The following is a 70,869-nucleotide window of genomic DNA, read 5'->3' on the forward strand; positions in this document are numbered from 1 at the left end:
ACACTTCTGAAATGCTGAGGAAAGGTCGACATTCACGAGGCTCCTCCGGCTGCTTCCTCTGAATCGCCTACGTGGGAGTCCTTCCTCTCACTCATCCTCCTGCCTGTCCTCCCCCCCCAACACTCTCACTCCATTGCTGCACCCTAGAAAACCGACAGATACCCGCATCGGTTCAGTTGCTCGCTGCTTCCTGCCACTGTGGGTATGCTCACCTTCTCCTGGACCGTCTACACCCCCTGCAACAGTAAGGAGGTGCCAAAATCCTTCCTAATCACCTTCGAAGAAGCCGCATTAATCTGCCACCTCTGCCTCCTAGGTTGGTTTCAGGATGCCAGTTTCTGTACCTAATTTTCTGTCAACAATAAAACCTCTGGAGCCTCCTGCTCCAACGTCTCATTAAACACAACTTCACAGGCCCAGGATTGTTAAAGAATTGGAAATTTTATTGAATGATGAATTTTTCATGTCTCATAGCTCAAACAGGAAGTACACTGCAAGACAACAAGGCAGGTTTATTATGTAAGAAAATGGTTAGTTTTACATTAGTATTAAATATGTCTTCTGTCCATATTGAACATCTGCTTGCTAATTAAGTGTACAAGCATTTAAAGAGTTTCAGTCAGGTTTCAGAGCTCAGCATAGCACTGGCTTGGTCGCAGATAATGGATTCCAGTTTGTTCATATGAATGATATATCTTCTTTGCCCTCCAGGTTTACTTGTGGAGTACCGCAGGGTTTTGTGCTTGGACCAATTATTTTATTGTATACATGTCTCTGATTGGTAAAAGCATCAAACATCTAGGAAACATTTTCACTTACTCAACAAACCCTCTTCTCCAGAACCCCTGAATACGTCCTAGTCTTACCACGGAGGCTTAGCAGTGTAATCCCCCTGTAGTTGTAACACACTTTGCGGTCCTCCTTTTTGAATAGCGGGATCAGCACCCAGCCTCCCAATCCAGAGGAACTGTTCCTGATATAATATTGTAGAACTGCATCATCCATACAACTCCACAACATCCAGAGTCTTAAACTCTGGGGGAGTCTCATCCACTTGGTATTTTCCCACAGAGAATCTTTGTACGCATCAGTGACCTCAGCACCAGAGATCGGAGAGCCTGAACTAAAGTCCCTCATTCTCTGCTTCCTCAGCAGGAAAACATCACTAGGTACCACATCAGGTATTTGCAACATCTTTCTCTGTTAACTTGTATTCACTTTCTTTCCTTCATATTATTTTACCTGCTCTTTGGTTTAGGGAATGAGAATGCAGAAAACTATAATGAACTCCAGGCCTGAACACAGCTAAAGAGCAGAAAGTTGTAAAAAAAAAAGTTGTCCCTTTATTGGACTGGTTTACCATGTTGTATGCGGAGTCTGGAATAAAGCAGGTTTAGGGAACAGATGGCCTTTTTGCAATACCTACAACCTACTAAACCTTTACTTACCGCAAACCAAAAGCGTGATGTTAACATGGGTTTCCTAAATTGATTGCATTAGTCCACTTACACAGACCCTACGAGACCAATCTGTGCATCACAATGTTTTATCAAATTAAACACACCAGTGATACAATTAGGGTGTGTTAAAGCGATCATTTTGGATTCATTGTAGCCGCCAGGTGTCACAGCAGCTGCTTCAGCTCATTACCGATGAAACCATGGCAACCGTGACATCATCACTAAAGAGAGATCGTTTGGAATTTGCCAGATTGAAGATGAAGAGAAAAAGTGAAAGAGGAAGTATAGACCTGTGCTGACTCTTGAAGATGCTGATTGGCATTTAAATTAATTACTGCTGAGACAATTAGTTGCTCTCTTTGTGTGACCAATTTTTATTTATGAGATCACCAATTGCAGTGACCTCATAAAGTCAATGATGACTTGGTTACTACTAGAACAATATCATTGGAAAGAAACTACCGAAATGTTTGTTTTTTTAACTTCTGGTTACATTTTTTCCTGATTCAATTCTCCAGAAATTGACATCAAGTGACCTGATGTCTGACGAATATGCTGACAGACTTTAAATTATAGAATAACTTCTTCATAGACATTCAAACCATCACTGTAGAGGTGACGATGACAAAGTTTTAACGAGGTATTTCGGTCTTTAGTTCATTTTATAACGTCCTCAGAGGGCAGAGCAGGAAACAAAAATGAGATGTAAAATCTTACAGTTTCTCAAACTTCCACTTTAAGTTGGTATTTAATGACAATTCCCATAAACACACTTCAATTTAACATAAAAGTAAAGACCTCTGCAGTTTGGTGTTTGCTCCTTATTCAGATGTGTGTTTATAAAAGGTTTAAAAGAAGTGACATTAAGACGTCCTTTGTAATGGAGTTTAGTAGAATGGAACAAGGTCAAAGCGACCTTGCCCACTAAAGTTAATAGACCAGAAAAGGAGGTTACAAAATCTGATTTAAAGCTTGCATGACTTTCAACCTCCATTAATTTATCGGATTTCAGAAAATACAATCAGTGTAGAAAACATAAAGATGACAGCAAAAAGGAAATAAATGGAGCAGGAAATTTCTCCAAAGCAGATGAAGTGAGATCTACTTTTTCTTTCTCTGTTTTTTACAATGTATATTAGCCTTTATGTCTGGATAGTTGGACTTGTGCTCATGACATGCCTTACTAAAATAAGGACTGTTTGAAAGGAAATGTCATAAAGTCTTCAGCTGTAAGTGGGCAAATAAAATCTATGATAGAAGAAAGTCACTGACAAGGCAAACTGAACCTGCAGGGCTGGAGACGGAAAATAAGATGATTCAAAAAGGATTCCAGATTCGGGGGGGGGAAGCTGAAAGTAGAGATATGATCAAATACATATTTAAAATTTTAACTTCTAAACCATGTAACACAGTTGCTGTGAGGGACACTAAAACTGAAAAAAAAATTAAAAAAAATACTAGGAGAGAATGTCAACAACGGTTAGGGGTCTGTGGTGCTGATAAACGTGGCCTTTGTACGAACAAAACTATGACACTATTGTTGTGCATATATCTCAGCTGTGAAGACAAAACTAAATAACTTAGGTTACAAAAGACACTTTTTTTTAAAGTGTATTTTGGTGACACTAAAAGTACATTAAGGAACTGTTTGTAAAATTTGAGAAATCTTCACCTGGATTAAAACTTTCTCTGACACCTTGCACTTAAGTTAAACAAAGCAGTGATAAAAGCCTTGACAGAACATATTGGAGTGGTTGTTGGAAGTATAACATAACCAAAGCATGCGGTTGTGGATCAATCATTAATGTAATAAGAAATAAATAAATGTTTCACCAGCGACCTTCAGAAACCAGCCCTGGACTTTTCTAAATGACTCTAAGTGTGTTACTGTCATTTATTTTGGTCATTTACAACAATGTCTAGAGGTTCATGTTGGATGATGGTACAATGAGAAGGAACAATGATATCCCAGAATCCCTGCACTGCAGTCAAGTGAATTTAAACTTTTGGAATTGGGGAATGTAGGTTGGAGCTCCACACTGCATTTTGTGACACACACACACACACTTTTCAAAATATCTTTAAAAAATCAGTAGGCTCCTCATAATAAGTCTTGGGAAAAATTAGTTTGTAAAATGTTCGATAAAATATAAATGTGTGTTCATGCACTGAATTATTATTTATGTATATATTTAATTTTGTACCATTACAGAGACCAATATAAATTAGCAGCGTTTTGCATATTTCAGTTTTGACTGGTTTTATACCTTCCTGGTGGTCACCGTCTTCTGTTTTTCTTTTTTGTTTAACCATGCAATGTTTGCAATATGGATGTATTTGTCAGGTTCACTGATATAAGTTGTTTGGCTTTAATAAATCAGACAGTGATTTTACAGCACTGTACCTCTTTTTTATTCCAAAAATGTTTTGCCCGTGTCAGGGGGTACTTGACTAAAAATATATTTTTAAGGGGGTACATCACTGAAAAAAGTTTGAGAACCACTGAATTAATCAAGCAATTAATGCCGAGTGTTAGCAAACCCTGGGTTTGGATAGTGACCTAGGTTAGTGCCACCTGGGTGTGGGTCGGCGTAAAGGCTGAGCCGGGCATAGATTGGCCTTCACACCAATGCCAACATGAAGCCCCTTCATGCAACCAGTGGAGGTTGGTCGCATGGACATATGTCTTTCCTCGGACCTCCATGTTTGTGTGGGGGTTTGGCTTTGCGTGGACTCCTCTGATTGCAACCTGGGTGTGGGTCGGTGCAAAGGCCGAGCCACGCTATGCATGGAGACCCCTGGTTGATTGGAGGTCTGTATTTCGTTAGACCTCCCTGATTGATTGGAGGTCTGTCTTTCCTTGGACTCCTCTGGTCGTAGGGAGCCTTCTATTTGCAGGGGGACCTCTGGTTGGGTGGAGACTCTAGGACGGTTGTTTTCCAGAGCAAGTTTTAACTTCACCTTCAGGTCTGCAACCTGACCCTGCAGAGATTTCATCGTTTCCTCCTGTGCTTTGAATTTGGAAGCTTGCTCAGTGTGACTTTTGAGCTGCTCCTCATATTTAAGTCTCACTCTGTATTCTTCAACCATGACTTCTATCAGACCTTTGTTGCGGAAGGCGTATTTTTCAGCCTCCCTCTTGAAGTACTCCAGCTGTCAGTGACGTGCGGTGAGGTTCATAGCTGGTGAGGCACTGACTTAATCATATTCAGATGTACAAATATAGACCCCCTGCATGTTATTGTTTACGTAAGGAAATTTCGCGCATGTGGACAACGCTGGAGGGCAAAAAGACTATTTCCGTTCACTCAATCAAACTTGGACATGTAGATATTATTCCTTTCGTGCTGTGCTCCACGGCGAAGGGAAAAACCGTTAAAGTACAACTCAAAACCACGTCTTTTGTCGCTCTTGGTATCAGCGCAGCTACGCGCAGACTCGTTGCCATAGCAACTGACAACAACGCCACAATAAAAAACACTCAAATATTTCCCACGCAAAAAGCAGAACATTCAATCTGTTGCAGTAGTATTGTTTTAGTATTATTTTGCGACTATTAATTAATTGCTGTGGTAAGAGGAGAAAACTATAAATATATCGCTGCACTTGACCTTGTTGTATGGCTAGCTCCATGGCTAGCTCCATGGCTAGCTCCATGGCTAGCTCCATGGCTAGCTCCATGGCTAGCTCCATGGCTAGCTCCATGGCTAGCTCCATGGCTAGCTCGCTTACAGTATCTTACTCTGCAGTTGTGGAGTCACAATGTCTGGGATCATGAGCGCCCCCTGCCATGAGGCAAGAGAACTGCCTGCCTCACCTCGTTTCTTATCGCTCTTCAGCACATGAAACACGTTACGCACACAATTGGTGACAAAAACAAAACACTGTACACTATATACATAAGCTAAATTATGGAAAATCAGCTCATACATTAAATGTTTTTTAGCCATTTTATTGGTGATGTACAGACAGGAGGAACATGCTCTCAGAATGGCAGCCAGTGCAGTTAGCGAGAAGTTGCGCAATCCCAGGTGAGGCTCAGCTCGCTGCTGCCTCACCAGCTTCGCTTCCGAGCATTTGAATGGGAAAATGCAGAAATTCAGCGATTTTGAAGAAAAAATAATCTGAACTTTTTTAAATTAAATGAAAAATAGGTATAGTACAAACCACAGGGTGAAAATAGCAATATAAATGATTTTATCATTATTATTTTTCCATGAAAAATAATACGTGCGGCCTCCCCTGACCGCACGTCACTGCCAGCTGTTGAAGAATGCTCTTGTCGGCTGTAACTTTGGAAGAGCAAGAAACATTTGACACATCTTTAATCTCTGGCACGTTTCTTTCATGTTCACGTTTGACTCGCAGGTGATGTTCTTTTACTAACATTTTTTGCAGTTTTTGAATCTCCTCCTGCTGTGATTTGACTTCAGCCTGATATGCAATCCTTCGGTCTCTTTCCTCATGGAGATCAAAAATCTTATTCTGCAATTCTTTTTTAAGATCGTCTACCTGCTTTGTGAGATCGATGACGTGTTGGCTTGTTTCTTCCACAACTTCCACTGTGGGGGTAATCTCGAAGCCAGCAGAGGGAGTTGTTTCCTGCTTGACTTCCAATGATGTTGGAATCTCAAAGTTGTCAGAAGGACCTGATCCCACCTGGATCTCTGCTGATTCATCTTCCGGTTTAACGGGGCTGTCGCTGTCATCTTCAAAAGAAATGACTGCGTCGTAGTCGACTTGGATGTTGAGGTCCATCATGTCGACCCATGAAAGCTCAGCTGGAAAAGCTTCATCTTCACAAACAATCTGTTGTTGCTTCATGTCTATATTGTGGTAAATTCTTGCTTCTCTGAAAGGCGTGTAATATCTGGAATCGATATCCCGCTTGTTTCAATTAATTTCGAACGTGCTCTGAAGAGTGATCTGTCACGATAGAACTGTGGAACAGGTCTGAGAAAACGCTGTCTGCGAGCTACATTCAAGAGAGAGACTCCTTTGTGGTATGATAAAATATCATACCACAAAGTCATAACCGCTGATGTCATTGATACCATTGGAACTGAACATTCTATCAACCTTATTCCTGGGAGGCTTCCTGGGGAAACGATTAAGGGTCTTACTTCCGTCGCCCACCAGAAGTAGAAGTATTTGATTGTAATTTGGAGGGTTTTTGGCTAATCTATATTCATGATAGAAGTTACATCTCTGTTTTCAGTTATTGTACAATATTTAGTAAACTTGTTTATGGACACCGTCTGCTATCAGAGAGCTATTCAGCACAGAGGGTTGTAATTATGAGCTTAATCACGGGGAGCAACAGTGACACCGCATTACGTTTTGTAAAAGAATTTCAAAAGAAAAGCCTAAATATTCCTCTCAGGGTAGTGCTAACTAATATTAGTCTTTACTATCTTTTTTCTCTCAGGTTATTGCACTGCCCTGCTGTGCAAGACAGTAAATTAACCTTAGCACAAACCTTTGCATTTCACTGCCCCCATTAGCATTAGAAACCCTAAACCCTAAAAGAAGCTTTTAGCTATTTTTCTTATTTATTAGCCATGCTTAGTACACTGAATGGAGTGATGCTCCACATGCTACTGACAGCATTTTGGCTAATGTTAGCAGTTTGGCTCATTTTAACTTGTACACTAATTTCAACATACTGAATGGCATAAGTCCATGTTACTCAACATGTTTGTCAATCTCCACATGCTATTGAGTACATTGTAGCTTACTTTAGCATTGATGCTAATTTGTAGCATCAGAACGCCCACGAAGTGTGCCAACCGACAGGCACACTTTGGCAGGCCCCGTTAAAATTTCTTCAGAAATTTTCTAGTTAATGATTTGAATTGTGTTTAAAGTTTTCTTTTCTGGTGATTGTCTTGTGTTGACTAAAAACTGACCTAAATACTAGTCGTACAGTGTATGCAGGTCTAACCCAAAATAACCAATGTACTGAGAGTGAACTTGTGCCAATAAGTGTTGAAAAAGTGTTTGTTTTTTCAATCTTCTTAGAACAATGATGCTACAGTTTGAGTCACTTCACTTCATCCTAAATGTCTTCAACAGGTCAACCGTTAATTAATGATTAACTGTTAAGACTGGAACTGACATCATCCATCAGCAACATGGAACAACTTTATTAAGTGAAAAACAGTTACAAAGCATGAAGCAGTTCGGGATTCTGGTTCCAAGCATTTGTGGTGTTATTCTTGGCACAAGCTCCTCTTTACAACTGCAATTTTGTTGTGCACAAAATATTTAACTGCTTTCCAGTCTCTCCCATTGTCCCTTAGGATCGGATTCTCTTTTAGGCATCTTTCACAGTCCACTTTTCCAGGGATCTTCAGTTCCTTTAGATGGTCCTTGAAATGCTGGATGATGACTTCTCTTTCTGTATCTCACCAGGGCCTTTTGGATTTCCCTGTAAGCAAATGAGGGAAGAGAAGGAATAAATTGATTAATAAAAAGCACCAACACCAAATTTAGGAAATGAAAGTCAAGGTTTTTCATTTGCAGTATTTTATAGAGATAACTGAAAAACATACCCTTTTGACTTGATGCCAATGATGACCTTTTATTGCCCTCAGCTGCCTTGGATGATGAAGTTCTCTCCTTGCAGTGTTTATCCTTCGACGTTTCTGAAATATATGTGTCAATGAGAAGTTTACATCAGATTGAAACAATATGATTTTAAAACTATTCATTAAGTTCAGATTTTTTTTTTTTCCTTACCATTACTATACAGGAGCAAAAAAAATTACCTTTTTGACTTCTGTTAACAGTCCCCTCAGATTGGACATCTGCTTCTGAGTCACTAGACTCCTCCTCAGCTGCAACAAAATGTTTTCAGTAAATATTTAAACACAACATTTATTTTTTTGCCGACAGTGTCCAAATTGCATATTTCATACAAAATAGACGTATTTGAAATCCTTTACTTACAGTTGATGTTTGGTGTGATGTCTTCCAGGGATTTTCCTTTGAATTTACCCATTCCACCTTGCAGAGCAAAAAGAAGTCTACTGACTTTTGCCATTTGGATTGTTTCCTCTGGCAGTCTGTAAAATTCCCTGTGGACCTCAATATCATGTCCCATGAAAGTTGCCAGCTGGTCTAGTTCGTGGGTTTGTAGGTTTAAGAGTTGTGAAACTGTGGCTACATGTTTCCGTAGTTTGGTTGATGTGAGATTCTGTGGGAGTTTAGCTCCACAGCTTTCTGCAAACCGTCTTAAACAGTCACATCCACGAAAGCTCTCTTGGGATCCATAATATGGACGAGCAAAAATGTAGGGATTGGTGGGGGAAATCCCAGCCTCTTCTCTAGTTTTAATCAGAAGTTCCACAGACTCTTTTACATTTGTTGGGAACAGGACAGGCACTTTGCGGCCCCTTTTCCCCCGTATCTCTACTCTGGTGAGATTCTCACAAAGTTTTTTTTCAAACTTTGAAAGGCTCTCTAAAACTTCATCATGCATGTCGTGTTGGCTCCTTTGTAAATATGTGCTGAGTTCCATTCTTGAAACTTCTCCTTCACGACGACGATTGAACAGTATTAGCTGTGTCAGAGTGACTTGAGCGAGTTCGCTCCATGATTTTGCTGTTGGTTTATCAGTGAGATTTCTTTTGTAGACCACCTGGAGGCTTTTCAGATGGTCCTGGAGCTTTTTGATGTCTTCTGACAAAGGCAGTATTTGGGGGATATTCCATCTTTTCTGGTAAAGCGTTTTCAGGGCATTGGATGATACATGTGTTGTCCATTCTAGTTCAATTAACTTGGTGAATTCCTCTGCTTTTGATTTTAAATCAGCATTCTGTTGACGCAGTGCCTCTCCTTGCAAAATATGTGACACTTTCACAAGAGAATGCCGCAGTTTTAGTGCTGTTGAAGGCGCTTTGAATCTGTTGGTTAACTCATTAAACCCAGTCATCTGTTTTACAGCCTCAAGGACTGTGTTGAATTTTCCTGGACAGATCAAGTCTTTCAAAAAAACAACATCCTTGTCAATGTTTCTTGCCATCAGAACAAGTCCGGCAAGTTCCCTCATCTTATTTCTGATGTCTGCTTGATGTCGTCCAACTTCTCAGTTTCTGAGGTACATTCTCTCACCCAGTGAAATAATAAGGGAGTCTGCCTTTACTAACTGAGATACATTGTCATATGACATGTCCTGGAGAACCCTCTGAAGTCCAATGGAAATTGCAATATCCATGGGCAACATCATGGAAGAACTTGCCTGAACTTTTCTTGTGACCATGTCTCCTTTCGACCGGAGTTTGCAACGCTTATAATGCCTCCAGAGATCTGTCTTGACATACATAGCAAAACAAAACTTGCAAGGTAGGTAGTTGGTTCCAGCTGATTGATGGGTTGCTTGCCTTTTTGGGATGATTTGTCCTTCCCCAGAGGACAGGACAGAACAGTTGTGTTCATAGTTTCCCATGTTTGCTACTTTGGCCAATAGCAAGGATTGCATTTTTGATCCTTTCCTGTGTGCGAGTGCCTTGGCCACATCAGGTTGGTGTGAATGCTTCTGCTTCAGATGTCTTGTAATTTTTGCATAAGGCTTCTCACAGAAAAGACAATAATTCTTCTTGTCATAGATACGTTGATGGGCAGTGTTTGAAGACATTTTTACTGTGATCTTACATTGTTGAGAGTTACTGCCATTTGAGTGCTGCTCAGTTTTAGAAGATGGTTTTCTGTGGATTACTTCAATTTTTGTAGTTTCTTCTTCCTCCGATTGTGGGTCATCATTCACTTCTTGATCTGACATTTCCAGAGCAGGGGAAACTTGTTCTTCAGTATTCTGAAAGAAAATGTAGTTTATTTATTAATTACTTTGCAAACAAGATAATAATATCATACATGCATATTTATTTTATACATTTATAACTATCTTTACCACTACTTAAGTAATTAAACATTTTATTACCATTTCACACTCAGAAAATTCCTCTTCTGTCGGCAGAGATGAAGGCAGCGGGTTACTGGCAGTGATGCCAGGCAGATCTGTGACCAAACTCTCTGGAATGTTCATGTCATTAAAGGTTTCAGGGCAGGAATTTGTTGAAGGGGGTCCATCCTGTAATAATAACAACAACAAATAGTGAATACATGTCTATATCAGGTGACAATAAATATATTTAGGCAGTGGAATACAAAGTAAGACAAAATCTCTACTGTGGAAAAATCTTTAGTCTCTTACAGATAACTAACGTTATATTAGCCTACCCTACTTGAAAGAATTACTTACTTTATTTTGATTCTCACATCCACTGTTGTTCATGGTTGCAGTATAATCAGGTTGATGTGCCAAACCTGTAAATACAGTTAATCAGTTGTCATGAGTTACATAAGATAGTGCTTTTAGCCCATAAGATTAGATAATATATTTAAAGCAATAGTACTCACACATGAATGCCTGAAGAGCTTCTTCAATGGTGGGACGTTCTTCGAGTGATCTACTCAGCATCCGGGAAATCATATCTCTTTGGCTGCTCCATCTTTCCTCACAGTGAAGAGTGAAATTGCCATTTTTGACATTTTCAAATATCCCAAAGGCATTCTTGAAGTATGGTGTTGTTTGTTGAAAGGGATGTTGTCCATCTGTCAGGATGTAATGCATCAAGCATCCTGCTACCTAAAATGTAACGGATTACATTAAAACCATGTCCTCAAAGTCAAACTATGCAGAGTGAATAATAATAAGTCTGATTATTATTATTATTAATGATTGAACAAAATCATAGAGCAACAAACAATCCTAGTATGTAGTATACAATTAAATGAGCATTTTAAGCTCAACACACCTGGATATCTGACTCCTTCTTGTATTTGCTTTTTCTAACTCCAACATCTTCATAACTGGCCCAGGACAAAGTTCCACCTAATTGCAGTGAAAATGATGCAGTGTCTCCATGATCCTCATTTCTGCTTGCTCCAAAGTCTCCAATACACATTTTATTGTTGATATCTGTAGACAAATAACATATCTTTAGTCATATAAATATCAAAACATAATTTTATCAAAATTAACATTTTGATTATCAACATTTGTGAATAAAAGGACTGTACAGTTTGCCCATTAAGTTTCCTTTACCAAACAGGATGTTTTCAGGCTTCAGATTTCCATGCAACATTTCATGTGAGTGGAATTCCTGAAGTCCCAGCAATAACTCCTGACAGATTTCCAGTCTCCACTGCTCAGTCAGGTTTTGTCTCTCGGGAAAATCTTTATTTTCAATCAGGTCTTTGAGATTATATTCACAAAGAGGCAAGACTAAATAGGCCAAGTAAGTGTCTTCAATCACAGTAAGGGGCTGCAACAGATGTTTTGTTTTTAATCTGTCTGAACATAGAAATTTAGCTATTTCCAATTGGCTTTTGTTGATATGTTTAGGAAATCGCTTGACTGCCACAGGGCCGTTACAGAAGAGTCCTGGAAAGACTTCTGGTCCATTGCATCCATTTGCAATCTTTATGTTTAGATTGAATACAAGGCCGTCAATTTCCATCACGCCAGACTCAGACTTGAGACTTTCTAGTGAGCTCTTCCATCGGGATTCCTTTAAAATTAAGCAAAAAAACAACAACAATGAGACAATAGAGTACCAATCAACTTATTTATTATGTTTCTGCTACAGCATAAACATAATAGGAACATTTTATGAATTTATTCAATAAATATAGATGAAGAAAAAACTTCCACACATCTTTACCTTCTTTTCCATGTGTTCAGTAGAAGAGAATGAAGTTGTCTTCTAAAAAACAACAATTACAGCATTACATTATTATACAGAATTTGGTTTGATTTAAATTTTGACTGTATTTTTGTATTTTGAGTTTTAACATGTTTACAAACATTTACGCCACTTAAAGCTCATTAACAATATAATAAAAATGAGAGATGAAAAAGTAATATCTGAGATTCATGACATTTGCTAAAACATGTTTTGAATAAAATATAAATATATGTAAATAATAGTTACATACCTGTCGCCATTGACAGTTGGGGTTTTCATAGTTGTAGACGATTTCTTCTCCTGCATGAATTTCTGTGATTGCAAATATACACAGATGTGGTCTTTGTTGCTTATCCAATATCTGTTGGTCACATAGGTACAGACACAAATTATTTCATTCAGTTTGTTAAATGAAATAGTTACTAAATTAACAGAGACTTTTGACTGTGTTACTTGCAATTTTAATTTTGCTGTTTGGCTTGATGTGATCATCATTTATGAATCTTCCAAGTCTTGCTGTATCTTTACTGCCATCAATGCTGAAAAAAAGAGATTAATTATACTTATTCCTGGGCTTAGATTCAAAGTTTGGACGTTCATGCAGTTGTACTCACCAGAAGTTTTGTCCTTGGAAGTTGTAGAAATATAAAAATGCTGCATTTTCAGCTGAGTACTCTTTAACCAGGTCCTCTCCTTCAGAGCCAGAGATATGTCTTCCAACATACTCCAGCAAGAATTCTCCTGGCTCAATGTTTTTGGTGGCAATAACTCCATAACCTGAAAAGCATGACCAGGGTTTCATTGAGCTTTGCATTTACAGTCCCACAATGTTCAAACTGGCTGAACCTTCCTTGAGAACACATAATAGTTTTATAGATAATAAACACAGACTGCAGCAACATGCAGCTCAGTGTCATACTCCACACTAACCCAAATGAGGTTCTTTAAAAGTAGAACCTGCTTCAGGGTATTAAACAGAAAACGTTATCTTCTCAAACAAAAGCATACCTTTGTCTTCACTGATGAATTTCTTCTGAAATATGACTCTGTCCTTCTCAGAAGCAATGAAGTGCAAGGCTTCCTCTTCAGGACAAACTCCTTTAGGATTCATTCTTTCTGTGAGATTGTAAATAAATATTAGACATGGTACCATGTCTTAAAACTTTAGCTTGATTGAAAATGACTGTTTATACAAAAGGCAGTAAAAACTTGTTAGCATGAGTGACTTAATGAAAAGATACAAATCTGTTAGTATTTTTGCTTTACAGACTAAATTAAACACAAGCGAGGAATTTGGTAAAGTGTGGAACTTACCTGTTGTTATGAGCTCAAAACAAAGAACAGACAAATCTCCAAGCTGGTTTTTGTCCTCCAAAATGTTGCAAAGTGGTCAACACTCCACGAGACAAAACAACAACAAAAAACTGTTGAAAGAAATCTAAGTTTGAGTTTTGTCCTCTCAAATGTGGCTGTGCTAAATTAACAGACACGTCTGACTGTGTTACTTACAATTTTAATTTTGCTGTTTGGCTTGATGTGATCATCATTTATGAATCTTCCAAGTCTTGCTGTAGCTTTACTGCCATCAATGCTGAAAAACAGATCCTCAAAAATCTGTAGTGAAAACAGTAGAAAATGTGAGATCTGTTCTGTCCTTCTGGAAAGAAGAATGCCTCTTTCTGCAAGGAGCCCAGATTATATGCAGTCCTCTCTGAATCCAGGACATTCAAAAGAACAAAGGAGTGAACGGTTGCATTTGTTTTTAAATGGTGGTACTCAACTTCTGCACTAAGCAAACGACTGGGGGCCTTATCTACCTCACAAGTGTGAAACTGAAGGCCCACAGGCCAAATGTGGCCATGAGAGGTTACTAGAATGGCTGGGTTTTCGATTTCTCCCCAGAATGGCTGAACAGGGCCAAAAGGCCCTGAGTCCAAACTGACGACTCTGATGGCTCAAATTAGCATTCTTCTTCAATTGTAAATGTGGCCGTTGACCGTCAGGCCAGAAGGTAGGAATGTGAATAGTCCATGTTGGGGGTGGGTATCTATGATACCTACAGGAGATCAGATCTCCTGTAGGTAATGCTCTTCAGTTTAGTTTTGAAGCATACATGAAGTGTTTTTGGAGAGATGTGACCTTTTGCAGCTGATCCATGATGTTGTGTTGCATTATCCAGGTCATTTTGCCAAATGTACATAGAGTTTGCAAAACATACAATCTGTTTCAAGAAATATGCAAAGGTTTTTCTAAAAGAAATTAGTAATGTTTTTCTTTTAAATAAAGCTAAGTGGGTTTAAAATGACAGTTTAGAAATAAACTAACCAAATTAATTGTGTTGATCCACCTCAAAAAAATCATGCAAAAAGTGTAAGCAAAAGAAATCTGGGAGACTTAGCACATGCAAATTTGCATGCAGCCTTTTGTGCTGTGGAGGATAAATAGGTGACTGCTTCACCTATTTAGTTCACAAGAACTAATGGCATTTATTTCAGTCATAATCTTGCGGGGGGTGACCAAGGTTCCATCACTATGTGACAGCTGGTCAGCAAACCTGGCAAACATGATTGACATGGCAGCACTGAATGCACATGTTCTTTATCAGGCATGCATTGGGGTGCAGGAGAGACGGGTGGACTTCCTGGTTGAGCTTGCAAAAGAGTTGGGTAACTCTCATGTGAGTGAGAAGAAGGCACACAAGGAGAAACTGCTTCGGCAACAACCTTCCACACCCAGCTCAGGCAAAAGGGCGAAGTGTCAGGTCAACCATCGATGCAGGATGCGTGTCCTGAGGCCGAAACATCATCAGTGACCCCTCACACCCCCACCATGGACTGTTCTCCCTGCTGCCCTCTGGAAAGAGGTTCTGCAGCATCCGGTGCAGGTCCACCTGGTTCCGAAACAGCTTTTTCCCACTTGCCATCAGACTGCTGAACTCTTAACTGGACTGCACTCAAAAACTGGTCTCCACTTTATACCTTGCACATGTACAGAGCTAAATAACTTCTATTTTACTGTCAGTCCTGCACTTTATATTTTATATTTAGATTTATATTCATATTTTATACTGTATTTTATTTTACTCACAACATTGGAAGCTCAAAACACTGTCCTGAGCCGTATGCAACGAAATTTCGTTCTGTATTCACCCTGTGCATTGAAAATGACAACAAAGTCAGTCTAAGTCGAAGTCGAAGTCTAAGGAACAATTGTGCAACTGTGAGATGCGTTGAGGCCATTACCAGGGTACTTCTAAGGTAATGGCCCTATTTACTGAACAAAAGGGCTTCAGTGCAACGGGCTTCAGGCCAGTTGGACTATCTCTATCCTGAATAGGTGTATGTCACAATGGACTAACTCCAGCCATTCTAGTTAATGAAGTATTTTTAAATGATCATACCACTTCAATCTGATGTAAACATTTAATTGCTAACTATGTTTTTCAGAAACTTCAAAGGATGTAAACTGTAAAGAAAGCCCTGCATCACGCAAGGCAACTGGGGGCATTCAAAAGTTGCCATTGCCATCAAGCAAAACAGGTATGTTATTCAATTCACTATATGGGTTACTGTTTGCAGTATTAAAAATAGTAAAGAAGCTGATCTTCAATCAGATTGCTCCAGCCCCAGTTTGAGTGCCTCCCTTCCTATTACCTCTGGATCCTAACACCAGAGTGCTAATCCCAAATCAGCTCATCTCTGCAGAGGGAGAAATCACATACAATGTGTCTGCAAGACTTCTCTTTTATTTACAGGAATTACAGCATGCATAATGGCACAAAGTTCCTCTCCCAAATGGGGGATGGGTTTCCGACCTATTGATAAAATCTCAAACAGTTTTGTCGGAAAATTCCACAGCATCACATGGGAGTCACATTCTGCTGACTTTCTAACATCGAAGAGATTGGGCTGACCACCTGTGGACAGGAAAACAATGGGCATCTGCAGCATTACCATTTGGCTGGGGGTTGTGAAACCAGGAAAACCTGTTTGCAGCCAACAAAACAATGTTCCCTGATACTCCAGTGTCTATATAAAACTATTGACTTTTATTTATCAGATTTGGTGTTAGCAATTTTTAGTAATCAATTTATTCATTTCCCTCCTTCTTTTACATACAGGGAAATCCAGAATACCCTGGTCAGACACCGAGAGAAAAATCATCAACCAGCATTTCAAGGACTTCTTGAAGAACCTGAAGATCCCTGGGAAATTGGACTGTCAAAAATGCTTAAATAATAATCAGATCCTAACGGATAATGGAAGAGACTGGAAAGCAATACAATATTTTGTGCACAACAAAATTAGAGCTATAAAGAAGAGCTAACAACAGTCAGGCCAGCAATGGTTGGGACCAAATCCTGGTACTTCACATGATGGACTATCAATGTTAACCATCTGGACACTGGGTGCTGGCATTACAGTAGTCCATGTAAATGGATCATCAGCATTTTGAATTTAAAATGTGAGCGGTGGAGGCAGAGGGCTGATCATCGTGAGCCCGGTTCTGATGGAGGCTTCTTCCTGTTAAAAAGGAGTTTTTCCTTGCTGTGCCCTGAGAGAACATTTGTTGGGATTTGGCTAAACTGAATTCAATTGTTGTGGATAGTTAAGCTAATTCCTTCTCTGTCAGGTCCTAATTATTTTTTTGCTTATTTTTTTTTTTGTTCTTGTCAAAAAATTAAAACCACTGTTTTTGAAATCGTATTATTATGATTGTTTTTTTTTATCAATTATTGTTTAAAAGTTTTATCACTGAGGGTGCAAAGACTGTACTACTGTACAGCTTATGAGAATCTTCATTTGACAGTGTGTCTTGATAGTTTATTATGTGAAAAGCCATTTGTGCAGTAAAAGCATGTGAGAAACTCCCAGCTTATGATTGCATGTAGTTCAAAGTACTTCAAATAAAGTTTGACTTCAAATACAAACACATCTGCATTTGGGCACTTCTTTCTTGAGTTTTGCTGATTTCAAAAGCTGTATAAATGTCTAAAAACAACAACAAAAGCATAAGGGGTTAATTGTAGTATTATGATATTTTTTTAATTCAGCAACTTTGGACTTTGCAAGTCATTTTGTGCTACTTGTGTCATTTTACAACAGCCATCAGTGGATCCCTGTCATTCCATATAAACCAAGTGTGGTCCTTTTCATCAAATCAACAAAAAAATGCTTTCAGATAAATATAGATTAAGACAACAAGTATATTATAGTTGAATGTAAAATATCACGCATGTTTAAAAAGTAGACATCTGTTGATATGCGTCTCTCCCAGGTAGTGTTGTAGTACTCCAGACCACTTTTTGACGGTCTCGGTCTCGGATTCAACCTCATTTGGTCTCGGTCTTGTCTCGGTCTCGGGCGCTAAGAACTCGGAAATTTATTTCAAGACTGGTCAAGACCACAACTGTGGAAATATCAGTAAACTGAAAAACATACCAATTAAAATACAAGCAATAATGTGATTTAATAATTAAGTGTTTCTGTTACCCAGTGGCGTATCGAGGAGTGCTAAAGCACCTGATGGCAATGGCACCTAAAACTGTATCTCAGCTCCCCTGAATCAGATTGCAACCCATCCTGTAAAATACCGAATCGTCCCATATTTGGCTGTTAAATGTTCGTTCCATATTGAACCGATACATAACTGTCCGATAGAAACGCCTATCATACACACATCAACACTAAGTTTAACAATAATGACCAAAATAAAACACAATAAATATTAAGGTCAGCTAAATTCGCGTGGCGGGAGCTAAAGGACCCCAGAACGCTACGGACCGACGCTGAACGTCACCGTTGCCTAGAGACGGACACTACGCAGCCGCGGTGAGCTGCTATCAACCTGAGTCTTTTTAAAACGTCCCCGACTCGATTCCATGTCCTTAGGAGCAAAAACGCTTTTAAAAACACAGACGTGAGTGAAAACAATGTGAACAATGTCAGAGAGGATGGATACTGCGTACACCGAAAGACAAAAAAAAAAAAAAAGAGTCCTTGGTGGCGCAGTGTGCTGCTGTATGATAGACTGAATGGATCAGGAGAGGAACTGCAGACCCATCAGAACTTAAAGAACCAGAAATCAGTGTCTCTTCATCCTCAATCATCTCCTCAGGCTGACATGGTACAGAACATTTAGTTATGATTGATTAAGTTTCTCATTGTGATTTTAGCTGACTATTGTGGTTTGATTCTTTGCTTAGGATGTTGACTTTGGATGATATTTAATAAATTATAGCATTAGCCAAAATAAGTGGCAGCATAAAAGAACAAATCATACGAATAGATTAACAGTAAATACATAAATATTTCCTACATTACATTACTTTCTGTGTGTTTTTTCAGAAATGTTGATATATTTTATGAATAATTGACCAGTGGTCATTTAATATATTATTTCACTAATATTTCATTAATGTGATTTACCAGTTTGGATAATCTGACTTCCTATCAATGTAGAAAAAACATGCTAAGCAAAAATATACCAGACCTGCAGGCCAGGGCCGGTTCTAGACGGGGGCTAAAGAAATTATACTAAATAAATGTCTTTTTTAAATATTCAGTGATAGATATTTTTTTCTTCACAATTTTCTTTTTAAGGTATTATTAAAAATACATAAAAATTATTTTTAATAAAAATTAATTTAATGAATTAAAATTTATGGTACTGCTCTTTTAACTGCTGTATGGGGATATTCCCCTGTTCCCCTGTGGGGAACTTTGATATGTGCTGAATACTCCGCTGACTTCTCCCACCACATGCCTGCACTATGCTAACAACAATTCTAAAATCATTCATGATAATGTATGTCAACTTCAGCAAGAAACATAAAAATTAAAAAATCAGCTGAAGAGGAGACAAAGGGCCTGTCACGCAGAGGCTCAGTGTTTAGACAACAAAAATGCAGTTGAGGTGGATTTATTCAGGAACTGCAGGTCACATTTACACCAACATCATTTTACAGAGAGCCAAAGAAGCTGGCTTTTATACCTTGAGCAATTTCACCATCCATACCAAGGAAATGGATAGTCAAAGTTAAAAAAAGAAGTAAACATTATTTACACAAACCTAACACAAAAGCAAGAAATGGTACCAATAAATAATATATAATAAATAATAAATGTGACATTTAGTTGAATGAATGATCAACTAAATGTCACAATGCAACTGAAATAAAGAAAGGAGAAACATTTGAAACAACATAATATCAATATCACGTATAAGACATTCTGCACGTGTTCAGCTGTAAAAGAAAGGCTGTATTTCCTGGTTTGCATGTGCTGAACCAATGGGACTTGCTGGATATTTTCAGTATGTTTGTTGTTCTACACGTCTACTATTAGACCTGCATTCTGTGATTGGTTGTTTATGGAGGTAATAAATTTGAATGTCTCTGTCATATCTACTTATTAATTCCAAAAATGTACTATTTTGTCAGTTTCTCTGTGAACATCCTCAGGAGCAAAAGTCTAAAATTGGTTGAGTTTTTCTCTTCCTGTAATGTCTTTAGTTCATTTTTTTCTAACTCAACATTTCAGGATAGAGGGCGCTGTTTGATGCTGTGTTCCTCTCGCAGTCAGTTATTTTTGATAGTGAGCTGTGTAAATAGAACTGATTTGATTCAACAATCCAAAACATGTTCCTGCTCCGACCCTGGAGGGTTCATGAAGAAGCAATCTCAGTGCAGCCAAGAGAGCACTGTGACTTTAATTCAATTTGAATCAGTAAAAAGATCAGAACTTCCTGGAATAAGGCAGCTTTGGCATGAGGCTAATGATGCTGTTCAGGTCTCTTAGCAGCAGCCAATAGGATCCCTTCATAACACTGGGCAGCCATAAGCAGTTACTCTGTGGCTTTTTCAGTTGTAGTTTTTAGAGTTTAAAGCAAAAGAAGACTTAAGCACTGTACCTGAAGCAGGACAAAAGGAAAATTGTAAAACTCACCTCATGATCAAAGCATATCAAATCTATGACTGTGTATTAGAGCCGAAAGAAAAGAACAACTCGGAAATTTTTAGATGAATTTCAGGTTGTTGTTTTTTTCTAGAAAAGTTTGAAAATTTCTGAGTTTCAGAAGTAAAAAAAAGTAAACTTTTTTTTTTTTTAATTTCTGAGATTCACAAAATTTCTCCCAGTTCTTTTCTCTCATCTGTTCCCAGAGTTCTTTTAAGGAAATTAAAAATATATATTTTTCTATCTACAGTGGTTCTAAAATGCTGTTGTACAAATCGAATATGATTGGCAAGGTATATGAAGAATATGTTTACCTTCTAAAAGTCATACGTTTTGTTAAAAAAATGTTTGTGGACATATACTGGATATAAAGTGTTTGCCCTTTCTTCATCTCCAGTTCTGTATATTTATACAGATATGCTGTCAACATGTATCATTTATGGCTATGCATACACATAAACCTGTGCATTTAATTCTGACACCTATAAAAGCCATTTTTCTCACTCAGGTCCCATTAAGAGCCAGCAGGAGCCAGTAGGAGCCAGCAGGAGCCAGCAGGAGCCAGTAGGAGCCAGCAGGAGCCAGCAGGAGCCAGTGGGAGCCAGTAGGAGCCAGCAGGAGCCAGCAGGAGCCAGTAGGAGCCAGTAGGAGCCAGTAGGAGCCAGCAGGAGCCAGCAGGAGCCAGTAGGAGCCAGCAGGAGCCAGTGGGAGCCAGTAGGAGCCAGCAGGAGCCAGCAGGAGCCAGTAGGAGCCAGTAGGAGCCAGTAGGAGCCAGCAGGAGCCAGTAGGAGCCAGTAGGAGCCAGTAGGAGCCAGCAGGAGCCAGCAGGAGCCAGTAGGAGCCAGCAGGAGCCAGTAGGAGCGTACCTGCTCCTCTCTCTCACCTGCACCAGTCAGCCACTGTTCTGGTCAGTAATCAGATTACTCTCTACTCTGGATTCTCTTGTTACTTCCCCACTGTCTCTCTCTTTCTCTCTTTTACTGCCATCCCTGAGTATTTGTAAGTTTATTGTCTTTTTTATTTAAAAAACTGACTAACTATCAATCAATCAATCAAATTTTATTTGTATAGCACATTTCAGCAGCAAGGCATTTCAAAGTGCCTTACATCATATCAAACACAGAAACACAAAGCAACATAGAATCAACAATCAAAACACGACATTAAGTCAAGTTCCATCAATAAATTTGTAATTGATTACGTTTCAAATACAATACTAAACAGGTGGGTTTTTAGTCGAGATTTAAAGGAAGTCAGTGTTTCAGCTGTTTTACAGTTTTCTGAAAGTTTGTTCCAAATTTGTGGTGCATAGAAGCTGAAAGCTGCTTTTCCTTGTTTGGTTCTGGGGAACTACTACCTTCCGCCTCCCACTCTGCCTGAATTTGGGTTCAGCCACTGCAATATGACACTCATAGAGCAACTACTGGATTATTTAAACAACACATGTCAGTATTTCTTTATCAAAGTTGTTTTTCTCCAACATGTTGCTCTCCGGAGAGGAGGAAGCAAACGGTGTTTTACACATTTCTATAAATGTTTATTATTGTCTCATCATCTGTGTGAACTGGTTCTCCCCTGAAGCTTTGTTGGCAGCTTGATGTTTGTGCTTCTTGATCCGTGACAGTTTTCACACACAAGTTTGATTTGGACCGACATGGTTGGTGCATCTTTGTTTACTGTGGGAAGGAGAAACAATGTCTGCCCTGCACTGGCTCTCCACTCAAACCAGACTGCTTCCTCCTGAAAAATCTCATTGATGTCATTTTGTTTCTAATAACAATAATAATAATAAAATGCTCCATGCAGTTTTGCATGAGAGTCTGCTGTTTCATATTTAGAATGAAATACAAAACAAAGATCTCTCTCATTCTCTGGGTCTGATCTTTTTTATCATCACATTTTAAAACATTATCATTTCTGAGTCCAACAATGGTAACTATCATTCTCATGATAAAAAATTATATTCAATATTTAACTCTGCAGCAGCCTATGCTCCTTATTTTCAAGGCACCAATTTTCTCGTCTGCCTATCAATTGGAAGATTAACACACACACACACGCACACACACACCCACACACACACACACACACACACACACACACCCACACTCATTGGAAGAGTCAGATTTGTGGATTTTGACCAAATGCAGTTATCCTTTTGTGCCAGCAGGTGGCATCGCTTACCATAGGAAACAAAGATCAAAATGATCTGAAAATGAATTTGCTAAACCCTAAACTCCACCATTCATGAGAAAGCCTTGACCAGGCAATTTTATTTGCTGTTTTCCTTACCAAGACAAGATTTTTCATTTTTGAACATTTTAAATTAATTCATTTCATCCATTTAAAAGATTTTCCCACCACAAACAGGAATATGATACAACAACAGAAGAGAAAGCACCAAAGCAAAAACATAAGCAGACCAATTTAGGAGCATAGTAATGTGAATTTGCATAAAGGTTAAATTCTGGCACGTTGAAAAGAATTTCCAACCTGGAGGATCGGCTACCTTAAGTTTGTTTCACTATAATTAAGCGTTTGAGTCCAACTTCTGGAAACAACCCCTCACCATAATCTCCTACGACCCAGAACTTTACCCATAATACACTGCTGTCAGGAAAGTCGGGGTGTCCTGGTAAAATGCCAAACCCAGACGCGGCGTCAGACAGAGAGGTGTGATTCGTCAACTACTCTGGAGTTGGCAGTGTGATCTGCTCTGCATGGGAACCTGTTCCATAAAGCTCTATGTGCGGTTCTAGAGCTGAACTGAAGATCACAAGTGAGTTGCTGACATTCTTAATGACTTCAACTTTGTCATATTTTCAAAAATTGATGGTGAAATATGTAGCATGAGGGGAATTAAAACCTGGACTTATTTCAAAGGTGTCATCCTATGACAGCACCATACTGGAATTCACTGAGTTTGTGAGAGTAAATGTTAAAATATGAAAAAAGCTGTACCTTTGCAATAAAGGTTACACAAATTAAGGTATAACTAGAGGTGATATTTTAATCATTAGATACAGTCTTGTGAAAATTGTATTTTATTGTTGTGAAAATTGGTGAAATTGCAAAGACACAAAATCTTACCTTTGGTCTACTGGCTAGTGCAAATATTTTTGGTATACATGAAATCAGACAAAACTCACTTTCAAGTAACTTTTCATAAAGATATAGAAGCCAGTTCCACTGGCAGGATATTAGAGATATTTTCTCATGTTGTAACTGATGACGTCTTTCTCTGATGAAACTCAATTTACAACTGTTATAAAAAATTTACATTATTTGTGTTCTTTGTTGAAACAGAACTGAGGTCTAGTAATCATCTATTTTTCTCTCTTCCTCTCCAGTGGGCAGGCTTCACTACAGATCGAGGGATGACTGGACTGTAAAGAAGTCACGTGGTTTATCTCCGTGTTTCTGCTTCTAAAAGTGAAAGTGAAAGTGAAAGTTCTTTCTCTTGCTCTCTTTCAGCAATCACCGTGTTTCAGGCAGCAGCAGCAGCAGCAACGCAGCAAAGGTAGGACTCCATTAAATGTTTTCTTTATACTGAACGGCAGTCCGACGTTTCGATGCATCTAATGCAGCTGGATTTAAACTGGCAGCTTCTCAAAGGGCTCTAATATTTTCGTGGAGTTACATGGGGTGTGTGTGTGTGTGTGCGCGCGCGCGTTTGTTTCTAATACCTTGTGGGGGCCATTTTCCTGACATACTACGTTGTGGGGACCGAAGCTTGGTCCCCACAAGGGGAAACGCTGTTTTTGGGTCAGGGGTCAGATTTAGGACTAAGGTATGAATTGAGTTTTGGTTAGGGTTAGGGTTAGGTATATAATGGATAGAGTTAGGGTAAAGGGAAGGTTTAGGCTGTAGAAATCAATGGAAGTCAATGGAAAGTCCGCGTAAAGATAGCCACGCAAACATGTGTGTGTGTGGAGGGAGGGGGCCGCGTGTGTGTATGTGAGAGAGAGAGAGAACGCGCGCGAGTAGATGTGTCTTGTCGAGCGCGTGTGAACAGCTCGTCTCTTTGTGTACGTGAACGTCTGCGCGTGCACGTGTATTTATTTGAATAATTTGTGTCCCTTTTCCCCAGAGACACTTTGTGCAAAATAACGACTGACATTTTCTGAACCACACACAAAGATTTACTGATTCAAGTTTTGATCTTGTTTTTGTATTTAGTGACCATGCTGGATTTCCTGATGAGGCGTTTGATGGGTATGTTAAACTTTATTCTTGTTTGTTTGCGTTTTTTCTCTAAACTGTAGACTAATTAGTTCTAACATTTTACATACAGTTTATATTGCTTTATACAAACATGCAGATCAAAATTGATTGTATGTGTAGCTATGTGGCAAAAGATAAATTGAAAAAAGTTTCAAATTTTAAGTTCTGGCTTCATTGCGTTTATGTACTCCAGCGGCCTCCTCTGTCAAAAGATCTCACTTCAATTGAGCAACTTGGGGACGCTACAAGAAATTAGCATCATGGATATGCAGCTGATAAATCAGCAGAAACTGTGATTTTATCAATCAGAGACATTATCTTTGAGAAACGTTTCTGTGTGCCACACAGAATTAGGACAGTCCTAAAAATTATGGTCCAGCTTGGTACTTGCAAGGTGCAGCTAATAAATTGAACAGTGATTGTAACAAAGTTGCTTTATATATCACACAGCTTCATTTATGCACATTCTGCCCTTTATTTGGCTGCAGTATGTAGAAACCAAAGTGAGTGGAACAAAAAGTGGAACAAAAAGTTCTCTCTGTTCTTTATTGTGTTCAGTCAGATAACAAAAGCTTCACCCTGTGAGTAAGATAAATAGGTAACGTTATCGTTATTGTCCTGTTTCCAGGTCTAAGAGGGACTCCAGATAAGTCTTGAACTGAAAATATTTTTGCTCACCTGTTCAGCACACTCACTCAGATTTTTCCTGTTTTGCTGCATTGAATAAACTTGGTTAAGGTCCATAAAGTCACATGAGAGTTTCCCCAGCATTCTTCACTGTTACACAGGAACAATGGCTTCAAATTAAAGCAACTATCCTGTATGTTTTATAGCAGAAGTTTGTGCAACACTAAAAAAAATGCTCTCAAGTCTGTTAAAGATGTAAATGCATAGTGAAATTTTATACAAACCATAAACAGATAACCCTACTCTTTTTTTCTTTGATTAGGAACAAAGTTGTTTTCCAGTTTACAAGGTGAGTGAACGCATGTAGTGATGAGATCTATGTCGTATTTGTGATGTTTGTGCTCTGCTTATGTTTCTTGTTTTCATGTTTTGGTGATGGGCACAGTTAAGATCCGCGTGGTCACTTCTGGTCAAACCTTTGGAGCTCATCACGAGCTGCTGGACCAGCTGGAGAGGAAGCTAAAGCTGCTTCATATGGACCGGGACAGAAACAGCATCACCATGCTCTTCTGTCCAATCACCTCTCGAGTCGGGTCTGATGTGGAAGCAGCCATGAGCTCGCTGTCAGGTAACGCGCAAAGTTTGTCACGCTAGCTGCGTTTCCATTGCACATGTGCCCAAAACTTTGTCAATATTTTAGAAATGTTGAAAAAAAAAACAATTTCTCAACTGCGATGTTTCCATTAGATAAGAAATACAGTTAAAATCATGTGAACATGTTTATTCGCATGATAAGTCATCAAAAAACAAGCCTTGCCATCATCCCCCTACTGCTTCTAGTTGTCTTCTTTGTTTTGTTCGCCAGTAGTAACATCCGGTTGTTTATCGCATGACTTCCTGGAAATGCACTACTTTCGATTAGGGTTGTGTGATATGGCATAAAAGTTATATCACGATATATATTGAGAAGGGCGGCGGTCACAATATATATCATGATATAGTTTGTATAAAACTTACAATGGATAGGAGAAAAAATACATACTAATTGAGTGGATGTATATATTTGTATGTGTTAATTTGTTTAACACTTGTTTTTGTGGATGTTATGTTTGTAACTGCCTATCATTACCAGGTTTCCCTTAAGAAATTTTGGAAATGAAAGGCAGCAGCGTAATGTCAACGGTGACTACCTGGTTAAATCAAAGCAAAATATATAAATGAAAAATACATCTCTATATAAAAACACAACAACTTTAATGTAATGGATTTTTGCGTAAAATCCTGCTTTTTCTTCAGTTTTGTGACTGGAACTTGTAGTTGGATGCATTGCTGGTAGTCAAGCACATGGTTTGTTTTTAGACAATAAAACAAATTGCTTGTATTTCCTTTCTCCCACACACTTTTTCTGCTCCTGGCTTTAACTGTGTACTGTTTAAGAGACGGGGGTCACTTAAACCCCCCCGAGTTGTTTACTCTGTGCACGGCCCTGCATGTTGTGTTTTTTTGTTGACATTCGCCGTGACATCTGCTGCGCTCCTCCTGAGCATCGCGCTAAGACCGAGGGAGGTTAAACCCGAATCGAAACCAAATAATTTATGTTTTGCACCTGGCTTTATAACGAGGTTATGCGCTCTCAGCCATGCTGCTTCCCTCTTGCTCTGTTTTGATGCCAGCCGGTTATGTCATCAATAAGCATTATTAGCCGGTAGACTACAGATCTCTACTGTAGTACAAATTTCTTTATCGTTTCTATCGTGTATATCGCGCATTCCTACTTTCGATACAGCAAGAAAAACTCCCTGCAGAAACTTTTCATTTACAGATGTGTTTTTTCAAAATTGCCATTAAGCATATTAATTTCCATAATTCCAATTTGCTAAATTTTTTAAGGTCAATGGAAACACAGCTCCTGTAGCATTTTTATAGCCCAGCTTTCAGTTCCCAAATTTACTCAGGTACATTAAGCACAGAGTGGTCACAGTCGTGCTGTATTGAGGTCTGTTACTCAAATCCATCTGTTGTTCATTTTCTTTTTCTCCACAGGAGATCAAAAGGTGATTCTGGTCCTGATGCACCACACCAGAGATCCCAGCTACTCCACGGCCGGGACGGACTGGGCGGACGTCTATCCCAACGTCGTCTCCAGCGTTCATGTTCTCTTCCATGAGAGCGTGCCGGGATTACTGACATGTTCTCAAAACAACATGGCGGTGGACCAGATGCTGAGAGTGTTGAGTTCTTACAGTATTACTATTGGTAAAAGTAATACTGTAATAAGAAGGCCGATGTTTTGGGGGGGAGTCGCAATAACCTGTGTAGTACTTATATACTTATTCTACTATAAGAGAAGCGCTCCTTTGCCCCCAAGCACAGAAAAACCTCCAGTATGAACTCAGGTTCAGGTCAGTTCATCCCTGCACCAGTTTGCACCCCAATTGCAATTTCCTCCTTTAATCCTAAGTGTTGAATAAAGTACATGAGCAAACCAACTTCAACCCACATGCTTAAAACATGGGGCATCAGTTTAGTTTTTGTTGTCGTTAGCTGTTTTTCATGGGGTACATTTTCATAAAAGTCACTTGCATGTTTGGTTTAATTCAAATGCATATTATCTGAAAATCATGTATTATTCTTTACGTTGACTCACTTTGGTTCTGAGATCCATTTGGGCAAATTTAATTACAAAATATGGCAGACTCTGACCTCTAACCCTTGTCACTGAAAAAGCCTGGGTGAACATCTGGTAGATCTGATTTGTTGGAGTCGTTTGACCATTTTTTGTTTCAGCAGATCATAGATCATACATCCTAGATGTACAGTACAAACTAGCCATTACGGAAAACCTTTGTCAATGTAATTCGTGAAGTCAGACAAGTCAATTCACAGAGATCACAAGCTGTGTGAACTTGAACTTGAAACTTACAGCACTCAGTGCTCTAAACCAAAATTGTTATGCACCATCCTCAATAAGTCAGTTTCTGTTGACCATATTTCTCAAATTAGACAGTGTAGGATCATCTGGTGTCATTTCACGACGTCACACTTGTTTCGCAAAAGTTCATATTAACCCCGTTCTCCCTCGTGGTGGTTAGGGGTTCGTCTCTACATCTGTAAATCGGGTGTAAATATTAGTAGGTCAAGATTCTGGACCAGAACTGTTGAGTTGATCTTAAGTCTTAATAAACATGTCAGTAGCGGAAGAAACATATGATCTGAAAGGGATTTATGGGTTTATATAGAAAACTACTTTAAATTGCAGATTGTCAACGTTAGTTTGAAAAGTCTACTGGGAGATAAGAATCAGCAGATTGTCGGTATCAAATCTACAGCAGGAAGCAACACTGTTTTCTAAAGTTGTGTATGAAATGAACTGCTAATGGTGCAGAAGTGAAATGATCAAACTCCAATAAAAAGCTTGATGCTAAATGTTGCAGCAATAGCAGCCGTCTATTAAAATGAATATAATTCAAGTATTTGCTGCATATTATGATTTAACTGCTCGTCGTTTCTAACTCTTATTTTCTTGATTATTTTTTGCTGTAGTATAGATGAATGTGTACATATTTGTTTGGGGGAAAAAAGCATCATATGTAACAAACCGCATAAAAAGGTAACAACAGCTTGTGTCTGGGCTTTTTGCTGAACAGGTTGGGTTTGAAGAATCGACTTTTCTTCAGTCGGAAAGGATTAGAAAATATGAACAGAAAATTCTGTAACATGAGCAAATTTCTTTTTATTGAGCTAGTGGATCTCTGATAAATGTATTTACTTGTGTGTTTATTTTTTTCGACACAAAATGTCAAATTATTCGATTAAAGCTGCAGTATGTAACTTTTGTATGTTTATTTTTGTTTTGTTTTTTAATATTTGTTTTCTGTCGCTATGTCGTGAAAGTACCTGCTGCCGATGTAAGAATATCAAAATAAAATTAAAATGTTTAAACTATTATTCTGACAAAACTTTATTACTTATTTAGTTAAAACCTCGAGTATAAAACTGGTTAATTGGTTTGAAAATATTGGGAATTTGGTGCAAAGCAAAAACATAATTAAACTCTTGCACATATAATACAGTTTACATAAAACGTGTTTACTAAACTATTGGAAATATGCCAAAGTTAGCACAAAATAAGTTACACAACTTACTGCTGTAAGATCATGTTTGAGTTCAAAATCTAAAATGTTTCAGATTTCTGTGATTTTCTAAAGAGTAAAAGGTCAGTAGAAACACGACTATATGTTTAAATGTTTTTCAATACAGAGGCCTTCTGATCTGAAAGTCTCCATCATGGCTGACTCCTTCATGATGGAGCAGCAGCTCTACTTCAGAAACCTCCCAGTTAACAGATTTCATCATCTTACATCAAACACAAGCAGCTAAACGACGGATTTATAAAACATGTTGCAAAGAGTCCTTAGAACCAAAGAACATAAAATAAAATACCATAGAATCATGCAGTTTTTATTACTCTACATTTTATTGACCAATACAAAATATGAGTATTTAACATGATTCAAACTGTAACATTGTCTTATGAACATCACACACATTTATAGATTGCTTTCCAAATGTTCTATGACGAATGAGCCAACAATAAAAACATAGAAATGTTGACCTAAAACCACTTTGAATACTTTGGTGGTGACTTTTATCAAGCTGGAAAGTGACACACAGAATGGAAATGCATTTGACATCAATCAAACAATTCAATCATAGTTTAAAAGAAAAAAAAATGTTATGAGTGACTACAGGCACTTGTTTTCCCACAAGGACTGACGTTTTAAAAAAAAAAGAAAATACAAAAGAACATAATGTAACAAAAAGTTTGTTCATTTAACAAACTGAATAACATGAGTGTAAATGTGTTGCCCTCTCTATCAATATACAAGACCAGTAAACAAATGGATAAAACGGAATATTGGTGAAGAGTGCAACTCAGAGAAGTGTTTATTTTTTAGCAAATCTACCGTTACAATTGTAAAAGCACATTGTCCGTTTAATTATTCCTTATTTCATGGAAAGGCTTATTTTATCAGAAAAGGGCTGAGAGAGAAAAGCAGGAAACATATGTGTCAAAAGTCAGAAAACTTCATACTTGGTTATGTAGTGATATAAACAATATTACTGCTGTGATTTTCATGCATATCCCCACAAAGTGTTCTGTGGTTTCACAGTTTGTCGGCGTAGTCGTCTCCAAAATCAATGATCAGTTTCAGAGCATTCAGGATCAGAGTGTCGACGTCTGAATTCAGTTGAGTTTCATGACTGTAATTCTTCACTGGGAAGATGCAGTTCATTGGGATCCCCAGACTAGAGCTGAAGTCTCCCATCTACATGTAACACAATAATTGTTATATTTTTTGTACAATATTTTTAGGAGGTATTCCTGTTTAGAATAAATCTCTCTCTGACTCACCTTTTTCTTTAAATGTTTGCTCCTGTAGACGTTTCTCAGATTTTTCTCCGTTTCCCCACAGGCTGCATCAATGTGAGTGAGAATCGCCAGCTGAGGGATTCCTGTGGTTATAGAGATACAGACTCTAGAACATGGAGTTTCTCAGGAAACTCAAGAAAGTTTTATTTAAGCGATATGTTTAAATAGCTACATCACAGGAGTGTGATGAAACATTTATGACAATATAAAAAAAAGTCCTTTATTGCAGAATAATATTCTAAATGCATATTGAGTGTTTCTTACCCAGCTCACTGGCTGCTTCTCTGATTTCCCTCATTTTCTGTAAAACAGAGTCTTTCATTTGTGGTGCATTAGCATCATAGATGCAGACCAGAACATGAACTCTGTCACTGATGGACGGGGAAGAGTTGTAGCCATGATCACCATCACACAGGGAAGATACAGGATTGAACTGTGGAAGAAAATATGATGAACATTCCACATAAAGCAAGTAAATTAAATTGCCTTTAAGAGAAGTATTTTTTTAAAGCAGAAAAGTATGTTTACCTTATATCTATCCTTCACATGACCCTCCAAGGCCAGTTTAATGTCTTCTGTTCTGACTCCTCTTCCATCTCCGTCTTCCAGACCCATGATGTCATTGAACACAAAGGGATAAAAGTTTCCCCTGCCTTCTTTCCTGATTTTATGGGTTTTGTACTGAAAGAAAAAAAACAGTGTTTCATGTAATCAGCAGGAATAAAGCTGCTAAAATATATTTTAAGTTACAAACATGCCTCAAAATACTCTTAATAAATTTAATTTTCAACCTAAATTTAATTTTGCTAAATAAAATTATGAATAAGATACAATAAGGTACAATAATCAGTGATTACAAGTTTGTAGCCACTGTGTCAGAAAATGAAATATTTTCTACCATGTTGGTGGGAATATTTATAAGTCTAAAATGTGAATAAGCCTTTAAAATTAAACAATTATATTCACAATCTTGGTGAAACTTTGATCGGAGGTTGTAGCACTGGCCAGAGACTCATTGGTCATTCTGCCTTGCAGGACGTTGTTGACGGAGTTGATGAAGCTGGACTTCCCCACACCGACTGGACCGTACAGCAGGACTCTGATTGTTGCCTCCTCATTTTGAGGCTGAAACTCCTTCAAGTACTGAAGAGCATCACTATTGTCTCTGTTAAAATGGAAAATTTGAAATCATAATTTCAGAAACTAGTTTTTACCTTGATAAACAGAGATGAGTTGATAAACAGAAAGACCCTGAACTCCACCAGCCTCCTGCTGCTGAGGTTGATGTACAGAATATGTGTGAATTTCTAACAGTGAGAATCAGTGAATATGACCTTCAATTCACTTTGTGTGATCAGTGTGTTGTGGAAATCATTACATAGGTTCTGTTAGTTTACAATAAGTTTCAGCCTTCAGTGCAGTGGCTTCTTTTAATTTCATTAGCTACCCACTGAGACAAATTTTAATCCCAAGTCTTTATTGTATCATTTAAATATCAGTTAAATAAGTAAAATTGGTTACACTTGATTTCCGGCCCAGTTTAGCAAATGACCTTTTTGTATCTATAATATTACATGTTAAGTGAACATTTAAGACAAAATTTTCAAGTTATGGGGCTTGTTGTCATAGAAATATATAAATTATGCAACATTACATTGTACACTGCAATGCCACACAATTCATTGATTTGATTGAACAGTGGACAGCTGGACCCGTTTCATGGCCTACATTTGACCAAACACATTTAGCTGCCTGGGTCTCCAGAGTTGCTTCTTTAATAGAACAATAACATTATTAAGTGCCATTGGTCAAGTTACACTATTAATCCAGGAAACCATTTTGATGGCTGATTATGCTGAACCAAAAAAAAAGTCACCTTCAACATATAGATCTTAATAAGGTACATTGACTCACCCCCAAGTTATTTCTCTCCATGCAGTTCTTAAAACTGTGAAGGAGAATTTACAGAAAAGTCTTAAAACCAGAACAGTGTCACAATAGATGGAAGAATTAGATTTTCTAAATGATGTTAAATATATTAGTAACATGAGTCAAGAGATTATTAGATAAAACAATTCAATTCTTTATTGAGGCAAGAAAAACATTTTCTGCTGTGTCAGCATGAATAATAAGTTGTACTCACGTGGAGAAGGTGGTGGAGCTGAAAACGGACAAAGATACATATTACTGAGGTCAATACATGACTAGAAATATAATTAATGTTTATATTAAAGTAATAAACACAATTGGTATTAAATCTGTAGAACATTGAGGCAGTGAATAGATTCATTTTTACTCTAAAGTGAGTAAAGGAAAACACTAAAATGAAAAACACTTTCTGCTGTGTCAGCATGAATAATAAGTTGTACTCACGTGGAGCAGGTGGTGGAGCTGAACACGGACAAAGAAACACATGACAGGTCAATACATGACTAGAAATATAATTAATATCTATATTAAAGTAATAAACACAATTGGTATTAAATCTGTAGAACATTGAGGCAGTGAATAGATTCATTTTTACTCTAAAGTGAGTAAAGGAAAACACTAAAATGAAAAACACTTTCTGCTGTGTCAGCATGAATAATAAGTTGTACTCACATGGAGAAGGTCGTCGAGCTGAACACGGACAAAGAAACACATTACTGAGGTCAATACATGACTAGAAATATAATTAATAGTTATATTAAAGTAATAAACACAACTGGTATTAAATCTGTAGAACATTGAGGCAGTGAATAGATTCATTTTTACTCTAAAGTGAGTGAAGGAAAACACTAAAATGAAAAACACATGGAAGAAATAGTACTTACGTGGGGGAGGAGCTAAACATAACAACACAGGAAATATTATGAGTCAAAATTCCAATATTTCCATTGCTAAGCTTTGCAGACATTCCCAAACAACCATGCTCTAGTGTTTATTTCCAATAGTTAACATGTAACTTTATTTCACTTTCTGCTTTCAAAACATGTTCAAGATAAAATTTAATTTGAAGAGGAAAATAAAATTAACTGAAAATATGCAACATATGCATGAAATAAATCAGTGAAATATTCAATGCATCTATCTCAACCATAACAAACAAGAATGTAACTTACATGGTGCAGAAGAGTTACCTCCCATGACAGTGACAGAAAATACTCTGCAAAATACAGAGAGAGGAAGACAGAATGACTCTACAATCGTTAGTCAGAGCTCGTTAAATCGGTTCATTTGTTTTTCACTGGTTTACAGCAGCTGATTTGTTACTGATACAGAAGGAAAAGAATCCTACCTCAGAGGAGACGTGCTGCAGCAGAGAGATGAAAGTAAAAACTCGCGGCTCTTTTATGGTGTTTTCACTGTTTCACTTTCACTTTCATGAATCACGTGATTTACAAGAAGAGCACTCATTTTGTGAAATAAGATTACATTTCCTGCTCAGCCTGCTCATTGTTAGTATACATAAAGCAAAAATAATATTTTAAAACATTTTTAACACTCTTTTAATATGTTTTAAAAAAACATATTTTTTATACCTGAATTTTTAAATATTTACAAATAATTTTAAATATTTTTAAATACATAAAATATATTTTTAATGTATTTTTAAATATATATATTAAATGTATTTAAAAATATATTTTTAAAAATATTTTAAAAACTATACGTAAAAAAATTCAAAGCACCTCTTTCTCTTTGAGAAAGCCTCAAAGCAAAAGAGGTTTTCTTTTGCTTTGTTTGTCTCTGTGTGTGTGTGTGTGTGTGTGTGTGTGTGTGTCATACACACGTCATAAAACAGCAGGGGAAAGTTCATTGATGCTCCAGACTATCTCAGTTTTACTTTCCTTATCAAGATCAAAGCCGTTCTTCTTTTTTTTTTACAACAGGCAAATTGCAAGGTCACCTGTGCTGAGCTCCAGAGAATCCTCTGTACATAACACTCCAAATCTTTACAGCTGCAGCTCAGTCAAGTCTCTTTTCTTTTTGTTAGGAAACAAACACAAACGGTGACAACCTTCTGTCACAAAATCTGCTGACCAGAACCTCTAAACGACAGACAGAATCAACTCCATCAAATTTCTTTCTTTTCAGTGTTTTCCACTTTTCTTTCACCTTTGAAACCCACATGTTTTATAAGTCTGGATTCTTAAAACCGATTTCATTTTCCCTGTTTTCTGTGTTGAGTTAGGAATCAATGGCGGCCGGTGGAGTTTTCTCCAGGGGGCGCTAAAAACTCCAAAATTGACATCTCTCAAGACATAAGCTAAGATTTTGCAGCAGAGTATTTACATGATTGAAAATACCAAAAGCAACATCATGATGTCATGCTAACTCTGGAGTTGAAGTCAGGGATAATTTTGATAAGATTCTTCTCCATAAAGAGCACGGCCAATGCTTTGAGAGAATCCATTTAATAGCAACGATTCATTTTCTTGATAAATACTTTTACGTTGTTATAGCTCCTTCTGTATTCCTCCCAGCAGAACCCTGGTGTCTGTTGCTTGAAAGACTCTCCTGTTGTGCAGGAAACACCCTGATAAAAGATACTGGGCTCATTGTCAAGCACAAGTGAAAGTGAAAACGTTTTCTGCAAGTAACTCGCTCATGCAGCAGCTTCTCTCACTGAGCCAGCCACAGCAGTAGCAGCAGCTGCAACACAGAAAAGGTAACAATTGAGCTTTTTAACTATTTTATTGTTGTTACTGAATTGTTCAGAACAAAGTGACTCACTCAGGAAAGGTTATTCTTAAATAATCTGTTAGTTTAGAGAATGTTGTAAAGTCTATTAATAACATTTTGAGTGGAAGGTTTAAAAAACACAAAGGTTTTTTAAATAAGGTGCAGCTTCAGCCATGGGAGGATCCTTCCATCTTGCCTAAAGGGTCTGTAACATGTTTTCTAAATAGTGGTATTTTATAGCACTATTGAACAGTTGTTTACTTCAACTGTTCAAAAAAATGCTACATATTTCAAAAATGACTTCAAAGAATTTTTACTTTGTAATTGAAGGTCTTGGTCACTTTAAGAGATTCCTGCTCTTTCTGAAACTCCGCCTACAGGAAGTCATCACAACATGGCTCCTCTATTAACCCTTATAGAGGGTTATCTGTAAGCCATAGTCATCCAAATAGTTCACTTGAAATACTGTATATGACCTCGTGCATAGAGTGAATCTGTAAAACATCAAGAAAGTTATTGCAACTCAGATTATTGAAAACAAAATTGTTTATTGTCCTAAAATGATCTCAATAAAATGAAACTCTTTAGGCTGCGTTAAAACCTTTGTTTTTTTAAACTCGATTAAAAGTAGGACATGGACATTGTTGCACGGTACATTTAAAATTTACATTTACATCTATGATGGATGGATCTGTTCATGTTGGTCTTTGTGTCTCTTTTTGAAGGAAACCACAAGATGCCCTGTCTTTCAAGTGAGTGATCATCTCAGCTCATGTTAATAATGATCTTTCTCCGATTTGTTATCCTCTGTTCATATTTTTTCTGCTTTGTATTTTGTTCATCAGCACCTGTCAAAGTTCAGACGGTCACCACGGGGATAACCTATGGCGCCGATGTAGCTCTGATGAACCAAGTGAAATGGAAGGTGAAGTTGGAGGGAACCAACCGGGATGGAAAATGCATCATCGTTTTCTGTCCCATCATCTCCCGTGTTGGTTCAGATGTGGAGGCCGCCATGCAAAACATGCCATGTAAGCAATCAGGCAACATTTTCTTGGTAATTTCACTATGAAACTGTGCTGAAAAAAAAAATAATCACACATAGTATCAATCTGAGTAAATGCAACATTCAAATGATGAATGTAGTTGTTTAAGTAGAAAAAAAGTCAAACTAACTTGAATCCACGAGGAAAAACATTGTAAATAAAAAAACCACAATTATTAAATGACTGCAGGTAACATACTATAACATGATGATGGAATTTATTTAATGACTGAAATCTCAATTTTGTTAATCTGACACTTGGTAGAAGTCAGAGCAACATCTAAAGAACTGCACGTTTTACTAGAGAGAGAAAATCTCCAAGTAAAATGTCCGGGCAGTAACTCATAAACTTGAGCTCCATCACAGTTTAGTTATAGAACCGAAGCCTCGTCTGCATGGAGAGAAATATCACATTTATAAACGAGTAAGAACAAATGTGCGTCTTCGCTGCAGTACGTATGCCAGGGCAATCGATGGCGCTGTAACACTTCCCCTGTTTGGAAATACTTTTTTAGAAATTACGCACATCTTCAATTAAATTTGGCCTAATACTTTTACACAGTCTAACAAGGATTCTTCCAGTAAAAAGATTTTTGGTCGATTAAATCTGTTCTTTTACTTTTCTGCAGTGAATAAAAAGATCGTCTTAGTTTTGATGCATCACACCCGAGACCCTGACTACTCGACTGCTGGGACTTTGTGGTCGGAAACATATCCCAACATCGACTTGGAAGTTCATGTTCTCTTCCATGAAAGCGTCCCGGGGTTGCTCACCTCTTCTAAGAACACAGAGGCCGTTTACAGAATGCAAAAATATCTGGAACCACCTGAAGAAAATAACTGGATGCCTGTTGTGTTATTGGTGACAATTGTGTTTGTGATCATTTTGTGGTTTTCACTGAGCTAAAGCTTTGATCAACAAACAGATGGAGAAACAAACAACATGTCTTATTATTCAGTAATGTGCATTAAACGATTTGAATAAATTTTTTTTACTGTAGTTTAGTTATTCTTTTATGATTGTGAAGTACAAAATGAAATGAAACATTTATGTACTGTAGACCTTATTCTTTATTTTTTCTTTACAAGTAAAGAAAAAATAGTTGAGTTTATAGAATCAGCTATTATAAGAGCCTGAAAGGTAAATAAAAAAATCAAACAAAAAATGCTTCATGAAATAATTTTGGGAATCACCTTGATCTTTATGAACTCGTCTCAGCAGCGAAAGTTTTAACTGAATTATAATTTCAACAAAATGTTTCCAGGCACTCTGAAAACATCTGCATGTAAATGCATGCAGATGTTGGCATCTGTCATATGAGGTACAGAATTCCCCTGGATAAATGCAGATTATTTAAAATAATCTTTGTGAACTTTATGTAGAGAAAGTTTATGCATCTTCTGTAACGTTTGTGAACTTCACAGAAAGTAAATTATTTTTAGAAAAGTAATTTTCCAAAATAATTTTTTCTAAATTTCTATATTTGTAAAAAAAAAAAAAAAAACAATTATAATGATTTTTAGAAAAAAAAATATTTTTATTTAATGTAAAAAAAACAATTCTAAATTAGGCCACAATTTCACTTTTTTATTTTATTTTTTAACTATTTTAAAAACCACAATACCTGTCCAGTCTGAAATTTTTAAGTTGCTTAGAGACCAAACAGGTTACTGACTGCAAATTCAGTCGATAACTGAAAAAAATCAAAATACTGATGCCTCAAATGTTAAAGTCAACATGTAACACAGTAAATCAAAGATAAAGCATGTAAATAAAAATGAAGCCTAGGCGTAAATTCCAACTGGAAGACTTTATTCATCTCACCTGCCCAACCAAACATCTCATCATGCACCTCGATTCCAACCTATCACTGATGGTCTCCTCCTCCAATCATCAAGCCTTGATGAGGTCCAGCTGTTCATCGGCTTCAACCTTCCTCCACCATTCCTCCACCTTCAGCTCGTGGTTTCTTCAATGTCCATTCTATCTTCACCATCCTCTCCACCACCAGTGTCCAGGTCCAATGGGGGGAAGACGTCTCTAATCTACATACACATTTATCTATCTGCTTTATGAATATATACAGTATATTAGGTAAGGAGTAGTGATGGTGAGATGAAGCCTCATGAGGCATTGAACCACTTGAGCCAACTGGTTCGAGAAAGGGTTAATTTCTTGAAGCTTCATGTGCACACGAAACCACCTACTGGCCAGGTGTATAATCACAGCCAGCTGTATCTTAATACGTGTGATGCATTGAATTTTTGTCTATTATGGCTCTTGGGAATGACTTCACAAAAGGTGTAGGACGAAATCATTTGTCTACATAAATTATGTATACACATATGTGTATAATAAAATATTGTTTGAATGTATCCGCTGTGTGTAATTATTCCCAAAATAGTAGTGTCATGTGATATGGCATGTTGTGTAATAATGTTTTTCTGTGACTCTAGAAAAATCAGGCAGAGGACAGTGAAAGTGCTTGTGGAACTAGGGAGGAGGTAGTGAATAGGCTAATGCTTGTGTAACTTGGATGATTTTATGCATTTTTATTAAGAAACAACAATTTCTCCACAGTTTTTGGTTTCAAACGATTTGTCTTTTTTGACACTACATGGATGAGGTGTTATTATTGTACCCCAACTCCTTGGAGCACAATAAACACCTCACCTTTACAGAACATAAGAAACAGTGAAAAATACAGCAAACCTAATGCATCTGCAAATGTTCAGTTCACCTTACCTTGTTAGGGCTTATCAAATCAAAATGTTCCCACATAGGGGAAATCCTCCTCTTTCTCGCCGGCTCCATCCTACTCCTATCCTGTCCTCGCGCTCCTAAATCTCCTATCTATCTATCTATCTATCTATCTATCTATCTATCTATCTATCTATCTATCTATCTATCTATCTATCTATCTATCTATCTATCTATCCTAAACTCTCCAAACACCAAACTAACTGTCTCAAACTAAATAACCACTATCCAAACTCTGCTATCCAAACTATCCAAACTCTATCCACTCTCTCAACTGACCGCAACTCGCCTACAATAACCCACATTTTGAATGGAGCCTGTGGGGTTTCTAAACCTGTCAAAACCCGCGCCAACATCTGAGCCACTTCCCGAAGCAGTCACGTGGTACAGCCGGGCAGCGAGGCTTCGGACGTCATCGTTTTCGGCTCCTCCCCTAAATGAAGCAAGCCTCGATACGCGCTTTACGGAAACGCCCCCTCCATTACTCGACACACGCCTCGAAGCGTAGGCAAATCATGTAACATCACTAGTAAGGAGCCTATGTTGCACAGCCTTACCTCTTATTCCCTAATCTTTCTTTTACCAGTTTTTACAGTTTTTTCTTCCTGACCTAAAAGATCCCCATAGTCTTGGGATTTATTTGGACATTAGGATAAGTTGTGTCTGAGATAGAAAGTATCTCACTAAGAATGAAAGTGAAAGTGCCTCAGTTCTTTTATAGCCCCTGGTTCAAGACAAACACAGTCACTTCATGCTGCAGCTCCCACTGAACAAACTGCACCAAGAAACCATTGTACCTTGTTTGTTTTCCCAAAGCTACACATTTACAGCAAAGGTAGGAAACGTCAAATACTTTTGGGGGTTTTTATGACTGCAACATTTTGTTTCCTTTTTTTTTTTTTTTATTTTATTATTGATAATATTTATATTGTACGGTGTATACGGTAAATCTTTCAGTTTATTCAAGGAATGAAATACTGTGTTGTAAGAGTGAAAATGGAACATTAAATTATGTTGTATTGATTCAGAGCTCATAAGTTTAATTTATCTCTGCTATCAGTGTAAAAGGGCAGATCTATTCTGACTTTAGGATCGACACTGTTTACGCTTCTGGTAACTTTGTTTAAAACAAATCAAACTCGTCATGTTGGAGATATCCAAGAACTTAAGACTTCTGAGTTTTCCAAGAGTAGTTTTATGTTTCCTCTGCTGCCAAATTATCTGTTCTCAGGTTCCTGTTCAAGTGAAAGCATTTGAATGCCTCTGACTCATTTAAATGCTTTCAGTTTACAGAGTTAACGGTTGTATTTCATCTCTGCAGAAAAGCCGAACTGATCGTACTGTTTTGTTTCTCTTATTAGACGTCAACATGTACCAGACTTCTGGAGGTGAGCATCAGTGTTGCAGGAACCACACCGATAGATGTCATATTCCAGTTCTGGTTTGAATTTTTATGAATTTTATTTATTTCATAAAGAGGACAATGCATATTAATCAACATGAAAACATTATGTAAATATGCCAGATTTCATTGAAAAATTTAAAACATTAATTTTAAATAAAAAATGAATGTTTTTAATTCATTTTTAATTAAAAATCAAAAATATAATTAAATGTTAGTGGTAGTAGTTATTACTACTAAAAAGTAACTACTAATAATACGGTAATACTAATAATAATTTATACTAATAATACTTAATACTAATAAGTATTAGTATTAAGTATTATTAGTATAAATTATTATTAGTATTACCGTATTACTTATTAGTAATAAGTAATAAGAAACTGTCAATCATTAGATAATGCTCACTTATTACTTATTAGTATTACTTATTAGTATTAAGTAATAAGTAATTATTTACTTATTAAGTAATTACTTACTTATTAGTAATTAATCATTACTAATAAGTAATAAGTAACTTATTATTTATCACTTAAAATTCATCTGTTGTATTTTGTAATTTCCCTTAGTTAAAGTCCACACCATCACTACTGGGGAGACATTTGGTGCTGATAAAGACCTGCTGAGTAAAGTGAAGAGGAGGGTTCAGCTGACCGTCACACACTGGATGGAAAGCCTCTTCATCATTGTTTTCTGTCCCATCACCTCTCGCGTTGGGTCAGATGTGGAAGCGGCCATGACCAAGGTTCCAGGTACCAGTTTTATAATCCATCGGTTCAGACATTCATCTAATCAAGTAATAAAGTAACAACACTCTTAAGAATGGAAAACCTTCCCTTCACCTTGTTTTCTTCTTCTTTTAGAAGGAGATCAAAATGTCATTCTGGTTCTGATGCACCACACCCGAGATGAGGGCTACTCCACCGCTGGAGTGAGCTGGTCTGACCGATACCGCAACGTCATCCTGGATGTTCATGTTCTCTTCCATGAGACGGTGCCAGGATTGCTGCTGTGTGCTAAAAATACTGAGGCAGTCGATCAAATGATCCATGAATTAGATCAACGGTCTCAGAACCAACAGATCGGGCACATCAGACCCAGGGAGCGAGGTCTAATTAACAAGCTCGATGAATGCTGTTTCCCTTATTGGAAGATTGTACTCCCATTTGTTGTGGTGGTGTTGTTCATCTTACTTCTTGTCATTTTCTTGGCGTAGTTTGGAGATCAGCAAATTAAAAATAAAGGATGTCCTGATTATTGTATGCTCCAATAAATAAAATGTTTACTCATCAAAATTCATTAGATTATGTACTTTAACAATAAAACAATTGGGAAAAAGGAATTTACTGCATAGTAGAACGACTGTGTTGCAACTAATAAACAGAGAGACAAAGACTTGAGTTGAAGAGTGATGAATATGCATGATAACAAAAAGCAAGTCTGTTATTATGGATAATAATATACAGTATGTGCTTTTTAGTTTTTCACTTAGTTTATTTTCTAGTTCGGGCACAAATTGAAAACTGATTTTGAACTTTAAAAAAAGATGAAAATCTACATTAAGAATCTAAATAAAAATGTAATTGCTGATGCTGCTCCTCAGAACTAAATATTGTGAGGTTTCTTTTACCTCCAGATCATATATTGAGACACATACATACATATATACACACACATCAAACACAAATTCCTGTTTAGCGCACTTGGCCTGCTACTTTGATGCCATATGGAATGAAGATGTAATGAGCAGGACTTCATTACATCAGGACTTGAGATTTCCTTTTAAAAGAATAAAATTGCCCTGGCACAGAACAAACAGCAGTTGACATTCATTAATTCTTTCTCAAAATTTTTCAATAAATATAAGACTTGAATGTTAAAAAATGCAGCAAAAATGTAGAAATGTAATTTTTCTTCCATTTTTCTGATTTTCTGACCAAAAGACACATCAACCTTAGTGAACGGCCACAAAGTTTACCCACCAACATTAAAAGGCTGGGAAAGGAACACTTTATTTTAGAGTTACTAAGATATTAATACAGTATGGGAAGCAAATGATGTGAATTTGTAAATTTTATTCTCTGCTGTGCATTATTTCCGTTAACTCAGTCGTTGCATGGTTTGTTGACCTAAGTCTTGTTTGTTCAGTTGACTGGTGCAGAAACAACCATGAATGTTGTTTCTCAACTGTGAATAATTAAAGAAACTGTCAATCATTAGATAATGCTCACTATCCCTTTTTTTCTCCACCATAGTTTTTGCTGCAGGGTTTCAGTAATGTGACAGTTCATTTAAATGTGATGAGGTTGAAAAAAATTCTATTTCTTGGAGCATCTGGATGCTTGTAAGAGCACATGAATACTTTCTTTAAGTTTAAGCAGCCAAGAATAAATAACAAGTGAGTTTTGACTAAACATTTTTTAGACTATAGCTAGTGAGGTCAAACTCTGGCAGGAAAGAGTTCAGCTTATCTTAAACAAGCACACACCGGCCCAGCCTTAGTAAGTCACATACAAACACACACACACACACACACGCAGGTTTGTATTTCTATTCATAGAAGGACTTTGTCTTGACTTCCGTTTATTTTTTGATGCCTAACCCAGACATTTTCTCTATTACTAGTTTATTCCTAACCTTAACTAAAGCTTATTTCAAACCTTGCAACTAAAGCTAGCCCTTAGCCCTAAACAAGAGGTTCCACCATATTAGGACTTGGCTTTGGTCCCCATAAGAACTCTGGAATGAAATTAGAAAAGGTGGATGGAAATGGCAAAATTCGAAACAATTTCTTCAATTTCACGAAAGTGTTTTTACACTAGCTTGGGGTGGATTTAGATTTATTTTAAAAGAGACAATGCGCTAAAAAGATGAAAAGACTTTTTCTGAATAAGTGCTGACATAGCCAACAGTTTCTTATTTATTATAGCCGTGCATAATGTCAGAATCTGCATAATGGTTGATTCTCTGTATACCATTAGATAGAAACATGCCTAATTCACATTTTCATCTTTATTTCTTTTTTGCAAAATCTTTAAAGCTTCCTCAAAATTCACAAACAGTTGGATGGAAACATAGTTATTGTCTTGTATAAAATACACTGCCTGGCCCAAAAAAAAGTCGCCACCTGGATTTAACTAAGCAAATAGGTGCAAGCCTCCTATTGGATAAGTACTGCATAGGCGATTATCTTTCAGCTGGCAACAAGTTATTTAACCCCAGCTGATGCAATGAGTAACTCCTCATTTCTTAAACAACCATGGCAAAAGACACATCCTGTGGTCGTGGAAAAGACGTTAGTCTATTTAAAGGGTCAAATCATTGGCATGCATCAAGCAGAGAAAACATCTAAGGAGATTGCAGAAACTACTAGAATTGGGTTAAGAACTGTCCAACGCATCATTACAAACTGGAAGGATGGTGGGGAACCATCGTCTTCCAGGAAGAAATGTGGTCAGAAAAAAATCCTGAATGATCGTGATCGGCGATTACTTAAACGTTTGGTCAAATCAAATCGAAGAAAAACAACAGCAGAACTCAGGAGTATGTTTAATTGTGAACGCAAAAGCATTTCCACACGCACAATGCGAAGGGAACTCAAGGGGTTGGGATTGAACAGCTGTGTAGCCGTAAGAAAACCTCTAATCAGTAAGCCTAACCAGAAAAAAAGGCTTCAGTTTGCTAGGGAGCATAAAGATTGGACTCTGGAGGAATGGAAGAGGGTCATGTGGTCTGATGAGTCCAGATTTACCCTGTTCCAGAGTGATGGGCGCATCAGGGTAAGAAGAGAGGCAGGTGAAGTGATGCACCCATCATGCCTAGTGCCTACTGTACAAGCCTGTGGGGGCAGAGCTATGATCTGGGGTTGCTGCAGTTGGTCAGGTCTAGGTTCAGCAACATTGTGTGCCCAAAGAATGAGGTCAGCTGACTACCTGAATATACTGAATGACCAGGTTATTCCATCAATGAATTTTGTCTTCCCAAATGGAACGGGCATATTCCAAGATGACAATGCCAGGATTCATCGGGCTCACATTGTGAAAGAGTGGTTCAGGGAGCATGAGACATCTTTTTCACACATGGATTGGCCACCACAGAGTCCAGACCTTAACCCCATTGAGAATCTTTGGGATGTGCTGGAGAAGGCTTTGCACAGTGGTCAGACTCTCCCATCATCAATACAAGATCTTGGTGAAAGATTAATGCAACACTGGATGGAAATAAATCTTGTGACACTGCAGAAGCTTATTGAAACAACGCCACAGCGAATGCAGCCTGTAATCAAAGCTAAAGGCGGTCCAACAAAATATTAGAGAGTGTGACCATTTTTTGGTGGCGACTTTTTTTTGGCCAGGCAGTGTATTTTCTCACTGTGAAATTGTCTTTTCCCTGCTGAAAATGAATCCTTGTGTGAGCATCTAAGTCTGGTCCTCTGTGCTTTAATAAAAATAGCTGATATCATAATATCAGAGTAAGATACAGTCTGGATGATATCCAATAAATATCAGGCAGGAAGAAAAATAAAGCCTGCTAGGGGTGTTAAGGCTAACTAGCATGGCAGCTGATAAAGGGGATGAACGGTTTTCCTATAATGATAAGTTGCTTTTCAACCACTAGTACATTGAGCAGTGCATACACGAGTGTGATTGACAGCGCCAAGACACTCCTTCATGGTGACTTCATGGTAACAGGTTTAGCAAATATGCAATAACATATTTTTGTAAAAGTTACATACTGCAATTTTAATGCCAGTAAAGACGTTTCCATTTGTTCTCTGAAAATAAAATGTAAACAAAATCAATATTTTTTTTGTTGGAAACAGCCTTGTTTCTCAAATTAAAGTGTGAATCCTATGTGTTTTTTCCTATGCTATCATGTTTTTGTACTCCACTACAGTGAAACATTTAGTACACAATACTGTAACAGAGGTCAGCAGTTATAAAAATTGCAATATGGGTGTTGATAAAGGCTTTTGACTGTTGTCAGCAACAATAAAACACTGTCCTATCTCTTCTTAGTTGTACAAAACTGCACTGCAATCACTCTGTTATCATCCAGTCATCCTTTTAATAACAACTAGTGGGTTTCTTATAAACCACGGAGCTTCTCAGAACAGAAAGTGAAAGTACAAAAACCTCTCTGACCTGTTTGTTCTTTTAGCAGACTCAGTTAGTGTTTAACTCCACAGCAGCAGAAACACAGCAGAGGTAGGATTTGAAAAACGTTTTGCTTTGCTGGAAACTTTCCTTCTTCATATGACAGGGCTGATAAGGGAATCTAATTTTTGTTTGAATACTCATATGTAAAACACTGAATATAAACGATGAATTGAAGACTGACTTCATATCTAGCTTTGTCTTTTTAAGTGAATGTATAATTGTTAGCTTTGCACACTTATCTGAATGATTTTTGAACAGACCAAGAACAGATAAGGTGCAAGATTCCTTATATAATGGCTACTAACATACAGTTAAGCCCGAAATTATTTATACTCCTCCTAGATTTAGATATATGGTGTTGGGTTTTTAAAAAACAAACAATACGGGCAGAAATCATGCATTGCAAACATGTTTACAAAATGAATGATGTAGAAATAAAAATACATTTGTCGTGAAAAAAATGTGGGAGTAAATTACAGTTCAGCCTTAGACTGCACTTCGATGGGACAAAGGCTAATCCCTCCATTTCCTGTTGTGAGTGAACCTCACTTTGTCCATCACCAACATGTTAATAACTTAATCGCTGTCCTCAGACTGTCTCATCATATCATTGCTACGAGTATGTCACAATAAGATCCTCTGTACCACTTAGTTGCTGCAACATTGGGGTTAATAACACATTTTGTTGGTCATAATGGCCTCCGAGTCCGGGTCAGTATGCAACACAATCATGAGGAAGACTGTATCTTACTTTGTGTTTCTTTCTGTTAGGTAACCAAAACATGAGGAATCCTGTAGGTGAGTGAATATGTCAGCCGACATGAAGTGTGGATTTGTAGTGTCATAACCTTTTTGTTTTCTTCCCCCACCAGCTAAAGTTCAGACAATCACTACAGGGGAAACCTTTGGAGCAGATGTGGATCTGATGAACCAAGTCATCCAAAAGGATACAAGTCGGGATGCACAACACATCATCCTTTTCTGTCCAATCACATCTCGTGTTGGCTCAGATGTGCAGGCAGCCCTGGAAAAAGTCCCATGTAAGGAATCAGAATGTTTACATTTGGTTGTTTCTTTATGGATTAAATTATTACGAGATGGTTTCGTTGTTTATCAGTTCTCAAAAAGTTGCAAGTAAGCGCATTATTTGTTCTAAAAGTCTTACCTGGCTGTTTCACTTACATTCTCTAGCTCAGATTATAACAAAAAAAATGATTTCTTATTTTAAATGTGACACAGTCCTGAGTTATTCACATTCAGTGGTGTTTCAGTGTGGAAATTTGAACAATTTGTGAAAATACAGACAAGCGCATCTTTCCAAATCCAAAATTCTTTATGGTGATATATTTGTCCTGTTCTTCCAGTAGAATCAAGAAATATTAAATAAGGGATCATTTCTAAGCTCAGAAGGTTAGCCTTGTCCTCCTTTAAGGATGTCCAGTTCTGCCTACATCTCACATTTCTCTCCTATTTTTCAACAGATGGTCGAAGAATCATCCTGGTTTTGATGCACCACACCCGAGATGCTGACTACTCAACGGCTGGGATAAAGTGGTCAGAATGCACTGAAAACGTTGTCCTGGATGTTCACGTTTTCTTCCATGAAAGTGTCCCAGGATTACTGAGCTGTGCACAAAATCACAAGGCAGTGCTGGAAATAAGACATTTTTTAGAAGGACACAAAAAGAATTCAGATCAGAATTGGGCTTTGGTTGGGTATGGCTATTGGCTATTGTGTTGTGTTTTTTCTTGGGTCTTGTCTGATGACAGGTTTTGGATGAGGCTCTGGAACTGGTTCTGGCATCTAGACAGGCTTTGGGTGAGGCTTGTGATTTGGTTTGGTACTCAGCTTTCTCGTTTGATTTCAGTTTTGCTGTTCTATGTAAGAAAACCAAAAGTTATTAAAGACAGACTTCCTTAATACCATCATTAACTCTACAACTTGTTTGTAAATACAAGTTATTAATGTCTCTTACACACAAAGTCATTACAAAATTGTCTATATGAACACAGGCACAGTTATAGGCAGAGACTAGAGAACAGCTCAGCCAGAGTTACTATATTTGTAGTCACAGATACTTATCTTACTTGCTTCTATGTCAAAATAAAGTGTTTATGATTGTGATGCTGGTATAATAAACTGTCTATTTAGTTGCTTTTTACTGAAGGTCAACTAGACCCTTTGAATGAATGAATTCTCGTGACTCTTCTTAATGCATGTTGTAACCTTGAATTAGACCTTTGCCTATAACTATTGCAACATGATATTTGGGAACTGTTTCCTCTGAAAAATGATCAATAAAGTTTAAAGAACAATAGAATATTATCAGCCTTGGTGTGATAATGTCATAGACATAATGCAGGTTTATGTTTAGCTCTTTTGTGTGCTGCAGTACTCCGTCAGTGCAAAGAGACCTAATGAAAATGATGGAATGATGCGTGAATAAGAGAAAACATCAAAACTTGATTAAATTCACCCAAAAATTTGAGAGAAATTGTGTTGAGGAACCAAACTTGAATTTTTAGCTATAGTCTGAAAAGTTAGCCCATCACCAAGATAACACCATATCCACAGGTAAATATGGAGGTCATAGCGTCATCTCTAGGGTTTGTTTTCTTCAGATGGAACTAAATCTGTTGTCAAAGTGGATAAAATCAGAAGTAGTTCTAAATGCCTATCAATTTTGACCTTAAAATTTAAGTGGCAAATTGGAATAGAATAAAAATAATCTTTATTATGCTTTAATTTAGAAATGTAGGTAAAGGTAGCAAAATGACAGAAAAGTCAAACATTACAGGTTCACGCAAAAGTAAAAGTATAAAAACAAAAATAAAGTGATCATAAAGTCAGATTTACGAAATAAGAAAAGAATACTGTGCAGTTCTTAATTATTTTATACTCAGATTCAAAGACATGTGCAACTACATAGGATAATATGGTGGCCCTGAAGTTCAAACCATGTCAACAAATCACTAAACCAACTACAAACTGAAAAATTTTACAACATAATCAGACACAATAACATTAACTAAGCACAATTAAAATAATAACAATAAACACTCAGCATTACTAATCACAAGTACAAATTAAGAAAACAGAATCCATATGTTTGTTGTTAATACCACATCATGTAAGACTTTGTATGTTAAGATTATTGCAGTACAAAACTATGTCTTAGGGCTGCACAGCTGGTAGCACTGTTGCCTTGCAGCAAGAAGGTCCTGGGTTCGATTCCCGGCCGGGGTCTTTCTGCATGGAGTTTGCATGTTCTCCCTGTGCCGGGTACTCCGGCTTCCTCCCACGGTCCAAAAACATGACTGTCAGGTTAATTGGTCTCTCTAAATTCTCCCTAGGTGTGAGTGTGTGTGTGTGCACTGGCAACCCTCCCGACCCCATTAGGGACAAGGGTGAACAGAAGATGGATGGAACTATGTCTTTTGCATTCCTTGTTTATGTGTGTGCTTTTGTACTTCTTTCATGTTCAAAATGAATAAATAAATTAACAACATAATACATAATTACTGTTTAGTCTGTTTATCAGTAAACCCTAAGAGGTTTTTGATCGGGGTTCTTATAAATCATGAGACTAGAAGCCCATTTCTGGCACTGTTTAAAAAAATGCATTGTCATAATAATGACTCATTATTATGAGACAGTCTTAAAGTATGATACAAAGATATAGTATCTCATAATTATAACAATAATATAATAATAATTTTATATTATATTATTATTAAATCTCACATACTATCTCATAATTATGAGTTAGCTAAGTCAAAACTATGAGATACAATTTTTATAAAACGGTGGGGCTTCCATACTTATCTGAAATGAAAGTGAAAGTCATTCGTGCAAATTGCGTGTCACTCCCAGCAGCAGTACAGCAAAACCAGCAGCACAGCAAAGGTAAGAATCAAGCTTTTTAACTATTTGGTTGTTGTTAGTGAACATTAGGTGATGTATAGTAACGAAAACAGCTTAAACTAATAAAGGGGACTTCTGGTCTTGATATTTCTGACATTCCTTTCCTGTGTAAATACATAACAAGAAGACACAAGGCACTTTGCGGTTATTGTTAAGGGAAAAGGAACGACAGCAGTGTAAACATGTGACCACTTTTGCTAGAGTCCCGTTAGAGTCGCGTTAGCGTCTCTCGCGGTGTTTAGGGCGCAGTTAATGGGTTTGTCGGGGCCTGTGTGTGTGCGTGTGTGTGTGTGTAATGGGGAGTAGAGAGGAGCGGGAGGTGGACGTTGTTTTTCTCAGCTCTGGCATGAAAGCTGTCACTGCCCCGGATGTTCTGATGTTTATGTACCTGTTCTTTTCTGCACCGCAGCTACACAAACAGTTCATCAATCCAGGTCCGGTAACCTAGATGTTTTTAGTAAACAAAACGATTTTTATGCCTATAGAGATAGCTCAATAAATTATAAAATCTTTAAAAAACTTAAATTATTTCGAGAAATCATTTCGGGGTAGAGGGTGTGGGCGCTATCACGGGCTCGAGTGATTACCCGTCCTGCATATCTTGCTTCTGTCTCACAACCCACTTTCCTTTCTTACCACTCTCAAACAAAGGCCAAAAGAAACGAAAAAAACTTAAATAAATCATTTCAAAAACTGAAACTTATGGATATATCTCACACACACACAATAAATTTCAAATGTATATTTCTGCACATTTTGATGATTATTGATGATGATGATTATTCAAATCATAATCGTCTTTCTAATAATGATTATGGTTTATTGTAGACAATATTCTAATTGTCTACCAGACAAGTAGAATATTTCATGGAACCAATACCAAAATTCTTTCTTAAACGCAGAAAGAATATTATGACCTAATAATTGGGAAAACTCATGAACTGAGAAATTGGTAGATACTCTCCAAATGAAGGCTAAGCCACTATAGTCCATTGTGAAAGAAGCATTGATATGCTTGCTAATTCAAGTACATCGATGGAAAGTTGAATGGATGGAAAATCTGAAGAAAATAAAAACTGAACTTTTTGACCTGTCCGCAATGCCAATAGTAAGCATAATAGATTTATGACCAAGGTCTGCTAGTTTGGCAAGTAGACTTACTTGATCTGGATCCTATGAAAATAGAGAATTTGTAAAGTATTATTTTTGATAATTTTCTAATTTATTGAAAAACCTATTTCTAAAAATAACAACTGATGAATGGCTGGATCTTATGTTGTTCTATATGTTTGTTTCTGAAGGACCCAGAAGCTGCCCTGTCTTTCAAGTGAGTCATCATCTCAGGTCATGCAAATAAGGAACATGCTCTGATTTTCTCTGCTCTCTTCACGTTTTTCTCTGCTTTACAATTTGCTAAACAGCACCAGTTAAAGTCGAGACAATCACCACCGGGGTGACTCATGGCGCCGATGTAGAGCTGATGGACCAAGTGAGAAGAAGTGTTAGGCTGGAGGGCACAAACCAGGATGGAGAGTGCACCATTGTTTTCTGCCCCATCATCTCCCGTGTTGGTTCAGATGTGGAGGCAGCCATGCAAAACATGCCAAGTAAGTAATCAGGTAACATTTTTCCTTTTGGTTTGCTGAAAACTAAATTATAAATCAGACAAAGCTACTCTTAGTCAATGCAAAAAAAGCACATTTTAAATGCTGATTTAATTTATAAAGGGGGAAAAGGCCAAACTAGTCTGAACCCATAAGGAAAAAGTATGTACCTTTTTGATGTAAAATCACAAATTAACCAAAATGTCTTTACAGTGGAGTTCAGTTTTACTCATCACGCCTGGCCTGTTGCATTAAGAAATCACATGAGCATATAAGTAAGCTAATAGATCTCAGTAGATCAATCGATCTAAATAAATTGAAGAACAGGTGAGAAACAAAATCACTGACATCCTTCCATCTGGAAAGGAGTCTAAGGTTGGGGTGAGACAGAGACTTAACCTTAAGGTCAAATATTGACTTAAACATAAATAATTTTGACTAATAGAAGCTATTTCTCTTCCTTCTTAGGTGATTATTCAGTAAAAAAATATTTATATTCACATAAGACATTCTTATATTTCTTATATTTATTTAAGCCGAGTGATTATCCAAACCTCATGGTAGAAAATGTTTTGTATTTTGAAAAAAAATCACAAATGTTTCTTTTCCACCAAGTTAATCTAACAAATTGTAGCAATACTTACAATAAAGACACCAGTGTGACATCAAATCACTTTTATTAGCAATGAATGTCTATAAGATTACAGATCAAACCATAGAAAGTTACTCTACGGATTTTCTCAAAAGAGACACTGAAATCAGAAGTACTACAGTTCTCCAATTTCCTACAGTTGGTATCAAAGCTATGACAATTTGCACTGTCAGAATTATCACTGTCCTCTTCAGAAGCTGTAACCACAACAGCAGACACTAATTTATTGTATCTATAAAATACTTACCATGGTTAAAGCACAATTTAGCAAACATAGCTGAAATGGTTTTGTGAACATTTCAGCTAAGTAAAGGAAAGTCAAAGGAAATCTGTTGTTTTACATCACTGTAAAACATTTGAAGGTGGCATAACTTGAAAATGAAAGTTCACTTGCTGCGTTGAAAATTTAAATAAATTCAACTGGAAAACTGTTTTTGATTTAAGTCAGAAATTAAAGTTCAAGTTGATAGATAATTTAAAACAGTTATTCCACATCATAAATGCAAGAAAACTGCCTTCACCTAGTTGAACAAAAACACATTTTTGGATTATTTTCACTAAAATTATTTGAATCATTTTAAGTTCATGGAATTTTAATTCTTGGTTCAACTTACATGAACAAAATAATTGATCTGATAATGGATTTTACTAAACACTATGCTGAATTTTGCTGAGTAACATTTATTTTGAAAAGAGATGAAGTAACGTTAAAACACATTATCTTCACACATTGCAAAATGACAGTTCCATTAAAGTCAATATTTGCTTTCATAACATAAGAGACAAATCAAAGTATTACACTTCCATCTCATCCACGTTGCAACCCAGGACACAAACAGGATGCCCCTAAGCATCCTGGGAAATATAAATAGTCCACTCCCAGTAACTGCTGCAATATAACCAAACATGGTTTAGGCCAAATGTGCCTAGACCATAATTAGGCACATATTGAACGAAGGTGAATTGTATTCCTAAAATGTGCCTAACTTGTGTGTGCCAATTTTAAACTTGTTGGACTTGTTCAACAAGTTTAGAAAAAGTCCAACATGTTTTCTGTTGATAAAAAGATGTTTGAGGTTAAATTTTTACATTTTTGTATCTGTGGTAGCAATCTGTTAGACATTTGTAGTGTTAAATATTTGGACTGAAACATCATGGTGTGTAGATACAGACTGAACTAGTCATATTTTTTTCTGCTTTTGTACAGTCCATAAAAAAGTCATCCTGGTACTGATGCACCACACCCGAGATCCAGATTACTCCACCGCTGGGAGGAGCTGGTCAGAAGTCTATCCGAACGTCGACTTAGAAGTTCATGTCCTCTTCCATGAAAGTGTGTCAGGGTTACTAACCTGTTCTAAAAACGCAGATGCAGTCTATCAAATGCAAACGTATTTTCAACCAAGTGGAACTAACCCTCTGCTTAGGTTACTTTTGTATTTGTGTTGTTGTCGGTGTTGTTGTACTTTTTGAAGGTGAAAGAAAATCAACAAACGGAACCAATTAAATCAGAAAGTAATATTGTTCAGGGTTAATGTCTGAGTTCCTGTTTGTACAAATGGAAACATGTACGGAACAAGAAGGTTTGGGGTTCAAATCCTAGAGTTAGCATGTTTCTCTCCAGGTACCAAGACTTTCTTCTAAAGTCCAAAAATCATGAATGTTCCATTAAACTGTGTTCATGTAATTTGTTCAGTCATTTCTGAATTTTTCTGGTTTAAATGTGCAAACAAAGTTAAATTTAAATACCCATTGTCTTTAATCTATACAGGCTTTTCTCACTGATCTGTATGGGTGTGTTGGATTGTGTTGATGTTTTTTTGTGAAGGGCCTTCAGACACGTTCTGTGTATAAAAAATGGAAATGAGTTAAAATAGACAGAACTGCAACGGATTTTAAGACATGTAACAAACATCCACTTATATATGCTTTGACTGTTCAATAATAGAATTGTATTAATAAGTAGTCTAATATCTTCTGGTTTTCAATTATTGCTTTGGTGGCTATGTTGCTGTTTTGATGCGATGCATGTAGCTGTAGGCGTTTCAACATCAGTATATTCTCAGCTTTTGTCTACTTTGAATGAAGGTAAATTGTACTCCGTTTCCTAGTTAAATAAAGGTGTAAATAATTAAATACATTTCTTTCCTTTTTTTCAAAAATTTCATCATTGTGGAAAATATTGGATATTTCGAACTGAAATTTTCTTGTTTTTCCAGGAAGATTCTGAGATTAATCTCAAAATGTCTGGGTTTTTTTTCTCATCTACTGTGGCTTTTATACGCTGTCATAATTTTTAATAGAGATAATTATAAGGTCTGTAACTAATTGCATTTTAATGAAAAACTATATACTGATAAGCATCATTTTCTATTCAGAAACTCTTTCTGTTATTAATTATTTAATAAATAGATATTTAGACTCAACAACAATGCTATATATTGTTCTAATATGTTACTTAGGTTATTGCTAAAGTACCATTCATCTTTTAAGTGCATCAGGAACAACTGATCATTCATGTAACTTATTTGAAAAAAATACTTCTTTAGAAATATGGATGCTGATATCAGTGTTGTGGACGTCGGTGCTCATGTTCAGCATTGAGATGCTCTTTCAGACTTGAATAGCTTCATGGACAGTCCAACTCCTCTTAGCACAACTTCAATACAACAGTAGTCTTTTCCTGTGTTACTTGAAGATAAGCGGCTTTGTTGTCCACGCTTGTTACTTCCTCAGACTCCAACTCATCTCAGCTCTTTGTCCGTGAAGTCATGTCCCAAATCAATCATCCGTCTCACCGCTCTCAGGATCAAAGTATCAACATCTGAACATGTTTGGATTTCGTGACTATAGTTCTTCACAGGAAGGATGTGGCTTTCTGGAATCCCCAAGCTTGAATGTAACTCAGAAATCTACAGAAAAAAATCAAACATTTGTTTTCTTTTTGAGTCAGTTGTTAAAAGTGATTGAGTTTCTTAAAAGTCCAACTGAAACTTACTTTTTTCTTTAAATTCTTGCTCCTGTAGACATTTCTTAAATGTATCTTGGTATCATCACACGCCTCGTCAATGTTTGTGAGAACAGCCAGTTGAGGAACACCTATGGATACAGAAATGCATCTGTTATGAGAAGAGTGACATTTATATTAAAGCTGAGGAAAAAAATATTGCCAGTAATTCAAGTCAAACTCATATCCAGAATCGTTACGACAGGGTGAGATTTTTTATGTCATTATTTCAGCCTGTGGCTCAAGAAGCAAAATGTAGTGAATGCCTTCAACTCATCTACATTGTTGATTATGGGTGTCACTAATATTCCTCTTGGCAACAATCTATAGATCACACAAGGAGTTTAGATGAAAACAACTGATAGCCATAATATATGGCTATCAATGTGTCCAGTCGGTGGCGCTGTAACACGGCCACAGAACGACACAAAAATGCAGAACCCACCATATTCGTGAGAGTGAGGCGAATGCGGCACAAACAGAGAGAGATGGAGCTACAAGACATGGCTGGCATGAAACTTTTAAAACTCTGGAGACCTGGTTTCAAAAATGACAATTTCTGGTCTCCAAAGACACCAAATCCATGTGGTCGAACAGAATAAACCTCAAAAAAAAACCTCTGGCAGATACACCTAAAATGGTCTATATGTGGGTTATTCTATATAAATCTGTTTGGTATCAGCTTCACTTTTGCACTGAATTACTGAAATGAATCCCTTTCCATGATAATCCAAGTTAAGTTTAATATGGATCAATTTAGACATTTCTTTTCCAGCAAAGTTCTTTTTTCTTGAATTATTAAAAAATAAACATACTTCTGTTTTTGTTTTTTAATTAATACTCTTCTCCAGGTTATGGTTTGTTTCTTACCCAATTTCTGGGCAGCGTCTCCGATCTCCCTCAGTTTCAGTAAAATGGAGGACTTAATTTCTGGTGCATTCGCATTATGAACACAAACCATAACATGGACTCTGTCATTTAGAGATGGGGATGAGTTGTAGCCGGGATCCCAATTAGACAGTGGAGCCAGCGGATTAAACTGTAAAATGTGAAATAATGGTCATTTATGAATCTAAGGATTTGACAGATAAATTAAGCTTTTACTGTTTTGCTGACAATGTTACTAGAAGTTGGAAGGAATAGGAATTTTTAGCTAAATATACCTTGTAGCCCTCCTTGACGTGCCCCATCATAGCCAGCTTGATGTCGTGAGTGTGGATTCCTCTTCCATGTCCTTCCTCCAGGCCCATGGTGTCATTCAACACAAGGCAGTGATAGTTTCCTTTGCCTCCTTTTCGGATTCTATGAGTTAAATACTAACAGACAACATGTCAGAAAACCATCAAGAAACAGACAAAAAAACAGCAAAAGAAAACCACCAATGTACTAAATGAATTACTGACGTTTCTCCCTAGCTCCTTAGTTCAAGCATTATTTTCTGGGACAAATAAATGATCACAAATCTTGTGTTATCAGACATAATGTAAAATTTATATCGACCAGTTTAGGGCAGGTTTCTCTGAACATTTTTAGAAGAGTTAAGGGGCTTCCAGCTTATTGGAGATGGTTCTAAAATATGTGCTTACTTTAATTATAGGTTTTAATGTTTGAAACTATGTCTGAAACCGTTTCTGTGTTGCCCCCTGGACAAACTTATTCATGTGATTTTAACTGTTTTTCATATTTAATCTAAACACTGCAACTGTGAAATTGAGGTTTTTGGGACATTAGCAGAACATTAACAAATGATGGTTTCCTATTTAATTAAACAATGACATTTTTGAATGACATAATCCTTTCCTTTTAGCTTAGGGGAAAGGGTCAGAGGTCAATATTTGGTGAAATAATCCTTTTAATTACTCTTTCCCTTTGCAGCTGGGTCCCTCTGAAAGGTATCTTTCGACCGCTAAAATCTGATGCCACTCCATTTTTAAAAAAGGAAGCTCCTGTCTTCTTCAGTGGTTCTCAGTGCAGCGCCCCCACAGGCGAGGAGGTTTGTAAAGAGTCGGTATCATTTGACACGGAGCAGTGTGAACGTGAACCGCACCAGCTGAAAATGTAACAAATGTCGCAATTTCGTCCAAGACTACTGGAGTATCAGGTATGAAAACACTCTCTCCTCCTTCTGAATTTTGTCTTTGTCAATGTCACCTGCTGGCCATAATAGGCATTACTTCATGTAAATAAAGGCAGTCAATCATAGTAATGTGTTTTTCTTTTTTTTTTTTTTTTTTTTTTTTTTGCGGCGCTAGTGGCACGTATTTTTTTGACAGTAGGCAGACAGGAAGGAGGGTGAGGAGAGGGGGAAGACATGCGGCAAAGGTCGTCGGGACCGGGAGTCGAACCCGCGACGTCCGCGTCGAGGACTAAGGCCTCCAAACGTGGGGCGTGCTAACCCCCTGCGCCACCACAGCACGCCCCGTAATGTGTTTTTCTTTAATTGGAAAACAATATCTGTTGAAAATATCCAGACAAATGTAGCCTGACCTTTAGTCTCTTTCACTTGTGAAACTTCGCAGATGAAGCTTATTGGACCATCGACATATTCATCCTCTCTCTCACTCAACTGTGTTTCAACCAGCATTCACATATTGTTGAATGTTTACATGTACAGCACCTTACCTTTTAAAACCATCAAATATCTAAGTGATACAAGACGGTATCTATTTTGTGTCTTAAAACAAAGAAAAATAAATATTCACCTTCTTGGAAAAACTTTGGCCGGAACTGTTAGCAGCACTGGCCAGAGCTTCACAGGTCACTCTCCTTCGCAAAGCATTACTGACAGAGGTGATGAAGCTGGACTTCCCGGCACCGACCGGTCCATACAGCAGAACTCTGATGTGTCTGACTCCATTCACTGGTTGAAAATTGTCCACATGATGCAGATGTATCTCATGTTCTCTGCTAAAGTGAGGAAATAAAAGGCAAATAGGACAGAAGTTTAACTGGACATAATTAGTTTACAGTACATTAAATGCACTGTTTTAATGTGAATTATGTTAGAATATTATTTCTACATTTCCCAAGTCTAAATAACTTAATTACAGATGAAGATAATTGTTTGCTAGACGTCAAAATAAGGCGAGAAAACCATTAATGGCACATAAACACATTCACTCACCCCCAGGAAACGTGCATCCAAGAATTGTCAAAAACTGTAAAAGAGAGATTTAGAGTAATTTATTTTCTTAAAAGTCAATCTGCTAAAAGTGCATTGATCAAATAAAAAACAAGATTAAAAATAAGAACGGTGAGTAAAGAGTCTAAGAGGTAAATCACAATGCTCAATTTTATTTTCAGGGAAAGCATACATTTGCGTCAGGAAGTTAAACAATTCCAACATGCTGGGAAGACAGGAGTTATTGACACAGATTTCTAATACTTACAGAAAAAATATGACGTGCTTTACAAAAGTATGAAAGTTTTTTTTTTTTTTAAAGTAAAGTTTGCTAAGCTACATTATAGCAGAAAACATTTGACTGCCACTTTGTTAGGTTTCATCTTGTTAGTACTGAGTTGGACTCCCTTCTTCCTTCTCTGTGTGTCATGAACCTTCATCAGGTATTTTAGTCCATATTGACATGAGAGCATCACAGTTACTGCAGATTTGAAGGTTTCATCATAAATCTCACCTTCTGTCACATCCCAAATGTCCTTTATTAGACTAAAAGCTACTAAGATCCCTAAAGTTTGTCCAGGAATTTCTCTTCCTATCCTTACATTTACTTTCTTTTGCTTCTGTTGCTTCATATGTTCAACATTTTGGATATTTAGTGTCATTTTGCATAATTTAACAATCTTTGAAATCAACAATTGCCAACAATTGTTTTTTTCCTCTTTTTATACCATTTTATGTAAAGGTGAAAAGATCAGCAGTTCCTGAAATTCCAGGATATCTAGCAGGAGTAACCATGGTACTATCAGACTCACTTCATCACCCTCTTTCCCACTTTGATGCCCATATTAAACTTTAGGAAGTCAGCTTTCATTCTGAGTTCCTGCTATCTGACTGGTGGATTTGCTCTCTGTGGAAACACAATTGCAAGAGTGTACCTAATAAAGTGGCCGATGCGCGTACCTCTCATGCATGTGATTTGATAGTATTTACTTACGTGGTATTGAAGCTCGTCCTCCCATAGGATGATGAAGATGATGTCTACTCTGATGAAGGACAGAAAAATAATAAAGCATTGTTTAACTTCTAATCCAACATTATGTCTTTTTTATTTTACAACAGATCTGGATTTATATCCAGAGATGATAACTTAATCAGTTCAAGACTATTTTTATTTTTATAACATGAAGTTTAGGAAGTCGAAGAAACTAAGATTTAATAAAAATAAGAGCTTGACATGAAAAAACGTTTATTTCAGCTCTTATTTCTTCTTGTTCCGGTTTAACTGGAGACCTTAAAACAGAAAGTGAAGCTTATTCTGTGACGTTTTCGAATTTGGGAGAAATATTCTTGACAACGAGGCAAAAGCATATTCTGGATAGACATTATCAGGTTGAGTCTAGCTCCAGAATTTAGTAAAAGTATAAAATATTTATTCCGGATGTGTGTGTGAAAAGTACAGGTCATAAATACACTTGACGGTCCGGGTTCGGTTAGTGAAAGCAGCTTCCGCATTAACACCATCAGGTCCGAACGACGGATTCAGAACAGGATGTGTTTTTGTGTTCTGAAATGATTTTATTTTTTAAATAAAGAAGACACGTCTTTCCTACCTTTGTCCTGAAACGCCTCTTCTTTTCCATCTTCTTCTTCTTCTTCTTCTTCTTCTTCTTTAGTTTTTTTATTGGCGCATGGCAACCAACTTAAGGTGCATTTACCGCCACCTACCAGACTGGAGTGTAGTCATCAATGATCTCAGAGGGAATTTAATAATACACGCCTCAATGATACGCACGAATGTGCAAATTCACATCCAACAACACTCATTTATATATGTATAAATACTTTAAATACAATTAAATAGCACAGTGTTTTTTTTAAATCTAATTAATTGATTTCTAACAGAATTTGATTTACTTCCTAAAAGATTTATCATAGAAAATCCTATTTTCTCTCTATTTAGTATCGACTTTAAGTGCTGACGTTCCTCTGAATACTTATTACACTTTAATAAAACATGTTCCACTGTTTCCATGTTTACAATAATTACAAGTCCCTGTTTCATGTTTCCCTATTCTGAAAAGAGAACTATTAAGTCCAGTATGACCAATTCTGAGTCGAGATATGACTACCTCTTCTTTCCGCCTTCCAATCATACAACTATTACCCCCCGCAGTCTTTTGAATTTTATATAAATCTCTACCAGTGTCATAATTAGCCCATTGTTCCTGCCAAACCTTAAGGATTTTATTTTGAATAATAGATTTACCATCACTTTTGCTTAATGGAATACTTAAGTTAATAATATCTGATTTCAGGGCCTGTTTAGCTAATATATTTACTTCTTCATTTCCTTCTATACCTACATTAGCAGGAATCCAGACAAATCGAACAAAACATTTCTTATTATGTAGCTGTACTAATAAACGATATATACCTAACAATAAATCTATTCTACAAGATTTGCCAGATTTTATACTTAATGATGCAGCTTGACTATCTGATGCAATTTATTCCTACCCTAATATTATCACCACGCAACCATAAAGCTAATATAATGGCAGATAATTCTTCTGCTCTGACTCCTCTTCTAGCTCCGTCCTCCAGACCCAGGATGTCATTGAACACAAATGGATAACAGTTTCCCCTTCCTTCTTTCTTGAATTTATAGGTTTGATACTGAAAGAAAAAAAAGAGCTAGATTGTTTATGTAGGCAGTAAACAAATCTTCTGCAAAATCTTCTTCAAAATATATAAACTATTTTATTTTCAAATTTAAATTTGCTTTACAAAATAAAAATCTGAACAAGGAGCTCCTCTAAATCTTCGTGTAGATTTCAATGTGTAAATGTGCATGGTGGATAGAGAGTGAATGTGTAATAAAACCCTCTATTTTTTCACATTTTATACTATAAAATATCAGCTAACTTTTCATTCAGACATGTGGAGATTGCCCGTCCAGGTTTAGCATATTTTCTAAATAAATCTACAAGAGTTTTACTAGATTTTTTCTGTGTATTTTTCCAGAGCATTAGTTTCTGTCAAAAGTGATGGAGTTGCTGGGGTTATGTGTAGGAGACATCTCAATGGTTGAAGATCTGGGATCTGTCTTTTCGAGGCTTGGTCATTTGTCTCAGACTCTGCATCCTAGGTTTACTGGCATTGGATCTTCACATCTGTCCAAAGTGTGCAACGCATTATGACAAAGCAGATGTACGTTACTGGTACAATATGAAGAGTCAGATCGATTAAGAAGTGCAAAAGTTACCAACTGACAAAACAATGAAAATGGTTGGAAAAGGTATTACTGAAACAACTTAACACAGAGGATGGACAGATTTGCATGGTGAGATTATATTGCAATAAACCAGTTTTCATGATGTCTGCTGTAGATGCTAGATGGCCAGACACTTTTCTAAGATGGATCAATAAAGTGAAATAACTGACCTTCTCACAACCAAGTATAGTCCATATATACAACTCCAAGATGGATGGAACTTATCTTATCAATTTTTTGATGAGTCGTTATTACACGATTGGCTGTGCAAAAAGAAGAACATTATAGGTCATAATGCACTTTATGGATATGGCTGCTGTACTGCAAAATCTCTCTGTATGTGGAACACCATAGAGGAACATCATGCAGTCTCTTGAATTTTGCATAAAAGTGACCAAAGTTTTCTTGTCTCAGAATGACAACTACAACTCTGATGTTTCAATGGAAATTTGAATAGTCCCAGGGAAAAGGCGTCTAGTGAAGCCATTGCCCCGTTCTCTCAGTTTGTAAAAGGGTTAATGCCCATCTGCAGGACAACAAAAACTTAAAGAATATAACCCAATGCAGAGCAACAGCACATCTGAAAAAACTCAGGTGCATTGGTATTTGCTAGGTTCTCTGCTTACAGACAGATCACAACTGTATTCAACACCATTTACACATAGGAGTAAGCATGATCCCACAGGGAGAAATAATGTTTGAAGTAGATTTGGGCTGTAAGTGAAATGTTTTAGATTTCAAGACATGTTCAGAAATTGAAATTAACAGTTCATAACAACAGCAATGCAAAATATTTGGAACGTTTTACTTTTTAAGGACATACTGTACATCTTCCTGCAGGTACGAGCAGTACTTTGAATAGGCCATATTGCTCAAACAGATACAACTATTGTGTACCATTTTGTTTTTGACCTCAGGGAAAATGGTAAAGTTAAATAAGCACCAAATAAGTAGTTTTGTATATCATTATTCATTTGTGACATTATTGTATTTTACTGACATTTAAAACAAATGTCCTCTTTTGTGGACACCATTTTTCTCAGAAACTACATCATATATAAAAAGATAAGTCTTTGTTTTTGCAATGATTAGGTCCCAGTCAGCCCAGATATCAATGAGGAATTAATAATACAAGCCAGTTTGTAGAAAATTAAAACTTATTTTCAAAATTAAAATGTCTGAAAAAAAAACATTTATGGCACTGTTAAAAAAGAAAAATCTAGATTTTGTCATATCAAACACAAATTGTTAAAAATGTACAACTCTTTTTGTTATGAACCATTTTTGCTTTTATCTTTAAATAACCGATGTGCAAAACCTAAAACATGTTGAGCATATTGATTGTCTTCATGGTAACTGATGAGAAAAAGTGGAAGTAGGAAGCAAATTGAAGTATTGCATTATTATGAATGCTGTATATCACTAAAATATACAGCTGGGTTAACATCAAAGTTAGAGAAAATATATAACCTGTTTACTTCCTGCTCTTAGACTGATAAACATTTTAGATGACAAATAAAAAAATCTCTTATCCAAAAAAAAAAAAACAGTAACTGATGGGGTGTTACGGTCACTGACCTCTAGGGGCTCTCTTCATGAGAGAGCTCTTTCTTTGTGTTTCAGCTTTACCTGGCTGCCACAGGTGCAATGTGTTGGAGCTCGTCAGCCACCCCATAAAGAGCTTCAACCGGAGATGTCAGATCCCTATTTCCTTGGGCCTTGATCTGATGTGATCTTGTCCGTGAGCTGATTGTTTGTGAAGACTTTGTATTAGTGATGGTGAGATGAAGCCTCATGAGGCATTGAACCACTTGAGCCAACTGGTTCGAGAAAGGGTTCATTTCTTGAGGCTTCATGTGCACACGAAACCACCTACTGGCCAGGTGTATAATCACAGCCAGCTGTATCTCAACACGTGTGATGCATTGAATTTTTGTCTATTATGGCTCTTGGGAATGACTTCACAAAAGGTGTAGGACGAAATCATTTGTCTACATAAATTATGTATACACATATGTGTATAATAAAATATTGTTTTAATGTATTCTCTGTGTGTAATTATTCCCAAAATAGTAGTGTCATGTGATATGGCATATTGTGTAATAATGTTTTTCTGTGACTCTAGAAAAATCAGGCAGAGGACAGTGAAAGTGCTTGTGGAACTAGGGAGGAGGTAGTGAATAGGCTAATGCTTGTGTAACTTGGATGATTTTATGCATTTTTATTAAGAAACAACAATTTCTCCACAGTTTTTGGTTTCAAACAATTTCTCTTTTTTGACACTACATGGATGAGGTGTTATTATTGTACCCCAACTCCTTGGAGCACAATAAACACCTCACCTTTACAGAAAATAAGAAACAGTGAAAAATACAGTTCCTCATAAGCAAACCTAATGCATCTGCAAATGTTCAGTTCACCTTACCTTGTTAGGGCTTATCAAATCAAAATGTTCCCACATAGGGGAAATCCTCCTCTTTCTCACCGGCTCCATCCTACTCCTATCCTGTCCTCACGCTCCTAAATCTCCTATCTATCTATCTATCTATCTATCTATCTATCTATCTATCTATCTATCTATCTATCTATCTCCTAAACTCTCCAAACACCAAACTAACTGTCTCAAACTAAATAACCATTATCCAAACTCTGTTATCCAAACTATCAAAACTCTATCCACTCTCTCAACTGACCGCAACTCGCCTACAACAACCCACATTTTGAATGGAGCCTGTGGGGTTTCTAAAGCTGTCAAACCCCGCGCCAAACTCTGAGCTACTTCCCGAAGCAGTCACGTGGTACAGCCGGGCAGCGAGGCTTCGGACGTCATCGTTTTTGGCTCCTCCCCTAAATGAAGCAAGCTTCGATACGCGCTTTACGGAAACGCCCCCTCCATTACTCGACACACGCCTCGAAGCCTCGGCACATCACGTAACATCACTACTTTGTATGGTTTTGCTGTGAGCATTCTTGTGAAGCATAAAGTGTATAACTTAAGTTTTGTTTCTCTTCACAGTGGAAGCTGGTAAGGGTTCTCCGCCATTTTCTTGAACTGTTTTCTCCTGTTTTTTGGTTAGCCAGGGAGTTCAGGTATTGTACTTTCTTTTTCAGTTCTCTTCTAGAAAGTGTTTCTATTTTACAATTAAGAGTGGGATGTTATGTTTGTTGTGTTGGCCTTGGAGACCCTGAAGTTCAAAGCTTTGCTGTGTTGGTCTACTGTGAGTGACATTTTACTTGAACTGTAATTAAACTATATTTTTGGTACTGACACCAACTGTTTAAGTTGCCTTCTTTTTGTGTTACACACAGTGCCAGCCTTGACCCTTATTGGTCTTGTGGGGGGTTGTAAAATAAGTGGGGGCTCATCCGGGATTATTTTTGAACATGGCACAGTTTAATTTGGAAGAGTTTTTAGGCAATCCTACCGTACAACAGTTTGATGTTTGTAGAAAAGATGAGTTATATGAAATTGCTTCATATTTTGGTATCGGTGTCTCAAAATATTTGCTCAAACGTGAACTAAAATCTAATACCTATAATAGTTTGGTTCAAAAAGGAGTACTCTCAGTGGAAATAGATAAAGAGGATGCCACCTCTTCTGAATCTGCTGATCAGCCTGAGGAGGGAGTGAAAACACCACCTATTGCCAAGCCAGAGGGGGAAAAACCACCAGCCTTTCTCCCACGGTTTGAGCCCTTCTCTATTTAGTCTTCAAAATCCAGTGTTGAGGCACGCCTAAAGGTACGTCTAGTTTGTTTAGATGAAGATGATTCTGATGATGAACTCTGTCAATGCTCGCTACTGGCTGTACCGTGTGGACGTGGCCAAATGGCGAATATCAGTCCCTCGCCATATTCACACAGTTGTCTTTAAATCACACATGGATGATCCGACAGGCACCAAACTCGATATGTAAAACCTTTGTTTACGTCTAAAGAGCCCAACGGTATTGAAATGTAATTTGACTCCACTGCACCCCTAAGTTAATAAATCGGCTACATCTCCTCGCTGCATCGACTGATCTGCACCAGATTTTTTGTGAGTCGTCTGGAAGCGCTGCCAGACACATTGATGTGTAATCGCCTGGTGGACAGGCGGGGAAAATGCGTGACTGCTTCTGCGGTGGCTGGCGGACGGCGGTGCGGGAACCCCCGCGGTGGCCGATAGGCCAGAGCGGCGCTTGGCTGCAAGGGCCACATGAGATTGCTCGCAGCTTTAATTTCAATTACAATTCCACATATGCCGTAAGATCATCATAAATCATTAAACACAAACATCTTTTAATGTATTCTTTCAAACATCACTCCCTTTAATAATCATTTGAGTTTTAATTCTCTTAACTTCTAGTTCACAACTTTATTCATCATGTATTTCATTTCTTGATCTACTTTGTATTACATCAACTCTTTTTATAATCATCAATGAATCAAAATGCAAAATGATGTGTTTCATAATCATCAGTAAATCACATCAGAAAATAAAAATACAAAATAAGTAAATCTGAAAACAAAACAACTTGTTTAATAATCATCAGTAAATCAAAATACAAGATTACTTGTCTCTCTCAGGCCTTTATGATCTGTTTTCTGTGTTAACCTTGAGAGATCTCACCTCTTCATGCCAGTTTTCTCAACAGCCTCCACACATGTTTGAAGATAATAGTAAGCCAAGTGTGCATGAATTTTGAAGAAGGTAATAAGAAAATAAAGTCACATATGAAATCTAGTCTTCTACTTATACACTGAATGTAAATATTTACACCGTGTTCCAAATTATTATGCAAGTGATATTTTCTCAGATTTTTCTAAATGGTCAATACAAATGGTGGTTAGTATAATTTTCAAGTCATGAACTATTACCGTATAAATCAAATTTTACTGAACAAAGCTCCCCACAGTATTTTTTCCAAAAAAAAACTCAAAATGAACTTCCTTTATCTGTACAAACCCATCTTTGTTCTGAATCATCCACAAATCTCTTAAAAGTACGATAACGCTTCAATTTTCATTAAATATCTAATGTTTTCATATTTTGTCATATGCCACTACACTATCTGATTTTCGTCAGCAGAGATCCTTTCTCATTTCCATATTGCTTGAAACCTGTGGCCTGCTTAATAATATGGAACATCCTTCTTAAGTAGATTTCCTTTAATTGAGCTCACCAGACAAACTAATCAACCACAATACCATCTAAAAATTTAATAGCACAACAAAAAAAATTAATCTTAATGACATTTAAATCCGATTTGTTGACTAACATATCACCTTTATTTTTTCAGTTATTTTGTTGTCTGCTGCAACTTCTATGGCGTTTACACCTGTTTTAAATGAAACAACTTAAAGATAAAACAAACTTACTATAATCAAAGCCGCTACTGATTTATTTTATTTAACATTAACCCTACTATTTCACCTCATAATTTTTCACTGATATGAACTATAGTAGATTCATATAGTGATTTTCTGCGATTTTCAATCATATCCTCACAAAGTTTTCGAATGACACAGTTTGTCGGCGTAGTCGTCTCCAAAGTCAATCATCAGTTTCAGAGCACTCAGGATCAGAGTGTCGACGTCTAGATTCAGTTGAGTTTCATGACTGTAGTTCTTCATTGGGAGGATGCAGTTCATTGGGATCCCCAGGCTGGAGCTGAAGTCGCCCATCTATATTTAAAAATGAACATTTATTTTGGATCAGTTTCTTTTTTTATTCTGTTTGAGTAAATCTTACTAGAGCTCACCTTTTTCTTTAAATGTTTGCTCTTGTAGACGTTTCTCAGATTTTTCTGTGTTTCCCCACAGGCTGAGTCAATGTGGGTGAGAATCGCCAGCTGAGGGATTCCTGTGGATACAGAGATTGTTTTCTTGTATCTTGATACGGTATTAGCAGTAAATATACTTTAACAAGTACATAAAATTAATTCTTCTCAAATGAGCTGTAGGAGCAAATTTTTAAGTTCTAACTACAGTATGACATAATGTAAAAAAAGACTAAACTGTAAAATGTCAATAATGTTTTAGAGTTGAAGGCCTCTCCCTTTGCTCTCCTGGTGCTTTGCCATGATGGATTCTATGGCTTTTCTAAACACCATGAAATGTTTGAGAGTAGCTGCATTTCCTAATGCTAGTCAAAAAATGTGAATATCATAAAAAGTTGACTAAAATGACATTATATCCATTCATAACATAGAGACTTTACAAATATATTTTATGTGTTTGTTTCTTTAAATGTTGATGATTATAACTCAAAATTAATGAAAACCCCAAATTCAGCATCTCAGAAAATTAGAATATTATCTAAGACCAATACAATAAAAGGATTTTTAGAAATGTTAGCCCACAAAACGTATGAACATCAAAAGTATGAGCATGTACAGCACAGAGTTCTTGGTTGAGGAACGTTTTGCTAAGATTACTGCAGCAATGCAGTGTGACATGGAGTCAATCAGTCTGTGCTGCTGTTCAGGTGTTATGAGAGCCCAGTGACCATCAGCTCTTCTGAATTGTTGGGTCTGGTGTATCACATCTTCCTCTTCACAATACGCCAGAGATTTTCTATGTAGTTAAGGTCAGGTGAGTTTGCTGGCCAATTAAGAACAGAGACACCATGGTCCTCAAACCAGGTATCGATGGTTTGACACTGTGTGCAGGTCCCAAGTCCATCCATCCATTTTCTTACATCCTCATGATGCCATTGGGGTCGGGTGCCTATCTCCAGTTACCAACTGGTGAGAGGAGGAGTACAACCTGGACATGTCGCCAGTCCATGGCAGAGATGCTAAGTGATGTTTTAAAATTAAATCTGCATCTCAGTAAAGTTGGTCAGCAGCAGGAAGTGCCCTAAAACTTCCTGGTAGATGGCTGCGCTGTCCTTGGACCTCAGAAAACACAGTGGACCATCACCAGCAGATGACATGGAGACCCAAGTCATCACTGACTGTGGAAACTTTGACTGGACCTCAAGCAATGTGGATTCTGTGTCTCTCCTCTCTTCCTCCAGACTCTGGAATCTTCATTTCCAAAGGAAATCCAAAATTTACTTTCATCAGAGAACATAACCTTTGGACCACTCAGCACCAGTCCAGAATTTTTATCGTCTTCAGACAAGACAAGACTCTTCTGATGTCGTCTCTTGTTCAAAGTGACTTGACACCAGGAATGTGAGCTGAATCTCATGTCTTGTATTTATCTGTGTGGTGGTTCTTAAAGCACTGACTCCAGCTGCAGTTCACTCTGTGTGAATCTGTAAATGGGTTTTTTTTCACAATCTTCTCTCCACATCTTTTCCTTCCCTTCACCTCTATGAATGTGATTGAACACAGAGCTCTGTGCACAGCCAGCTTCTTTAGCAATGACCTTTTGTGTATTGCCCTCTTGTGCAAGGTGTCAAAGGTCATCTTTTGGACAGCTGTCAGGTCAGCGGTCTCTCTATTGATTGTGTGACCTACAGAACTGGACTTAGAGACAATTTAAAAGCATTTGAAGGTGTTTGGAGTTAATTAGCTGATCAGAATGTGGCACCAGGGATCTTCAATATTCAGCCTTTTCACAATATTCAAATTTTCTGAGATACTGAATTTGGAGTTTTCATTAGTTGTCATTAACACTAAAAAAAATAAACATTTGAAATTTACAAGCCTGTGTGTAACAAATGAATATAATATACAATTTTCTCCTTTTGAATGGAATTACTGATTTAAATAAACTTTTTCATGATTTCTACTTTTTGACTACCACCTGTTTATTATGTAACCTCAATGACTGTTGAAGTAAAATTTGAGTATTTTTGGCTTAGTTACATTTACAGTTATGTTACTTTACTGAACGCAAGTTTATGGTATATTTATGTTTCTTACCCAGCTCACTGGCTGCTTCTCTGACTTCCTTCATTTTTTGTAAAACAGACGACTTCATTTGTGGTGCATTAGCGTCATAAATGCAGACCAAAACATGAACTCTGTCACTGATGGACGGGGAAGAGTTGTAGCCAGGCTCATCATCGGAAAGTGAAGATATAGGATTGAACTGTGGAAAGAAAATATGATGTATATTCAATACAATTGCTACGAACATATATTTTCCATGTCAAGCAAGATTATTACAATAGCTTTAGAAGGAGGAATTTTTAACAGTAAAAAATATGTATTTATACCTTATATCCGTCCTTCACATGACCCTCCAAGGCCAGTTTGATGTCGTCTGTTCTGACTCCAGTTTTTTCCTCCAGACCCATGATGTCATTGAACACAAAGGGATAAAAGTTGTCCTTGCTTTCTTTCTTGATTTTATAGGTTTGATACTGAAAGAAAAATAAAAATTAAAGCTGTTTTTATGTAAACAACTGATATGTAGCTGCTACAAATACAGTTAAAACTATGAGAACAGCAGTAAATGTGCTTCAAAATACATATATTAGTTCAATTCTAATCTTAAATTTGTTTTGCGAAATAAAATTCTGAACATGTTGCTACATAATAAATCTTGGTGGGATAGTTTCTAACATTAGCGGACTGACTGGCCTCCCAGTCATGCAGCACGCTGTTGTTTTGCGGCGCCACAATGTCTCAAACTGAATCACATCAAATGTTTTCTCTACATTTAGGCAGATCTCACCACACAGCCGCAAAGTGAACCTGTAACATGAACAAGTGTAACAGGGCCGCCCAGCTGACAAGAGTGGAGATCAGAAAACTGGTGCCATAAAGCGAGAGCTCTCAAAACAAATAGTCTGCGTGACCCTTATTATCCCCACCAGACATGATGACAGGTCAGATGATACTGCTTGTTGTCTCTTATGTGAGGTTAGCATTGTTTTATTTTTCTAATTACAAAATATTTTTGTTGTTATGACTGTTGGCCAATAATCATAAGCTTTAACCAATAAATGTATCAAGTTAGCTGTGGATAGAGGGTGAATGAGGAATGACAGCAATTTCTACACTTTATTTTAAAACAGTATGAATTAACATTCCACACAACCATGTGGAGATTAATTGATCCACCAACCAGAGATGTATAAGAAATCATAAATCCCAAAAATAAGAATAAGCCTTTATCATCAAACAAGAAGTTATACTGACCTTTTTTGTAAAACTTTGATCAGAGGTTGTGGAGCTGGCCAGAGCTTCATTGGTCATCTTCCCTTGCAGGACGTTGTTGACAGAGTTGATGAAGCTGGACTTTCCTGCACCGACTGGGCCGTGGAGCAAAACTCTGATGGCTTGAATTTCTTCATTTTGAGGTTGAAAATTCTTCACGTACTGCAGAAGTTCCTGTTTATTTTCACCTCTGAACAGAAATAAAAGTTATAATTTTAATAATATCAGCCAGAATAAACTTCCAGCTCCTCTTTAGCTTTGTGGCATAATTTACCATTTTTGGATTATTTTGTAAATGCAAGTTTTGGATTTGCATTTACAAGTCAAAGTGGTAAGGACTTTGCATTTCACCACATTTAAAAAAGCCACATCCATATTGATTTATATACATTTTCATAATTTAATTTCCCTATGGAATAAATAAAGTCTTTCTGAATTGAATTGAAAGTGTTTTTTTAAGGTATTAATGGCTGGAATCATTATAGTTATTGATGATGAGTTCACAATAGGATGAAGTAAATGAACTATCAAGTGATGGTTTTGGATAAAGTCCAGTCTGTCTGAGAAATTGATAAGGGGAATGTAGGCGTCTGCATAAAGGAAAGTGATCTCCACTGGTAAGACAAGAAAGAAGAGATGGTGAAAGAACAACAAACACACTGGCAACATGCTGATGGATAGAAACAAATGTACTCACCCCCAA

General features: G+C 37.1%; 5 protein-coding genes and 1 long non-coding RNA gene across 14 annotated transcripts in view; 2 read left to right on the forward strand and 4 right to left on the reverse strand.

The window, feature by feature from the left end:
* Positions 1–7,780: 7,780 nt before the first annotated feature.
* On the reverse strand, positions 7,781–12,221 carry LOC114148627 (carbon catabolite-derepressing protein kinase-like). Its single transcript, XM_028024034.1, has 10 exons — positions 12,188–12,221; positions 11,569–12,034; positions 11,279–11,442; positions 10,881–11,109; positions 10,723–10,787; positions 10,402–10,551; positions 8,412–10,275; positions 8,231–8,299; positions 8,015–8,107; positions 7,781–7,890 (listed from the first exon to the last, which is right to left on the reverse strand). Exons 1-7 carry the CDS (start codon positions 12,197–12,199, stop codon positions 9,550–9,552), a joined length of 1,812 nt encoding a protein of 603 aa, XP_027879835.1. The 5' UTR covers positions 12,200–12,221; the 3' UTR covers positions 7,781–7,890; positions 8,015–8,107; positions 8,231–8,299; positions 8,412–9,549.
* Positions 12,222–29,470: 17,249 nt separating this feature from the next.
* LOC114147990 (interferon-induced protein 44-like) lies at positions 29,471–33,813 on the reverse strand. 7 transcript variants are annotated; one of them, XM_028022855.1, is made up of 11 exons: positions 33,729–33,813; positions 33,553–33,596; positions 33,265–33,276; positions 33,053–33,070; positions 32,595–32,612; positions 32,366–32,399; positions 31,418–31,616; positions 30,980–31,132; positions 30,716–30,884; positions 30,434–30,534; positions 29,471–30,347 (listed from the first exon to the last, which is right to left on the reverse strand). In XM_028022855.1, the coding sequence occupies exons 2-11, from the start codon at positions 33,575–33,577 to the stop codon at positions 30,186–30,188; spliced, it is 891 nt and encodes a 296-aa protein (XP_027878656.1). In that variant the 5' UTR covers positions 33,578–33,596; positions 33,729–33,813; the 3' UTR covers positions 29,471–30,185. The 7 variants fall into 7 exon arrangements, with proteins under 7 accessions (XP_027878656.1, XP_027878658.1, XP_027878660.1 ...); XM_028022857.1 differs by lacking the exons at positions 33,053–33,070; positions 33,265–33,276 and adding an exon at positions 32,825–32,842; XM_028022859.1 differs by lacking the exon at positions 33,053–33,070 and having other exon boundaries at positions 33,729–33,812.
* Positions 33,814–39,610: 5,797 nt separating this feature from the next.
* On the forward strand, positions 39,611–41,720 carry LOC114147991 (uncharacterized). Of its 3 annotated transcripts, none has more exons than XM_028022864.1 (4): positions 39,611–39,757; positions 40,284–40,310; positions 40,894–41,076; positions 41,188–41,720. In XM_028022864.1, exons 2-4 carry the CDS (start codon positions 40,292–40,294, stop codon positions 41,538–41,540), a joined length of 555 nt encoding a protein of 184 aa, XP_027878665.1. In that variant the 5' UTR covers positions 39,611–39,757; positions 40,284–40,291; the 3' UTR covers positions 41,541–41,720. The 3 variants fall into 3 exon arrangements, with proteins under 3 accessions (XP_027878665.1, XP_027878664.1, XP_027878663.1); XM_028022863.1 differs by having other exon boundaries at positions 39,643–39,757; positions 40,244–40,310; positions 41,191–41,720; XM_028022862.1 differs by having other exon boundaries at positions 39,647–39,757; positions 40,244–40,310.
* A 2,970-nt stretch (positions 41,721–44,690) lies between these two features.
* Positions 44,691–47,804, forward strand: LOC114147992 (uncharacterized). Its single transcript, XR_003596176.1, has 4 exons — positions 44,691–45,531; positions 46,255–46,281; positions 46,356–46,523; positions 46,965–47,804. It is a non-coding gene; the product is annotated as an uncharacterized LOC114147992 (long non-coding RNA).
* A 3,868-nt stretch (positions 47,805–51,672) lies between these two features.
* On the reverse strand, positions 51,673–59,447 carry LOC114147988 (interferon-induced protein 44-like). The gene is made up of 8 exons (XM_028022853.1): positions 59,403–59,447; positions 58,787–58,835; positions 57,796–57,829; positions 57,374–57,578; positions 55,835–55,987; positions 55,542–55,710; positions 54,663–54,763; positions 51,673–54,576 (listed from the first exon to the last, which is right to left on the reverse strand). Exons 1-8 carry the CDS (start codon positions 59,430–59,432, stop codon positions 54,409–54,411), a joined length of 909 nt encoding a protein of 302 aa, XP_027878654.1. The 5' UTR covers positions 59,433–59,447; the 3' UTR covers positions 51,673–54,408.
* Positions 59,448–66,537: 7,090 nt separating this feature from the next.
* Positions 66,538–70,869, reverse strand: part of LOC114148883 (interferon-induced protein 44-like) — a 5,739-nt gene continuing 1,407 nt past the window's right edge. The window contains exons 3-8 of the mRNA XM_028024384.1: positions 70,864–70,869; positions 70,149–70,356; positions 69,221–69,367; positions 68,925–69,093; positions 66,810–66,910; positions 66,538–66,732 (exon numbers count right to left, since the gene is read on the reverse strand). The exon at positions 70,864–70,869 is cut by the window's right edge and continues 28 nt beyond it. Coding sequence (XP_027880185.1) covers positions 66,553–66,732; positions 66,810–66,910; positions 68,925–69,093; positions 69,221–69,367; positions 70,149–70,356; positions 70,864–70,869 — 811 coding nt within the window. The 3' untranslated portion in view covers positions 66,538–66,552. The remainder of the gene's footprint in view (positions 66,733–66,809; positions 66,911–68,924; positions 69,094–69,220; positions 69,368–70,148; positions 70,357–70,863) is intronic.

Source organism: Xiphophorus couchianus, chromosome 7 (assembly GCF_001444195.1).
Source record: "Xiphophorus couchianus chromosome 7, X_couchianus-1.0, whole genome shotgun sequence".
Classification (NCBI taxonomy): Eukaryota; Metazoa; Chordata; class Actinopteri; order Cyprinodontiformes; family Poeciliidae; genus Xiphophorus; species Xiphophorus couchianus.

Excerpts from the sequence above, each read along its gene's own strand:
- LOC114148627 (XM_028024034.1), bottom strand. Across the intron at positions 11,443-11,568 it reads GCCTGAAAACATCCTGTTTG|ATATCAACAATAAAATGTGT; the intron begins GTAAAGGAAACT and ends ATTTGTCTACAG. Across the intron at positions 10,276-10,401 it reads AATTTTCTGAGTGTGAAATG|AATACTGAAGAACAAGTTTC; the intron begins GTAATAAAATGT and ends ATTTTCTTTCAG.
- LOC114147990 (XM_028022855.1), bottom strand. The coding sequence starts at position 33,577 with ATGGGAGGTAACTCTTCTGCACCAT. Across the intron at positions 31,617-32,365 it reads TGGAGAGAAATAACTTGGGG|AGACAATAGTGATGCTCTTC; the intron begins GTGAGTCAATGT and ends CCATTTTAACAG. Across the intron at positions 30,885-30,979 it reads ATGTGAAGGATAGATATAAG|TTCAATCCTGTATCTTCCCT; the intron begins GTAAACATACTT and ends TTTCTTCCACAG.
- LOC114147991 (XM_028022862.1), top strand. The coding sequence starts at position 39,674 with ATGCTGCAGCTCCCACTGAACAAACTGCACCAAGAAACCATTGTACCT. Across the intron at positions 40,311-40,893 it reads CATGTACCAGACTTCTGGAG|TTAAAGTCCACACCATCACT; the intron begins GTGAGCATCAGT and ends AATTTCCCTTAG. Across the intron at positions 41,077-41,187 it reads GGCCATGACCAAGGTTCCAG|AAGGAGATCAAAATGTCATT; the intron begins GTACCAGTTTTA and ends TTCTTCTTTTAG.
- LOC114147988 (XM_028022853.1), bottom strand. The coding sequence starts at position 59,432 with ATGGAAAAGAAGAGGCGTTTCAGGACAAAG. Across the intron at positions 58,836-59,402 it reads AGAGGCGTTTCAGGACAAAG|AGTAGACATCATCTTCATCA; the intron begins GTAGGAAAGACG and ends GTCCTTCATCAG. Across the intron at positions 54,764-55,541 it reads AGACGCTGCCCAGAAATTGG|GTGTTCCTCAACTGGCTGTT; the intron begins GTAAGAAACAAA and ends CTGTATCCATAG.